Raw genomic sequence first — 72,089 nt, 5'->3', positions numbered from 1 at the left:
CACACACACACACACACACACACACACACACACTATATTTCTTCGGAATTAGTGCTGAACACAGCAAAAGTTTGGGGGGAGAACCTGCAGCCCGAAGGCTACAATGCTCCCATGAGAAGCACCGTCTCGTATAGCGAGAGCCGTCTCCCATTGGGATCGATGATGCTGAAAAAAATAATAATAATAATTTAATGTTCTAAGAGGTTATTAAAGGCATAAAGAGTGATTCTCATGAGAAATAGTCTGATCATTTCTATGGGAGGAAACATTCCTGGCCATGTTGGCTTATAAGCAAGCGCGAGCTCTTCACAGCTTTCATTGATCGTCACTGCGCGGTCATACCGTACGAGAAAGTCCCAGTGCAATGAGAAGTAAACTGGTCTCACTCCGTCCACAATTTGATTGGAAATGAACTCGCATGTAAGTGGTTCAAAAATATCAAAAACACCCCTGAAATTGAGATTCAACATCAAAGTCACGACAACCTGTTAAGTTCCAACTTGATTTGACTAATTTGAGGGAAAACACGTTTTTAAGCAGCAGGAAGTGACCATATTTGGAGGAGCTGGTAGGGGAAGCGGGCGGTGGGTCTGACTCGATCTGAATGGAAACCCCGCGATACTGCGTCCCGTCCACCTATGGCTGTGACCTAACTACACCACAGGCCTGTCAATCAAACAGACACGCCCCCAAAAACACATCTTTTCAAAGGGGTTATTTTTAGATGGACCACCAGAAAACTGATAAGAAGGAGCGACGTCAGCTGGCAAAACCAAGATAACTCTTGGAGAAACGTCATTGAATTTTAGGAGACTAGTTGAATGGGAGTCAATGGAGCCGGAGGCCTTTTTTGGAGCCAACCTCTAGTGGCACTTGGTGGTATTGCAGCTCAAGGCGCTTCCGCATCGGCCTCATTTTTAAAACCCGGAAGCTACGAATACTTTTATACACAGTCAATGGATGGGACACAAACTACGATCTTCAGCGTTGTCGCAAAACACAAGAATCCATCAATACCTCAGGGCTTTTATCACCGTAACGATTGTCTGTCTGAGGTGCTAAAGCACATCGGCGACCATAAAGTCACTCATAAAAGTTGGTGTAGCATTTATGAAGTTTAAAAATGTATAAACTACCCACCCAGAGAAAAAAAAACTGAACCTGTCATTACGTATGTTTTGGTCTCAGATCTAAAATATTTGTATGCTAACAACAACTTATGGCAAAAGTTAGTGAACTCTGTGGTGGGTTTACACATCCTGACACAAATTACTGATGGTAAAATTTCTTTCATCATGCTAATTTGTTTTCAGCATCCACATCATCTCTACTTTTCTCTTTTAAATCGGCGGGCAATTAATGCTGTCTCTCATTAGGAAGGTGTCAAAGGCCCCTCATTAAACGGAGGTGCAGCTCGGATATGAGAGAAATCTAAATGAAAGACTTTTGCCGGACATCCTGTGTGGTTCGTTGATGTCGTGATTCTCAATGAAAGGCGGCTTAATAAACAGGGATCTGCAGATAACTTTTATTAAAAAAAAAGTGTAGATAATTTTACACAGACGGTCGGTCAGAAGGTCAAAAACTAAATAAAAAAATCTTGTTAATTTCCATTATTTGGACGAAAATGTATTTTTTTCCCCATTAGATTTTCCTATATTACTTTATCACCAAATATCCTCTTCATACCTTTTCTATTGGAACTGTACGCAGAAAGCAATATTATAAAATGACCAAATATGAGTAGAGGTGAGATGAAAAGGATGAAAGTGTTCTCCCTTTTTTTTCCCCCTCCTCTTATTCGCTTCCACATGGCAGCCGGTGGTTGAGGTCGTCTCTGAAAAGCCTCCGAGGAGCTGGTATAGAGAGTCGCTGTCTTGCCTGAGGACACTTCATAGCCCTATATAGTTGAAATAGCTTTCCTACTTACTACGAGGCTCTGATGCCACTAAAAAGGTCAGGGAGGGAGAAAATGAAATGACTTTGCCATTAATATTCGAAGTGCAGAGACATTGTTTGGCCGAAGCTGAATTGCTGAAGAGTTCATCATGGACACATATTTAGCCTTTTCCTCTCCCTTGTGTAATTAAAACATGTCGTGCTCATCCTGCTGAGAGTGGGGGAGACTAGGTGCGGGGTGGGGGGGTTCAATTCACAGCGACTATCACTCACTATGTGGAGACTGATGGAATTTATATTTGTCAGAGCCAGCTTTTGAGCCTGTAAGACATTAATCAGAACATCAGATCGCCTCAAAATGCTAATTGGGTATAAGTCCGAGTGTGTGGAGAATCTTTTTGACTTTGAAAGGAGGACAGATGGGGTAATAGAATATCTGACATAAGTTCTGAATTCATTATATCGTCATTATGCATGTTCGAATTTCTTGCAACAGCTACTCACTTAAAATCTGAAGTGTTGATTTTCCACCCGTCTCACCTGCCTCTTGCTGCCAAACCTCGGTTATAAGTTGGGTTTTACATGTATTTACAGTGATAATGTAGTCGTAATCGTGCCAACATCTGTCGAGCAATACCGTGGTTTCTTGAAGTCTTTCAACCCATACGACCATATGTTTACATCTACCTTCAAATACGACTCTAAATGTAGTTTCCTAAATTAGCGTCTCTCGTCAGCTTTAGGAACAAAAAACATTCGGTTTAAGGTTTGGAAAAGATAGTTTCGGTCAAAACGATGACTTGAACCATGTTCGGTCTGCGGCTTATGAATTTCTACTTTCTTAAAGTTATGCAACCTTTGGCATCATGGCAGCAACAAATTATATTTTAAAAAACTGTCCTGACTCGTGGTTGGGAAGCGAACGTTGTTGGGAAGTGTTCTGCAACTCTAATCGTCGTGGCAACAGTCAACAAGTTTTTTTTTTTTTTTAACTGTCCCAATTCTTGGTAAGCGAACATCTGTATCCTGCAGCCGAAGCAGCTGCTGTATCGGACCCTATTATATAGACGTCGTTTGTCCTGCCCCTCCTTCACTGTGATTGGACGGCTGGTGACCGGGACGAGCACAACTCTCGGTGGACTCTCAGTGACTGGAAAAAAAAAAAAAAAATGCTGTGCTCGGCGTAGCCAGACCCACATATTCACGGTGAATCCGGGCCGGGTTTCGCGCCGGGCTACAAGAGCCGACCTCACATGACTGTTGCTCAGCCTTTAAAAGTGTCAGAAAATGTATAATTCACAGTCAATATTACCTTAAACTGCTCGTAGCGCGGCATCGCAGTCAGTTCCAGACTCTATTTGAAAACTAGTATTGACCTCGTGGATATTAAATCTGCTTTTTAGGTTAGCGAAGAAAAGAATGCAAGAAAAGAATAATTAAACACATCTCTGTGCAGCTTATAAACAATTCAGCTGTATTCTTCTGTATTATCTTTGAAAAGCCAACAAAAGGCAACACTAAAGCTGCTTTTGTTCCCCTGGAGGAACGATTTCCCTCTGCGTTTCTTTGTTTTTCCTAATTCTTTGCAAGTGGGAGAATGTGTTGTCTTTGTTGTGTGTGATTGTTACATCAGAGAGCCGTATTTAATTTAGAAATGTAACATTATTCACCTCCAAGAAAAATAATTAAAAATGTGCCAAAACCGCAATGAACTGATGCAATACAGGGATTTCAAATGCAAATGTTAAAGTGCACAGTCTCCCCGTGTACTCAATCTTTTTGCAGTCTTTGTCTTTTGATTAATTTTTATGTAAATATCGCAAATAACTTTTGACAAGGTCATGGTCCTCCATGTCATCCACGTAGCAGTTATCACAGATTGCGCAAACTGGTTCGAACAAATAAACAAATCAAGCATCAGCTGTAACTTCGGGATCATTTTAATTGAGTAGATATCGTTGTAAGAGTTTTTGAATATTTAATGACCGTCACGTTACCCCAGCATAATGAAATGATCAGATTTGCACTTGTTTTTATTCATACAGTGGATGCCTACCGCACCTCTTGTTATGCAAGGGAAAGGAATCCCATAATATACATGAATCTTCGGCGCCAAACTGTGAATCTATGAAGGAAGTGGACCTTGGATCGGGGATCCCGGTGAATAAAACAAAGAAAAAGTACCTACTCCAACCTGTACCATGTTGTTAAGTCATTACTTCAAACTTGAAGTAATCTCTCATCCATCAAGAAAAAAACACTGTTAATGCTTCCAGGCTCAAGGAGTGATTATGTGGATTTTCAGCCGTTTATCATCAGTTCCCACTGAGTACCTCTCAAGAATATAGTGATCAAAACATGATGGATAGCTTTCACATTAGCCCCGCCATCCCTCTTGGCAGCACCCACAGAGGTACGCGTTCGCACTCGGCTACGTGGGCGTGAGTTTGAACGTACGTAGTCGTGCAATCTGTCATGCTTGGTCATAGCACACTGGGGAGCAATTAACTTTAATCAGGCTTCAACTGGGTCAGTAATTCCTAAAGCAATCACAATTCTCCCGACATTTTGGCATTAAAAATGTAGACTTGGCACCGAGCTTGTTTCTTCCAGAGCTGATTCATAGTTGTTATCTTTGATAAACGTTAATAGATGTAAACATCCGCTGATTCTTTCCTCGCCGACGTTTATGTGACTTTTAAATTGTTTCAAATGAAAGGTTCGAGGCAGGGTGAACGATATAATCGATTTGATTTGATGAATAATTCGACAGTCAAATAGTTAATTTTAAGAGGGACACACAACCAATTTAGTCGAAGTGTTGAAACAAACAATGGTCAAAATGGATGCCGCAGAGGCCGAGATAACATTTCATTCTAGTACGACGCCAAGCTTTTAGGTTTTCAGGAAGATTTAGGGGGATGATGTTGGGTTGTTTTGCAACTTCGTCATCCTTTTCTTATCATTTATGATAACCGTGAAACCGTAAGCATACTTCATTGGCCGCAACGCTAATCTTTCCTTAACTTAAACGATACCAGCGTTTCCCATCCCATTGTCTTGGGACGTACGTACTTAGCACTATTATTTAGTTAATTTTAATTGAATTATTTTATTTTATTATATTTATTGTATATACTGTGCATTTTTATATTGAATATTTTTTACTGTTGTTTTATTGCTTTCCTGTACTTATAATGCTGCTGTAGCGAAAAAGAATTCCCCTTGGGGATTAATAAAGTAAGTAAGTAAGTAAGTACCTACCTACCTACCTACTTACTTACTTACTTACTTACTCACAGAACTGCAGTTACATCCAGTGACTACCATTTATTTACTTCCCTGTGCACACGTTTCATTTCAACTCGGTGTGAGAGTCGCTCACCAATTTTTCTATCACTGAAATTCAAGCTAATTTGTCTGTTTCTCAAAGGTGGACGCAGGTGAGAGTTTTTCCAGTTGATGACAACTACACTCGTTACGTGACTGAAAAAAAAAAAAAAAAGAAAAAAGAAAAGAAGCCCATTAAAGGTCTACAATTAAGCTATCGATGGACAAACTGCTAAAAAAAAAAAACAGACCAGAATTTCAGCATTTCTTTGTTTAAATGCATCCTACTCGTATGCACCGAAAGCTGTAAGGATACTGACGGCTCGCTCTATAAACCTGGAACGGGAACCGCTGCGTACCTGCGCGTACGCCAGAAAATGTTGACTACATTGGGCATTGAACGCGAGCGAGGATCAGACGGCACAATCCAGTATCGATGTTGTTGTCTGACAGCAGTGGTTTTGACTTTTAGTCAGTGGTAAAAGAAAACCTCCCGGATCCCAACGATTTCACTTGGACTTTGTACACACAATCAGCTGTAAGTGTAACCCGACCCCGAGCGTTCACGCCTCCCCGCCTCGCACCTACGGCGAGCTGCAATTTCGTACGTTGCCGTAAACATCTGCGGTGGTCTTTCCTCGCTCGTTTTCTCTTTGCAGATCTCAGCTGTGTGTGTGTGTGTGTGTGTGTGTGTGTGTGTGTGTGTGTGTGTGTGTGTGTGTGTGTGTGTGTGTGTGTGTGTGTGTGTGTGTGTGTGTGTGAATGTCTTGTTTACATCCGTTCTGGCGCGCTGGGTTCATTGTGAGTGAGCATTTATTCGATAAAGGCTTAGAGGGATTTGAGATGAATCTCGTTTTCTCCGTCGTTTTGCCGCTCCCTGTTTGATTCTGGTATGAGGGCTTGAAGATAAAGATTAGACGGACGTGTTCTCGGCGCTGCGCCGCCTTTCACGTGACCTCTTGACTCGTTTATGTACGACTCCCGTCTGATCCCGTAGCTATTCGGATTGAAAATGAACTTGGCCTTCAGTCTCTAAATCCTACCGGGGGCCCCGACCTCGACGCCTCCCGACGCGTCTCGCCGGTTGCTTCTTCCGTACGATCCCGCCGTGATGTCACGCTGTGAAAGCAAAGCTTCACGTTTAAAGAAAAAACCTGAACAAATTTCAAACTTGCTAAGTGCTCCAGTCTCACATATTCAAAGTAACCTTGGTCTTTTGAGAAGACCACACTTCATTATATAAAGAGTCAAAGCTGGAGAAGAGCCAATGATTCACCCCATTAAAAAAACTCAAATAAAAAGGATTGGTCTCTGAATGGATCTTCGAGGCACGAGTTCACATCCTGACTTGTATCTCTCGCTGATCAACAACTGAATGTGAATGTTCTGCCAAAGCGGGTATCCAAAAAACTCAAATAAAAAAAAATCTATATTATTAAATTCTAACGGCTCGAAAATCAGTAAAAAAAAAAAGAAGAAAAGAACGCTCCAGAGAGATCGTCCTCTTGGTAACAAATAGGCGGTAACTTAACTGGATTTGTCACGTCGGTACCTGCAGGACTCCCCGGCGCCGAGACAAAAAAAACAAAACGCTGTACCTGTTTGTGTCAGATTGATAGTTACGACATAAGTCGCGTGATATCCTGCTGCGGCGTCCTTGTCAAGATTCACCACGCGTCCCCCCGACCACGATGAACAGATGGCTTCGCCGCTCTTTTTACACAAACCCATGAGAACATTGTTACAACTCTCGCATATAAAACACAGCAAAAGGCTCAAATAATGAGGGGGGAGGAGGGTGGAGGAGGGGGGGGGGGTGTCACTCTGCATAATGGCCACAGTACTGACGGACATAATGGATTCTTAATTAATGCTTGTAAGTTTTGAAAGGCGCCTGCACGAACGGATAAGGCATTTGCTTTTATTTATTTTTGGTTGGTGTAAACTTTTAAAGACGCCGATGGTGATGATGATAACGGCTCCGTGTTAGTTGCCCCCCACCCCCCCTCCACCCGTGTCTCTGGCGCTGCCATACATCCATCTGCAGTGTTTTAATATTCTCCAACGCAGGGCTGAGAACATCATTTGTCTCGAGTGTCAAAGGCGCTTGACATTACGGGTCCTCCCCCCCCTCCCTCCCCTCCTCCCCCCCCCACCCCCCATCGGCTCGAGTCTCAAAAGAGAGGCTGACAGGAATCTGCCAGGCGATCTGGAGCCGTCCCAGACAGCGCCGATCCATCAGGGCTCCCTCTCCTCTGGTGCACTTTAAAAGTTAACCGCTAAAGATGACATTTTGGAGGGAAAGTTGTGCCGAGGCCTGAGACCAAAACGGGAAAGCCACTTGGCCGGAGTGCAGCAGGCTGCGAGAGAAAATGAGTAGATTATTCACGGAGTACTGCAGCATGATGGGCTTTGGCCCATTTAGCAATTTAACCAAAGCCAGTTAAGTGATGGGATGGAGGACAGCAAAGAGGAATAGAAGCACTTAAAATCCGTCAGTGTAAAACTGATCTTTGTTTTTGTTTTTTTTCCTACCGTGTGGCTTCGTGTGCTGCGAGTATGACACAGGAACATGGATTTTGCTGCAGCCACACGTATGCATCTAAAATTAGCCAATTCTGCCTAATCAGTTATCCAGAAATGAATACATCCAAGTGTTTTTTTTTCCAAGAAAATAATAATTGCTGCAAATTGCTGCCCTTTCCCCTCCTCTTTCCTTTCTGCTCTAAACATCCAGGGGTGAAAAACTTGCACCGCCGCTACGTCTGATAAATGTCGCCGTAATGATTTATTTCCGCCAGATAGCCGTAACGTCACCGCTCTGTCAAATTCGTTCACTCTGATCAAGGAGCAATTTCAGCAGATACACTAGAAGGGCTTTTTTTGATTTCGTTTTTGACATTTTTCCCAATATGTCTGACATACAATATATGCAAATTGAAACCTCTCTAATAAGCATCTTCTTTGGTTCAATTGGTTCAGACCTTTTTTCTCCCATCTGACAGTATGGTGCATCTAATTTTGGTCGTGAAAATAGCCTTATTATTTTCCTGATAAGGGCATGCCTATTGAGATATCACCATTCAGTTCTCATGGTGCATTCACCCTATCCATTCAATTTGGATTCAAAATATCACTTGCTCCTCTCGGGGGAGATTGTTACCTTTCCACGGCACACACACACACACACACACACACACACACACACACACACACACACACACACACACACACACACACACACACACACACACACACACACACACACACTCCGGCACCTCATCGTTGTCATCTCGGATCAGACTTGAATGATGGATGGTTTCGCAACGCGTCCAAAAAACACAAATAGGAACTCTCGAGTTCTCTGACCTGACTCCACCAATTTTCTTCTTCTTGAGTCTCCTTTGCGAGGTAGAGGAGGGAAACGCAGTGTCGGTATCTGCTGTTGGTGAAGATAAAACAATGCGATGGTGATTTCGGGGTCAGTGGGACTCACGTTAGCGGTATAGAACTTATCCCTGCGTTCCAAATCACGTACTTTTTACTTTTAGCACGCGCTGCAGCTACCCTTAAAAAACATTTTGTACTGTCGCATGTATATACAACTGGGACGTACCGCTTCATCATAAAAATGCATCTTGAACTTTGACCGTCTTGGCCGTACCCGTCGCCAGCCGAGATGTGCGGTAAAAAGAAAAAGGATTGCGATTTGGAACGAGTACGCTTCCTTCAAATGCCTCGTCGTCTTCTCCTTCTTTAGTTTTTTTGCGGGCGGCATCGGCCACCAATGTATCTTCCGCTGCAGAGGATTGTGGGTCAGAAACAGCCAGAGTTGCATGCTGGGCTACAAACTGCAAAAAAGACAGCCGGATATAGTAGGAACATCCTGGTACTTTTGGCCTCCTACGGTTAACATACTATGCAGAGATGGGCACTAAACCTTTTTTGTTCCTGGAGTACTAAATATTATGGTAGTATGGATATTGTACCGTACTGAATGTTTTGTGCCCCTGGGAGGCTCCGGTTCCTCCCTGCACGGTCCCCGCGCTCCCTCTACGGGCACGTTCTCCACGAGAGGTTGAAAAATGAACCAAAAGCCGATCTGAGGAACTGTTACCGAGCAGCTGCACTGTGAAATTGATATTAATTGAAATTGATTATTCAATCTGGGACACACGGGTCATTAATTTCTAATCTCTCCCTTCGATCAATAATATACCCCTCTCTCTAAAGCATCTTTTACAGCTTTTAACTCTTGTTTATGAATAAAAATGATGACAATGATAGCATTCCTTAATTAAAGCAGAGGCCTCCGTGCCTCGTCGTTATTTTTGTGAATTGCATGCCTCTATGGCAGAAAGAAAAAAAACGAAAAATGTCATTACGGTAAAAGAAAACAAGATTAGAAGAAGGAGGAAATTCCTTGTTTGAACTCCTTTTTCTTCTTAAAGAGCAGTTTGACGAAACATCTTCAAAATTACTGTCTATACGTTAGTGTATATCACAAGACTTCATAACCTGCAAATTAATGAACTGCTCCAACTAAAAACTATTACTCAGATTATAAAATTAAACGCAGACAAGATGCGCAAGAGTGTTTTCTTTTCTATCAGATGTCTGAAATTGATACTTTTGCAACCTAACAAGTGAAAAAATCACAAAAAGCCACGTGAGAAAAAAACAAATCAAATCAAAGTGCAGTTTTATATCCCGCTACCTTCTGGGTCCGCTTCTCTTGTTCTCATTGTCTGGAGCTGCTTTCACTAGAAAAGCACCTCTGATTTTGTTTCAATGATTTTGAACGTGGCAGGAAATATCCACTGACTCCAGGAACAGCCCTCTTAACCTAACGAGCACCGGTGACGGGCGAGAACAAAGATCAGGGCGTAATACCGGGCTTTTCGACTCGGGACTCAGACGGTTGTCTGGGACGAGAAAATCGAAGCAAAAATCTTGCAGTCTGAGCAAGTCGTCAATGGGAAAGGTGGATTTCTGGCAAACTGACACAAGTGAGGTAGGTCAGTCATGATTGTGTGAGAGGTACAAACAGAGGTCATGAAACTAAACTTTGCCGGTAGAGGCCATGGAGGAAAGCAGGAGAGAAAGCAGGGGGTGCGTTAATGCCTTTTTAAATATGCTGAGGCCCAAATCACTGAAGTGTATGCCATTTCTTGATGTCCTTCCCCCACTGTGCTCATTGGCTCTTGAACCAGGAGGTGAGTCAGAGAGGGAGGAGGAGAGGAGGAGGGGGGGCACCGTGCAACACTGAAGTTAAACACTGTAGTATAAAAGCAAACTTTTCCAGTTTGAACACACTGCACACAAAAACATTGCGTTATGAATGCACGATATACGCATGCAAAAATATGAAAATAGGCCATTTGGTGCGTTCTCGTCAGCAACCACTTCACGTGGACACGGGAAATTAACATGGGCTTCTTCATACCCATGTGTGTGTTTTTTTCTTTTGCCACAATGCCGACTGATTGGGCAATGATTATGTTTGTTGGTTCAACCTCAATTATCCCGGCTGCTCGGGTACGCGTCTTCTCCCTCTGATTGCTGACGCACATCAACACGAGGTCGCGAGGGAGCAGCATCTTCTGCACGTCGACAGCGGCGTCTCAAGTGCCACTGAGGCTCCTAATGATCATTTCCCGACACTGCAGGCTGCTCAGCATTTGATTTGGAGTGTGTTTGTGTGTATAGAATAGAAGCTTCTTCTTTCTTTCTTTTTTTTTTCTTTCCCGCAAACACAAGTATTGCTTTTTCTTTTTTGTCTTTTTTGTCTTTTTTTATGAACTCGCCTGTTTTTGAATCATTCTTCTTAAGTATGATAAAAAAAAAACCTGTTTGGATGTGAAGTGATTGAATTACCTATTTCCAATCTGTTATTTACAATGAGTCACTTCTCATCTCGTAAGACGCGCTTCTCATATTATTTAATTTGCAGCAAAGTGTGGCCATATTTTCACACAATAAACATTGAGAACAACAAACATTATTAGTCCTATTTGTCAGATGCACGTGTGAATAATGTGGCTTTGTACAACGGAGAGAAACAGTGCAGTCAAATAGACAATAGCGGCTGACATCACGCTACGACACGCGAGAAAAAACCTGATACAATCATATTGTCATCTCATTTGATTTCGGAATATGTAATTGATTTCCAGACTTCTTCAGTTAAAGTGGTGTCGAATGAGGGGCGGGACCAACCGGAGGTAGAAAAACTTGTAATATCATAAGGATATGGTCAAATTGTGACCGTAACCAAGATAAGGTCATTAGTGAAATAGTAATTCAATATGAATCACATCATCGATTGTTCTCACCAGACCTAAATTAACTGTGTGAATATATCGGTCTGGGCACCCCGGTGGGCGTCGTCGTCAGGAGGAGTCTTTAACCAATCGGCATTATGACATGCGTCATGCGCTGATTTCCGTTAAGCTTTAAACAACAAAGACACTTCCCTTAATGTGAGCAGGGCGCGGCATCACGTTGGTAAAAGTCCATTACAGACTTCTTCTTTAGAATTTTAGGCCTTGTTCTTGCTCAAAGTTCATTTTCTCTATATTTGCTAGTGTTGCCTCAACTGTCCGTATGGTTTCATCTACCTCTGCCATTGTTGAAACTACATTTGGAAACAAAGCGCTTGACCTCTAGGTCCTGAGCAAGCCTTCATGCAAACAGGGTTTCCAGACTACAAGCAGAGCATAAATTGTAGCCATAGCGATAAGTGAAAGCCATTGGTATAAAAGTTTACTTTAAAAGATTGTTTTAACAAGTTACTGGGAAAAAAATATGCATTATAGCATAAGTATACCCAGTCATTAAAAAGGCTGCACATATATCATCCGCACTAGTCCAACAATTTCACAATCAAACACTATCCATTTATATTTACCTTCACGAAACGTTACATACATTTGCACAACATTAGCATTATCGAGGCCAGGCCAAGTCTCTGTGTTTGATGAGCATTAAATAAGTAAGTAATGTTTTATTCAAGCATCAGAACACTGTAGGGTCTCTTATCCAGGGAAGAAATAGTGCTGATTTTACACTCCCCTCCCCTGACACACACAGACAGACTCAGACATCGACTGTGGCGCAGCGTATTTGTAAAAATGTGACACAAATCCAAATAATTCATAAATGACCTTGTCTAGCGCCGGTGCCTCAATCCTCTGATGAGAACATGTCACAGCGAAGGATTGTCTAATAAGTGATGCATCGGAAAGCCTGGCCAGAGTATCTCTAAAGCAATTCTTTTGTAATTGATGTTGCAGCATAAAATGGCTCTCAGTGGGCCCCGGCTGATTAGGTTTTTTGTTGTTGTTGTTTTGTTGCCGTCTAGCCGCTCACAAACAGTCACTCACCAGGTGGAATGACAGTTTCACATCCAATTATCCCATTAAGGCTGATCGCGTTCTTGTGTGTCCTGTCATGTGTCTTTCATCTAATCTGTAAATATGTGTGTGTGTGTGTGTGTGTGTGTGTGTGTGTGTGTGTGTGTGTGTGTGTGTGTGTGTGTGTGTGTGTGTGTGTGTGTGTGTGTGTGTGTACAGTCCAGTCGAGCCAGCGGGTTCATTTAAAAGTCTGATTATTGAGTTCAACAGAGATGAAAACAAACAGAAAACAAGCTGCGAGTTTATTCTTCAGTACCAAGTGCAGTCTCTAATTTATGGGGAAGAGTTTGGCTGGGAACAGTTCCTCTCTTTCACTTTTTTTTCCCACTTTCTGTCTCATCTTCCTTGTTTTATTTTCTGTATTCACCGCCATGTGGACTCTGGGGACGTAATGCAAATGTCCTGGTGTTCCACTTCCCTCGAATCCAACAGGCCTCATCAAGTCTACTCGGATGTGTGCTCTGTTGATTTCCCTTCCTTGTAGCAGATGCAGAGAAAAGAGCAGATATATATTTTGTAATGCATTCGACGCATTGTAAGAAACCCACGTCCAATATTAGCTATCTGCAATATTTCCGATTAAAAGAAAGCCGGTACATTATTAATTTAGGATGTAGTGTTCGAATGCCACACATATCAAACCTAGTGGCCCTTTACGTGCAGCAATATGTCGAACATATGCTGTGGTGATCTGACAATGACGATAACACTCTAAAATGTGCTCACATTGTGCTTTTGGTGCATTGTGAGCAGCGTTTCCATTCAAGCATCGTACAGTTGTGGTCTGAGCAGCGTTATTACTACGGTGCAGTGTGTGACGTTTGAAAGAATCTTTCCATAATGAAAGTAGAAGCAGTGTCCAACTCGGTCTCTCATCCTCCATGCTGATGATTTCATGCTGTTTCCTCCTCTCTGTGGGATATGAATTACAGGGAAACCGTATTCTGGTGTTTTTCTGAGGCTGCCTTTAGGGAAATAAATGAGTAAAAAAAAAAAAAATCGAATGGGAGAAAAAAAAAATATTATAAAATGCAAATGTCTGTCGCTGAGAGAATGAATGAGTGATGAAGCTACGCCATCAGTCCACCGAAAGCCTTAACTTCCGGTGTCTGTTTTAAATTAAAAGCCCTCGTTTCACATTAAAAACCATATAAACTTTAATACATGCTCAACCTTACAGCTGCTCAGGGAATGAATGTACGTGATAGATTTTCAGCCCTCATAAATAATCATTTGCCAGAACGTTTTTCTATGGTGGTCTTCGCTGTGTCTAGCATGGAAACTAGTGTAGCTTTGACGTCAACCATCGGTTTCCTTACAAAAGGGGATTTTGTAGCTCGGTGTGGTGGCTCTGGCTGACACCATCCTGACAGTACTTGGCTCCGCCTCACTCACTGCTAATCCCAGACTGGGCAAAGAGATGGAGGGCGGTTGGAGCCGACCAACTCCATAAACATGGAGTCCTGTTCAGTGACTTCAATTACATGAAAAGATGCTAAGCAGGCGGCTAGCCCACTTTAACTGCAGCCATCTGTCACTCAGAGGCCACGCCCTTAATTGTGCATAACTTTAAACCATGATGGTTTTTTTTTTTTTTTTTTGTTTTTTAAAGACATCTCCTGTACAGTTGTCATGAACACCAAAACCATTTTTTTGTACCAGGCAGTGAACATGTTTATTTCTGCTCTAAAATTGGGTATTTTTAATAGGAAGGTCGTTGAGAATTTACTCTTTTTTTTTTGTGACAGCCTCAAGTGGCCGGCCAAGGAACTCCAGTCATTGGCACTTCAGCATTCGCTTCATTTTTCAGCCTTGTTTGCAATATGCATAAGCTAAGGCTACTTACTTGTTAATGTGTCAGTGGCAGTCCTATAATATTATGTGTATATATAGTGTGAGACAAATACTATGAAAAGCACCATTTCCCAAGATGAGTACTTATACTTCTGAAACTTGAGTACAGTGTTTTAAACATACTTTTGTGCAATGCTTATAACATTTTCAATGTTGGACATTTACTTTTCTTATAATATGGTATTGCTCACCAGCTCAATGAAAGTACATGATTTACTTTTTATAAGTGGCCTACTTGAGTAGTCATAAATAAGTAATTTCCCCTCTGGATTATCTACCATGTCTGGAATGTGAACAAGCAGTGTAATTGGAACATATGAGAAAAAAAATAACTATGACAAAAACCACAGTTAAGTGTGTTATGATGATGCAGCCTTGTAAGATACAGCACTATATAGTATTTTGCTCCTATCTCGAATGTTTAAATTGGGATTTTTTTTTTCCTCTGTGAAATGAATGTCATAATTGCGACACGATATAACTTAAAATGCATTCTGAAAAACATGGAACTGGTTTCTTCCAATATGTCGTTCACTCTCTCCCCCTCCTTCCCTACGCATCCATCGTCGGCGTGTCTTACCTCCTAATGAATGGCCTTCATCTAGCACCCTGAGTAATGTCATTTCACAATGCATCATAGCGGCTAATAAACTCAGGATTGATTTGTGCTTATACAAAAACACATCAGGCGGAAACCATCACATCAGTAATAAATTGATGGTGATCTGGTCGTTGGGACGGAGCAGCCAAATGCCAGGAGAATTGTATTTATATATATATATATATTTTATCTTTTTTCTTATCGGAGGCTCCTCGGCGGTGCAATCGATCTCGGTGCAGAGCCTTTTGTTCTCTGAAGTAATAAAGCAGCGTATTGATTTATCGGCGGGCGACAGTTACCTTTCGCCTCCTCCTCCCGTTCTCTGTTTCATTCCGCTGTCAGGTCCCCGGGGGAGGAAAAGTTTGGTCTGCACAGAAGCCGAGGCCCGACACTATATGCTATACAGTAAATGCACATCCGTACTGACGTCGAGATTTAAACTCCATGAAAAAAAAAAATACAATGCAAGCGGTATTGATCTGGGATAGAGTAGATTCCTCCGGGTGGATGGTAGAATATGTACAAATATATTTGTTGATTTTTTTTTTTTCTGAGCCTCTGAAATGATAAAACGGGCAACACACTAATCTCCTCTCATGGATAAATGATCTACTGGAGTTGCCGTCATAAGTGTGGACATTCCTAATTGTGGAAATGTGAGCGGGAATTAATGCAGGTATTAAAGTGGTTGACCGGTTCTCAACTAGATATCACTTACACCAACACTAACAGTACATTGTTCAACCTTTCATATAAAGGAAGAGCTCACCCTCAAATACATTTCTCAGTGTAAAACCATTTATGTCACCAAATTAGTTCTTTTTTTTTTACTCATCCTGTCTTTATTACATTTTCATCCCCCGTGGAATGACATCACAACGGCACCGACCAAATCGATAAATGGATGAACCGATATTTCTTAAGGCAGCCGTGTCTCGTGTGTCCCATTAGCTCGCGGCAAAAAAAGAGCATCTCGGCTAAGATTGGGGATGTGCTCATGGATTTGGTAACGTGTCAATAATAACAAAATGATATTGTTAAAAATGTCCCTGTGGAATTTTTGAGTTGTATTAGCCCCATGGAGCATTTCATTTTTCTATGAGTAGCTCCCCATCGGTGACAGAATACCTCATTATTTCCAACGGTTTAACGCTATTCATCTGCTCTGCAGGTGGTGGTAACAAGGTGCCAAGATATGCAGGAATGAGCCAGCAAAAACAAATAATAAGGAGGCTGATAACAAAAGTGAACATAATGAAGGGTTCCACAAAAAAAAAAAAAAAAAAAAAATCGGATTTGCAAATGTTTTACGATGAAGGAAATGTGTTTCAGTTTATTCGTTGACAAGAAAATTCAACAAGGCACCATTATATCCAGAACATTATGTTTCCTGGAGCCGTTTTCACCAGTTTTAAGTGAGAAAACATAACTATAATAAAACTACTACTCAATAGTGGCTAACTATTTATGTTTTAGGAAGTAGATATAGTTCATCATCAAACCTTTTCCAGATATATTCAGTCTCAACATTTAAACATTTTTCTGTCATTATCTTGATAAAAATGTCATCCAGGATTCTCTTGCATTATGTCTTGCGTTGTCATGGCATCGGATCTAACTCAACATTACATCGAGACAGTAACAACGTCGGCCTGGTGCCCCTTCAATTTATTGCAAGAATGAGAAAATTCATGTCCGGGGGAGTTAAAAAAAAAAAAAAAAAAAAATACTTCAACTAAACAGTTTCATCTGAACTAATGAGATATGAGATTTTCTCTTGGATCTTCTTGGGGGAAAAAAAAAAAATCCTCTCACAGCTGTGGCTCATTCAGAGCACTATGTCTCTTAACAAACTTCACATCACTCTGCTTCTCAAATCTCCGCCCTGGGGTTGAGTCTGTCCTAAATTGATTTAAAAGTAAAACTGTTCTTTGGAAATCACTAAATGGTTTCGGGAGTCACATCTTAGAGGTCAGGTGGGGAAATATTCCTGCAGAAAATCTGAGTTCAGACCCTGATGTCTCGGTTGTTCACATGGTAACAAATACGGTAACGATGCTTCTACCTGGAACAAACCTTTGTTTTCACTTCCTTCGAAATGTGATTGCAGTTGCTTTTAGCCAGTTGTATAAAATGAACTTGTCCGGATTCTACATTTGGGGGGAAAAAAGGAATCAAACAAAGCAGGAGAAATCGTCTTCAGTAAGTCAAGCAAATTTACAGTGAACTGGATCGGCCTTTCGGGTCTCTGACACCTTTGATTGACAGTCTACTAAAAGGCCAGAGCTTCTCTAATCAAAGCTCTCCTCTTGTCAGCCACTCACACTGTCATGAAGGAGGCTTGAGTCACTGGTGGAGAAAAATAAATAAAAAATGGAGCTATTTACGAGCTTGCAGTAATGAATTATGGCTAGCTGCCTGTGCGGGATGTTTTTTTTTTTTAAAACCCAGTCTTGTAATTGCACAATGAGCAGAGTGCTGTTAAACATCATAATTATGGGGTACACTACCTTGGGACCTTTTTTATTTTGCTGTTGGAGGAACGTGTACTGAAGGGAGGCTGGAATTATTTTTTTCAGCCCTCCATTTCCATTTTTCTTCAACAAACACCATCCATGTCCCTAATTACTGACTGTGTGGATGAGTTTTGTAAATGTCTGGATACCTTTTCCCTCCCGTACAGGTGGTCATAAAATAGCTAGACCACTTTTCGATTTTCCAAGCAGCCGAAACTGTTTTTGTTGTTGCTGTTTTTTCAAACCGTTCCTGAAAGTTTAAACAAAGTCCCAACAGACACACAAACACCGCCGGAGGTGGCGTCTCTCCATCTTTCGTAGCTGCTCTTTTCATGCCGCGGCGGAGGACTCATTTCCTTTCACTTAATTGACACGGCTGTATCCGGGGAAAAGACACGTGCTGACATTTGGTAATTCATTCCTCCACTCACATCTCATCAAACGCTACTCATCCGTGTACGGCTCTCATCCAACGCAGCTTTTGACACGAGTGGAGAGAGTGTGTGTGTGTGTGTGTGGGGGGGGGGGGGGAGCGGGACAAATTGAGGTGATGACTGTTAACCTTCACAGGTGCTTGACTTTCCTTTGGTCTGCAGTGTCACGAAGGCAACGCACGTTTTAACAGATTAGAGACGGCATCTTGTACCTGGTATTAATAACGCCGGCGGAATCTTTGACCTACGGGACGGTAGGCACAACGGCATTGGATCAAAAGCCTCGTACGATTCAAATCTATTTAACATCAGTAAATCACTATTAAGCTGTAGACATTAGTATAATTAATGTAAGGAGGAAAAAAAAAAAGGAAAAGGCAGAATCTGCACCCGACAAACTGAACCTACACAGATTAACGTTGCTGTGTGCAGTTTAATTTTAAACCTGCATATCCAATCCAGTATTTCAATTTACTGCATACGTCTATCAAATGTCAAAATGTGACATACTTACATAACTCTGATTTTTTTTTTTTAATTTGCCGCATGCATTTTTCATTAGCTAGAGTTCCTAAAGTTAGTTTGACTTCATACTGAGAGTGTAGCTTTCACGGTGCTATGAATATGTTGACTGAAACATGAATGCAGACCTGCTGTAGTGGTGTCGGCTGCAGTCTACCATCATTTACAGACAGGGTGAGTCTCTCTTGGAGCAACTGAAAGCTGCCAGATAGCTAGTTAGCTTGCACGCCAGCAAGTTTTAACTAGTTAAATTGGTTTGGTACCGATTGCGGTACCCCTTAAGATGCAGCCACCTCTTTAATCCCGTAGCTATTAACCACTCAGGCTGGAGTGAACCCAGTGTCGCACTTTTGGTGTGTCTCATCCGGACACGCTTTAAAGTAAAAATGATGTCAAAGTGCACCTGTGCCACTGATTATCCCTAAAACACCTTAATACATCAGGGGTTAGGGAAAGATTGTAGCCATGGTTACATTTTAGAGAGAACAAAACAAAAAAAAACTGTTTGCATAAGATGGCCACGGGTGTTAAAAGCAAAGCTCTGTTTTTGTTTTTTCTTTTTTTGCTCCCTTTTCCTCACAGAGTGCCTCGGTACACTGACACGAGCTCACACACACACACACACACACACACACACACACACACACACACACACACACACACACACACACACACACACACACACACACACACACACACACACAGGCGTTTCTCGCAGGCAGTTTTACTGATGGTTTTCTATGCAGCTGGACAGAAAGCACTGTGCGCTGCCTGAGCTAATTGGTATTTGGTCCCGTCACCTTGTCTAAACTGGCCACGCGACGGACGCAGCATGTCAGCAGCACAATAGCAGCAGCTGCCGTCCTCTGTCAGCGTCCACGCTGGGTCTGTTCGAGCGCCGTGTCGCTTGCTGTGTGCTCGAGGGCTGGTTTGACGGAGCTCGCAGCTCACGAGACGCGCCGGCGGATCCGCTTGTGTGGGAGATTTCAAAGTGTTGACAAAGGCTTTCAGGTTGCAGAGAAGTGAGGTTCCACAGCTGGTTAAAATGACACATCTCTGTAATACCTAAAACTGAAATGACTAAAAACAAACACACAAAAAAACACCACCTAGTGCTGGCAGGACGTTATCTACAAACGATATCAGCGACAAAGCGATAGAAATGTTGTTTTGGCCTGTAAACTTGGGCCTGAAATCTGCACTCAGCAAACTTGGAACCTGGACTTTTAATACTGTAAGAGACTTTTGACATTTGCTCACCTTCATGTTCTAATTTGAATTGTGCTGCCACTTTTTTTTGTCGAGAAAATGATCTTCACAAGTTATATGTGCACAGAAATGTAAGGAGCTGTGAATACACAATCTCTTTCTACAATTTGAACTGGATAGTTTCAATTTCACAGTAGCTTGCCTTTGTTAACTTTAACACGAACGGTTGTTTGTTCTCAAAGGGGAAGAGAGAAAACAAAATGGTTCCCTTGTAATTCAACCAAATATTGTCCAATGGAAATGCACTCCTAAATCTCTGTAGATTAAACTACACCAACAGAGTAAAATGGAGGCTATTGATTGTATCCATGACGGTCTCATTTTTTAAAGAAACTATCGCCTACCTTTAAACTTGTTTGTTTGACTTGATATTGAGAATGGAATTAAGTAAAGCTTGTTAATCAGACATGCAGTGCGTTTCTTGGCTCTTTGAGTTTGGACTTTCTACTTTTCCTGGATGAATTTCTGTTGAATGACATGATCATGAAATGTTGAAACATGTGGAAGTAATAATAATAATAAAAAAAAGTCAATTTACATCACCGTGTGGCTGTTTTAATCCCTTACATCCAATTCATTAACTTTTTTTTGTAGAAACGGTACCAACAGCTGGAATGTGTTATAACATGATGTTTTAATATCAATTTATCTACAAAATCTTGACTGACACCACTGTATTCTGGTCTTCATGGAAAGTGCACCGTCACTAAAGCAAAGAAACATATATAAAAAATTACAAACAAATAGACTGTACCATAAAATGTCCAATCATTCGGCACCGGTACATTACAGTATAAATGAGCAGATTCATATTGAAACAGGATGGTTCGACTTTATGTGGTGGCATCTGCATTTCTACCGTCAAATTCTTTTCTGATAGAGTTTCGTTCTGGAGGAACGGTCGTGCGTCTCCTCGCTGATCCGGCCAATTTGTTTATTAGATAGCACTGAAGGTAGTCGCCACGAAAACAACAAAAAAACAACCAGATGAGTACATTCTTCAGCTGTCCACAGCTGGTTGTCTCTCGGTTAACCACAGAGTTTGGTAATCCGCAGAGACCGAGCACAAACATACGCATACGTTCTCCCGCCTCGCTGCCGTTCACAGTCCAGATCGCCCTTCGAGCAATTGTTAACTGCACAGCTTGGTGGTCTCGTAATCCATTGAATTTGGCTGACGCAAGCTGAAGGCCTGTAAGGAGGCGTGAATGCGAACCACCTCGCTGGCGGTCAGTTTGAGTCTGTGTCGGAGGAGGCAGGCGAACAGGTCCAACCTCTGTTGACCCGGAGGGGACAGCCGGTTCACCCGGTCTCGTATTTCCAGGAGCTGAAGCATGGCCGTGTCCTGGGAGCCTTGCGTGTACGGGTAGTCCAGCTGCAGGATCAAGTCGCGGATGGCCTCGGGGTCAAAGTGCATGCTGTAGCCGAAGACCTGGATGCTGTTGATCTTCATGTAGCCCAGGTTCCGAGCGGGATCCGTTATTTCTAGCGGCTCGTAATAGACGCTGTCGTTCACGCCGTCTTGAGTCTTTATCCTGCTCCGAAGGTAGATGTGGATGGTTTCAAAGAACGTCTTCCACTTGTTGCCCAGCGTCAGAGTCCAGTTGTAACACTCAAAGGGCAGGTCCAGCTTGGTGGCCTGCCAGTCGGGGAAGCTGTTCTCGTTGGCGGGGATGTACCAGCTCTCCGAGTGGCTCCCTCCGAAGGGGTTGATGTAGAGAGTCAGGACGGGCTCCAGGGTGCTGTTCTTTGTAAGGCAGATCTGAAGGGATATCCCCAGCAGCATGTGGACCATGTTGGACTTATACTTGTTGCTCTTCAGCGTCAGCAGCATCCTCTTTCTCCACGATGGGTCGAACCAGCTGTTGAGTCGCATGTCATTGCTGATGAAGATCGCGTGGACCTAAACAGCACGTAAACACAGCAAATACATGCATTCAGTAAAACAAAAATAAAAAAAATATATATATATATATATATATAAAAATATATAAATGTATATACATATATAAATAACATACAAGTGAGATCATGGTTGAGTATTTAAGTTTTGATAATAATACACCATCGGATGGCCAAATTTGACAATTTCCTGTATCCATTTCAAATTAAAAGCTTTGGTTTCAAATTAAAAGCCCTTACATTTTTTTTTTTCATAGTCTAGCCATTTACTGGATTATGTCCCAGACTTGTACCAAAATAGAGGACATGCCAAATGACACACTGTGATTATGGGGTACACTGTGTATCTTGGATGACATGAAGTACAAGTTGTGGGCCAGTTGTGAAATCCAGAAGATGTATCAAGCTGCAGTTTCAGACTCACCTATTTTTTATTTTTTTTTATTTAAAAACCACAAACAGCATCCAATAAAACACAGCACAGAGGAAAATAACTGGGGTAACTCAGAAGTTCCACAGTCGTCAGAAAGGCAAGACTTTTTTTTTTTTTTTTTAACGCTGACTGGCCCCCATGAGCGCGTCTTTCCCAGGCTACTGCTTTGAAAGACGGATCGACTCTCAGCCAGCTTGACACGATTTAACAAAGGCTGAAAGAAACAAATACCTCGAGCCTGCGGTCAGCTCTCTGCAGTAGGTAGCCCAGCTCCAAATCCTGGAGGTCCGTCTCGAACCCGAGGTAGTTCTCCGTGGAGTCCGCCACCATTGGCCTGCAGGCCCCCTGCGTCAGGGCGAAGCCCGGGTTGCAGCTCCCACAGCGGGTGTGGTTGTCTGGCGCGCACGCCGCGCAGGCCGAGCCCTCCCCGACCGAGCAGGGCGGAGGCAGCTGGCAGGGGCTGTGCTCGTACCGGCAGCTGCAGCTGTGGAGCTCCTCGGAGAACGCACCGAGCTGGTTGTTCTCTGAGCAATACAGGAGAGACTGGATGTGACCCAGCCAGTAGGACTGAGGCCTGCAACCGTGGAGTGGCAAAACAGAAGAGGACAGAGAGAGAGGAAGGCAGAGAGGGAGTGGTTATTGAACAGGGTGAGCTGGTTTAATAGGAGGGAGCTTTATTAGGCCCGGGACACCTGTCTGGGTCTGCGGACAGCTTGTTCGTAAAAATATAAGACAGACAGGCCTGATATCATCGCAGCAACAACGGTTCAGGTCACCTCCAGGTCGGAGTATCTGTGTGAAACTTTAATTTTTTTTGCGTGACCATTTCAGCCACAATATTTCAGTGAGTAGGCAGTAAAAAGAGATAATAAATGTTAATAACAGATACTTTCAAAACATTTCTCAACCAAATTGCTCATGAGATGATAACTGAACCATCTTCATGACAGCCGATCAAACGCCGACCGATCATGAAGGTCACGAGAAGTTTATCTTCATTTTAAAGATGCTTTATTGAAGACCAGACAAAGTGGTTCCAGCCTCTCAAAATGACGGTCCTTGTTTAATTTCAGTGTAAACATTTGAAGTTTTATTTACAGCTAAAACTTTTTTTGCTTACTGGGAATTCCCAGGATGCCTTTGTACATGAGATATTTCCAACAGGATTTTGAGCTCAATCTTTTTCCAGAACAACCCATATGAGGGCATCTTTAGGATGACACAGCGGGAACGTTTTTTTGCCGCAATTCCCATTTGTTACTTCGCCAGCCTTGGCTTGAGATTCTCGTGGAAGTTTCATGTTTTTTTTTTTTTGTTGTTGTCTTCCAGTGCTCGATTGGTTTAACTTATACATGGAAAGTATATTGAGCGTGAACGGTGTTTGGAAAAGAAAGAGAAAGTGAGAGACAGAAGTTGTCTTTGATCTGTTTGTGACATAAATATTAGAAGTGCACTGCAGCCGAAGGGTAACTTCCTCTCAGACATACATAATTCCCCCATGTGGACCGGAGTTTGATTCCCGTCTGTAGCACTTTTTTCTCGGCTGTGATCCCTTTATGCTTTTTATCCTCTTTGCTCGCTGAAGGGAAGAAACGCTCAGTCTATACCTCTGGCTTCGCTTTTAGGAAAAAGAAAGAAAGAAAGAAAAAAGAAGCTTCTTCTTTGATGAGGGTGTATGGAGGTAAACTTTATGCTAATCTGAAAATATTTGCTGGATTACATTTTGGTGCATTTTTTTTTTCCGTCTGTATTTCAATCTTATTGTGTGCTTGGAAACGGGAAGCAAAGAGTTCAGAAAATCGCTGATTTGAATATCAAAACCTTCCTAATGGAAAAGGCGGTCATGGGAAATGAACCGAAAGGACTCTTGCTTTCCATCATCCTGCTACCTGTGGGTAAGGAGTTTCACCTCTGACAGCTTCAGCAGAGCAGAGCAGTCACCGAGACAAGACTGCGGTTGTACTGTTCGCTCCCCGGTGTGATTGCGTACAGTTGTCTTGTTCCCAACGTCTCACAGCTGTAAATCACAGTTTCTTAACTTCTTGTGTTGTCTTTAAAGCCGGACGTCACGTTGAGTTTTGGTCATAAAATATCGAGTTTTGTTTTCTCTCGGCATTGATTCAAAGAACACTAAGGTTTTGTTTGGATAATACACACAAAATAGTAACAGTATTAACATGCATAAGGCTTTAACAGAACTAATTCCTGGACACGACATCAGAATGCGATAATTGAATTTGTCATTCTCGTTTCCGCTGGCGTTAATCTGCAGCTGAAACCAGCCGGCGCTCTTCTGGTTAGGAGGGAAGAGCTTTTGGAACATGGCTGCAGGCCTGGCGCTTTCAGTCGCGGGAGCATTAGTGAGGTTAAATAATGATGTTGGGACATAAAGCCTGCAACGCTCCCAGTCAGTGTTCCAGTTCATCCCAGAGATGCTGTGGACGGGGGGGTTGTAGGGAGATCAGGCATTTGTGCAGGCCAGAAGTCAGAAAACTCATATATATATATGTATATATATATACACCTCACTTAGAGCATGCAGGATGTGGCCACAAAGTTCAAAGAATAACATTGTCTAAAATACAAAATGGATCCCTTAATTGGAAATACAACTGTAAGTAAACTGAAAAAAAAAACCAGACACAAAGGAATAAAGATGTGCACCATCTTAACTTGTAAATATTGCATTGTAATTTTCTTTTCTTCCTTTGTAAATATTTTATGAAAAAAAAAAAATCAACAGTCCGTGTGTTGCTTCGCCCGGCAGACAACTCGTTTTTTTTTTATCTTTAGTAGTTTTTTAAATATATTTTTTTTCATTGTGAAAACAAATGAGTAAACAGCTTAGAGTATTCCATCAAATCACCGTTATTATCCTGCAATGTTTCAACACCATCTCCACTGGGTTTATTGTCAGATCTGCAGCAGATGCAGGAGGACCGCAATTGTGCCGCTTATCTCCCAGAACCTTTCCTCCAACTCACATTCATCTCCTGTCAGAGGCACCACATATACACGCTATTAATAGCATTTTTGTGTCAAACTACTCAATTAGCCAATCAGTACTAAAGAAAAGCAAGCGAAAGCGATCAAATATGAGGAATGTAAAGGAAGAAAAGACATGTGGTGTAATGATTACAAATGAATGTGATTAAAACTGTAGTTGTAAAGGCAAAATTGGTCAAATCTCCCGAGCGCCTTGAAAGGATCATTAAAAAGCTCTTCAACGCTGTTAGAGTTAAATCATAATTGCACTCAATAAGTAGTCAAACAAAGATGAGATGACTCCTCCAAGTGATGCATTCAAAACCTCAGCACAGGAAAAAAAAAAAAAAAAAGATCAGCACCTCCTTTTTTTTCTTCTTTGAGAAGCCTCGACATAAGAAAGCCATTTTTCTAAGCTGATTAAAGCAGAAGTACTGGAAACATCACTTGAATGACAATGAGCATCATTATGCCTAATGGCTAAAAAAAAAAAAAAAAGTTTGAGCACAAAAGTGTGCCGGGCTTTTTCTTATCGTTACCCGCCTCACATAAGTCAAGCTGACGACCGTCTTATTCGCTCATAATCGTCAGCGATGTGGAAAAAAAAAAGACGCCCGCAGGACGCGAAATCAATCACGTATCGCTCGTTTATCACAAGTGCTGCGAACAGGAGAGTTAAATTGTTGTTGTTTTATTTTTTGTTTGTTTCGAGACTTTCCGATTCTCTCCCGGACACGACGCGCGCCAAACCCCAAATTCTCTTTCCACTGACTTTGGAGATTTTTCTACGATGAGAGTTAAAAAAAAAAGGAAAAAAAAAAACTAAAACTAAAAGGAGTGCCTGCGAGTCAACGTGGTGGTAATAAAAAGATAATCGCTGCCTGGATGGCGGCGATGACGCTTCCTGGCAGGTGAGTGCCGGGAATATCGGCTGCGTGGATCAGTGATTAATGTGTGTTTTGGCGACGCGGCGGAGAGAATAAGAGCGATCGAGGAGAAGGTACACGCAGACGGAGGAAAGACGGAGAGGCCGGACATTAAACAGAGTGCACTGTATGGATTGATCTGACGGTTGATTTATGTGCCGTCGCCGCCATTAGCGCGGCGGCCGAGTCGATCTGAGTGACTGACTGACTGCGACGGTCGGAGTCGTCGCCCTTTTTGTAATCACCTGCTCCGGCGGACAAAGGAACCCGTTGTGGACTTCACTGAATCTCCAAAGACGAGTCGCGGATTTTGGAAAGTAAAATCGAACTCTTACAAATGGCATGTCTCCATGTGTTTTTTTCTTTACTGACAAGTCACCCTCTTTTCTGGCATTTAAACTGCAGCCGTCGTCTCTCGGGAGAAGAGATGCTGTTGTTGCGACGCAGATAGAAGTAATTGAGGAGGTCGGCGTGGATTGAAGGTCGCCGTTGTGTTAAATGACACCTTTTGCCCGTGAAGCTGCGACGCCGTTTGCGTGTCTTCTCTCTCTCTCTCTCTCTCTCTCTCTCTCACCTCGACCCGGTGGGCTGCGACACCATGGACGATACAGCCAGACGCCGGTTCAACTGAGAACGGCCTGCTGGGAAAGTGGAAGGTTTTCGAGAGCTGCGAGAAAAAGTTGAAAAGAAAAACGACGGAGACCATCCTTTTTTTTTTTTTTTTTTTTTTAAGTAATATTAGCTATCTAGGGAAGAAACAATCACAATGAACGCTTTAGCCCGCTGTGTGGAAAACCCCGAGATATATATCGTGTTTCACCGTTCAGCCCAAAAACACGACGTATGATTTTTTGCTCAATGTCGCCCGGCTTGTACAAACTTTCCAGGTTTTAAACTGGGATTTTCTTTCTTTGAACTTACAGTACGTTTTGATTCTTTTAGGTCAAAATAATTTGACTCTGCAAAATTAAACCTTTTCCATCGATGCGGCAGATCAGAATTTTTTCAGACAGTCATAGAGGCTCAAACGCTGTTTGGATATGCTGTTATTCATTCTGGAAAGTAGTTCTGATATGCAGACTTCAGCAGAAAAAACTCATTTCAAATTTCGAATTAACATTGATGGTGAAAGTTTGCTGTCGTGATTTTCTTAACTAAATGAGTTGGTTGTATGTGTTTAATCCCTTTTTCAAACTTTATCTGACTTGACAAAAAAAAAACCCCAAAAAAACAGAATTTGATACTCTAAAGCCCAAAAAGACGTGAAACTATACATTTAAAAAAAAATCTTTTTAGCCACAAAACGGGTGAGAAAAATCAGGTGTTCTGAATAACTTCAGAGGATTTCACAGAGATGAAATCCAGTGAAATGAAATGAAAATTTTATGACTTCATGAAAATTTCATGAAGCTACATGAAGATTTAATGGAGCAGAGATTTTGGGGGGTTTTCTTTTGAGGCAGCTACGATAAAGTGTGCCAGGTGAGCTCATTCCTGGCGATCTGCAATTGAAAATATGTGCGTGTGTAAAAATTTGGGCTGAATTTGGTTGAAAGAAAAAGAGCTGTCTTGTTTAAACAGCATTTCATTGACTGCGACAGGATGTACAGAAATTCTTAGACAAAGCTGTGCTAAAGTCAAATCCTCTACATGAACTTCAAATACACCAAAACGGGTCATCGTGAAATGCTTCCGTGGCAGCTTGCAGATTGTTTCCTTCCACTGACGTAAATGTAAAGCAGCTTTGGGCAAAAAAAAAAAAGGCCGGAGCCTTGCAACTCCGATGGGGGGTAAACATGAAACAAGGAGGCGGAGAACGTACAAAAACGTTAAAACACCACAAGAAGTTCGATTGTCGCGGGTTTACCCAAAATCGAAGCGATTCAAGCCTCAAAAGACGTGAAAACGTTGTCAAATTGCTCGTGCTCACCGCTGCCTCGGTATGCGGACTTGGGGCTGTCGGTGACATCTTTTGCTGAGACTGAAGAGCTTGAAGATGACTCTCTGGGCTCGTTTGGAGAGGACCCGCATGCTGTTCTCCAGCTGCTCGTAGCGCCACTGGAACAGGCTGTCCAGGGACCACAGGTGCTGTATGGTCGACACGTTCAGGAAGTAGTTCTGGGGCAGCCTTGCGTAGAATCCCTTGAATTCATCTGTAGCAACGGAGAGGACACGTAGAAGGAAGTAACTCGTATTATTAATATTAATCGTAAACTTTATTTATTTAGCACATTTCAAAAACAGAAGATAGTTGATGTATTTCGACAATATGACTTCTCAACCATAATTTGAATCCTTCAACAACGAGTCAAAGGCTACCTACAAATCGCCGTTCGCTTGCATGTGTTGTGTTGACGCACACTCCCTCCTACCGGTGCAGCTAGCAATTTCAAATAAACTCGACCATGAGGGACGAAGGCGGTAAAAAGCAGCCCGATTTTGTATTTTGTAGAAACGGAAGCATTAGATGCAGATACCGCACGTACAAGGAAAAGGTCGGAGCAGATCCGAGCGGTTTTTTTTTTCCATGTATGAGTTTTTCAGGAGCCGAGCATCAACATGTGATGTGGGTGAGACTTTGTTGTGCAACTTCTGGTGTTCAAACTTCAAACACCGGCGGTGGAAAAAAAAAAAAACTGGGCCAAGTGTAAAGATAACTGAGTGTATAAAACGAGCCGTGAGATTTAACTTCCACATCAGACGGACAGCCGGCACCTCAACAGGAAATGTATGTTGTTTACAAAATGTCTGGGCTGCTAACTGGAACAAATTTATGTCTGCAGCTTCCATTATTTACATCCTGCAGTGGCTTTTTCACGGCTCCGGTCCGTGTAGCTTATTTATCAGTCAATGAAAAGAGCCACTTCAATGCTCTGTTGAACAACTGACCGGTGAAAAGCAGAATGAGAGACACTATAGAACGGAGAGGGTGCACCGTTCCTGTCCGACACGTTGAAGCAAATAAATGCTGCATTTCTCAGCTGGGTTGAAAAGGAGGCTTCGACAGTGCATAGACTTCGGTAGCGTGTCGTGTTTGGACTGCAGATGGGGACTTGGGAGTTTCTGCGTGGGGACCGAGCGTCTGACAGGTGCTGCTTTGAAAAGTCACTTCTCACTGTATTCGGTAAAAGCCAAACAAAGGGTGACCTTTGGAGCAGAAGGCTGCATTTCTGAAAGGAATAATGGGCTCATTTTTGAAAAACAGATACAACTCTGTTTCTAAAAAAAAGAAAGTTGTGACGCTGTGTACGATGTTAAATAAAATCAGAATGCAAGGATTTAGCAAATCATATAAACCCATATGTCATTGCAAATAGAACAGAGAGAATATATCGGAGCAAGCAGACCTCAAACTGTTGAGCAGCTGAAATCCCATGTCAGGCAAGAACGGGACAACATTTTACTTTCAAAACACAGCGTCCCGACCTTTTTTGGAAACGGGGTTGTACTAAATTTGCAAAACAATAATGAACACCTCATTATTAGCACCAACAACTTTATCATCATCGCCTTACTTGAATGTGAAGTGAGTGAATTCTGATCCATCTAAATGCGACAGCCACATTAGAAACTAGACTTCATCTGGAAAAGCATTTGCATAATCTACTGCATCCTTCCGAGACCCCTTTTCGTGTCGAAGGTTAACGGTAGAAGTCACTATTCTTGACCTCCGTCGGTGCCAGCGGTTGGATTTGGCATCTTCTGATGCTGATAAAGCCGCCAGCTAGAAACCTGCGATATCCCTCGCTGAAGGACACATTTATGACATTTGTTGGCATCTGTATTCTGGGCACGGGTTCGCCCTCGCTTCGCAGCCAGCTATTAAAATGTAAACTTTGAAAGTAATTGCACTTAGGGATATTTCAGCCAAATCTGAAGAGTGGGGAAAAAAAAAAAAAAAAAAAGATGACATCCATTTTGATTTTTACCTGAGTAATAATCACCCAGGAAGGGTGACCGAGCACAGCAATAATAACCAAACATTATGCTAAGAGCTTCCATTCAAACTCCGTTTCCCCGGTGATATGAAACGCTGGACCGGCAATAAATGGGTTTTTATAGCTGATTAATCTGCTCCAGACATATTGTAAACTACCTGAGCCCCAAAGCTGTTGATTTTTTTTTTTAATCTGGTCATGTCGCATAGTTAATTTGCTGTATGCAGACAGTGTGCCAGGATCCAGGATTTTCAAGCAGCTATTATACTTCACCTATAAATCAGAGAATAGGGAGGGACATACATATAGGATTCTCTCTCAGATTTAATGGTGCGGATAAAACACTCGAATTCATCCCCACTTCCTCTCATATAAATGATTTATATTCAAGAGGTCTGATTTTCCTGCATTTAGGATGAGGCATGCAACGGGAAATGAAGCGAGAATCCATTATTTTCATAGTGAGGGGCTTCCTCACCTGATTCTTCAAACTCTTTGTAGAGCAGCCCCCACGTCTCCGTGATCCTCTCCAGGCTGTCCTCCATGGCTTGGATGTCCATGTAGGGGCAGTTGCATTCTGGGAACTTGGGGCCGCAGCTGCACCAGCAGTCGTTGTCCTTGCAGACGAACTCGCCCTCTCCGTTGCAGGCGATGTAGCTGAGAGCGGCCTGCACAAAACTTTCTCTCAAGTAGTCCGGAAGGATCACTTGCAAGCCTGTAAAACCAAAGCTGGGTTTAGTGCCGCCATCAAACTGCAAATTTAGGGAGTGACGGTAAAAGCATCGTTTCGATAGAGCGCCGGCTGATCTTATAAATAAAATCTATAAATCGGTATTTTTGGATGCCAAACAGTTACTGCTGTTTACTTCATGCACTTAAACTTTTCATTGGAATGCTTGATCTTTAAAAACACATCGTGGCGGTCACAATAAAAATAACATTTCAAAAAAAAAAAAAAAAAAAAAAAATCAGACAAACCTTGCAGCTGGACTTTATTTTCAGGGCTCTGAACCAGCACGGAGCTGACAGAGTCAAGGTTGTCATAGTTACTGCATCCGAGAGGACCTGTTCGGGTCTCTGTCACCTGGGTAACAAAAAAATAAAACAGCTCCTTTATAAATCCCTCTACTGCATCCATTTTAGGACACGTCCAAGGTTAAGTTAGAGTTCTTTACACACAAAACCTATTTTAAAGGTACTTCTTAATTTCGGATACAAAGAAAACGTGTCTTATGCAACATGAATAGCTTTCTCCGTTCTATTTAAGTGAAGTGCTTTCTACATAATCGATTGCGCTTGTGAATGTGAAAGGAATACAAAACTAGGCTGAGCTCCTTTTGGGTCTTTTAAATTGCTGTTCGAGTGCTTTTTCACGCTCATCTTTATGCAAGCCTTCTGCACGTTTTTTTTTTTTTTTTTTTTTTTTTTTGTGCAGCCGCTGATTGAAGACATTTCGATTGACCTTTGCCACAAAAGCAGCTGCAACAAAGTGCCCCCCCCCTTTTTTTTTCCCACTTCATTTGCAAGAAAAGATCTTATTTCAGCACGCTCCCTTTTTCTCGCCGTGACATAGTGGGGGGGGGGGGGGCACATAACCAACTCTCATTTTTCTCTCTTTGTGGTCGCGGGACACCATATTTTGTTCGGCGATTTGTCCTGGTCAGGCTTGTCAGAGGGACAGTTGGTGCAAAGTGACAGATGGATGAGGCGAGACAATGAGGGTCAGTTGATGAGTAACACCATCACAGAGGGCTCGAAGGGCTCGGGAGCTCATATGAGCCAAGGAAGTCAAAACTCAGTATGGCGCTCTTTAATCAAAAGCCCTAATCCAGGAAAAGAAAATAAACAAAAAAAAGGACTTGAGAGCAGAAATAAATATCCTCTATGAATGGGAAAAGGAAAATGAAGATAATTTGAGTGCAATTCTTCCACTATTATATTTACATCACATTATAAATCCCTTGTTTCCCATATGAGGGATTTTAATGCTGATATAAATTTGGAGGAAATGAGATACAATGCTGTGGTTTGAATCCACATGATTATTGAATCCATATAAGGACTTATTTGATATGCCATATGATATCCCATATGGCAAAACACTGACTGATGAGCAGAGCGTTCAATTTCCGCTTTGCTGAGCAGCTGCTATTCACTGTAGATACATTCTGGTATATTAAAAATACTTAATAGGACATTATTGGCCACCTGCATCTCGGCACGTGACCGGATGAGGGAGTGAAGCGAAGGCTGGAAGATTTGTGTCTTTATTTGGTATTTTTCTTCAAGATGGGAACGTTATAGTTTCGGTGTTGCGGCTAAAACCATCCCATGCAAACAACAGAGACAACCAATTCCGTATCATTGCCACGTACATCCGATGAGGCTGCAGCATAATTTTGCTTTCGTAGGCGTTACTGTGCAACAGATGGGTTTAAGTTTCCTTTTACCTTTTGTTTGGTCTCCACCACCTCCAGAGAAAAACAGTCTCACGTTATATCTTACACTTTTTTTCACCGGCTTGCCGCAGAGTTGGTCTATCTGTGGCGTGGTGCTGGTCAGGTAGCATAAAGTGTGTTTATCAGAGCTTGTTTGCCCAAAAAATGGCTGCTTTCTCCAACTGAAGACTTGACTGGCGAGGGCGGACATACGTGGGCTGTCAAACTAAAAGAAAAGGGCTAACAGAGGATTAAAGTAAAACCCTGTTTAATGCAGCTTTAAGCCTTATCATTAGCCTCCAACTGTCCTTATTTCAATATGTGCTTGTGTACAGTGTGGGTTTTGTGTTTTTCAGCAGGTTTTTTTTTGTTTTGTTTACCACTGTTATTTCTTTATTTGGTGTCCTCTTGTCGGAAACGTACTGTTAAGATAAAGTTTGGATCGAGTGGGATCCTAGATTAGCAAAGTAGTTGTTCATATACTCTGTAATGGCCCAGTTCACAATCAATCGAGTTATAAGACTGAACACACGCTGTGCTTTTTTTTCTTCTTTTTTTGCCACAATGAGAGCACAAAAAAAAATATCGAGAGACCGTCCACGAGAAGAAAATACAAAAGGCCTGTTCTTCACTGTGTTTGGACAGACTGGTAAATGTGGATTCAGTCCAAGATATTGTAAAAATCATAACAAAAAATGCTCCCTTCTGCTCTCTGACAACTGAAGTCATTACTCGTTGTACAAACAAGTCTCGCCCTGCGCCGTGACTTCTAAAAAATAAAGCCCAGATTTCCGTAGCCAATCCCCCGGCACACCACAATGCTAACACGCTTTTCCTCCAAAAAAAATGAGCTTCAATTTCCCCTTTTACACGGCGACAGCAGGAGGCCCTTCGGCCTCACCAGCCCTCTCTCGTTCACTCCTCCACTTGTTTGATTTCAAATTCATGCAGAGAAGCGCTTAGTCGTATCTGTTGTGCCGTGGAAACGACGCACGGGTGCGAAACAATCCGTCGCTCTCTTCGACTGCCTTCTCCACCGGTGACGGAGGTGAATCTTTCCTCTACCCACCTCCCACCTGTCAGTTACGCCAGATGACTGCCTTCGGAGCATGAACGCAAACTCACTCGTCTTCTTCTTCCTAAACTAATTCCCAAGAAATGAAACAGACAAAAGCATCCGCCTCGACACCTCAGATGTGGCCCACCTTCGCTGCAAAAGAAATACTCCATCCTCCCCGAACACAATGTAGTGAGAGGACGGAGCTTTGATATAAGTACAGGGAGTCTGATTCATGTTCTGCTACAGCACTTCACAGGCAGACTACTGCTGTGTTCCAAGAAATGGAGAGAAAAAAAAAACGTATAATAAAGGCAGAAAGGAGGGTCATTCTCTCCTCCGTCACCCTATTAACCTCACGCTAGCTGAAGGTGACAACCGCAGGCAGAAATCTGTCACAGGCCGTGTTTCACAAGACTCATTTATCTTCCGCCTCGCCATATGTGCTCATCACGGCGCTTCCTCCAGACTCGGTGTGCTTATGGCGGCTGAAGATCGTATCTCCGTCACGAGCAGGCTGATAAAAATCATAATCTGCTTTAGTTTCCTCGCTGCTATCGTTGTGTCAAAACAGGGAAATTGTGAACAATGAAAGCGACACTCGAAACCCCACGAAGCCACCGCGTTCAAAAGGTATGACCTTTGAAAATCAAATGAAAAATTGTAACGTGTGAATTTCAGTGAAGACAGCAGTCATTTATATAAAATAATAATATTGCATTCATTAACTGTACACAAAAAGTGGATGTAGCTCCCGGCTCTGAAAAATGAAGCCGATGCAGAAGTGCTTTAAGCTGCGATACCACCGAGGGCCACTAGAGGTCGGCTCCAAAAAGCCTCCAAATCTCATAAAATTCGCAGTCAATCAAATTTTACCCACAAGTTATTTCGATTTTGCAAAATAAGTCACTCCTTCTTATTAGTTTTCTGTCAATTTATCTGAAAATAATCCCGTCATTTTATTATAGAAAATAAACTTCAAAAATATGTATTTGGGGGCGTGTCTGTTTGATCGACAGGCCCGTGGCGCAGTCAGGTTACGGCTATCGTTTCCCAATCAGATTGAGTCATACCCCCAGAGCTCGTCCAAATATGGTCACAACCAACCTGCATTCACACCAAAACAGATGGCAGTACAGCACCTTCCCCGCGGGGGTGTGAGGCGCGCCGATACTTTATTCCTCCTTAATCCAGGAGGTGGCGGCAATGTGCCTAAAAGCTGTTTGCCAGCCGCCACGAAACAACAAAAACGCCAAACAACGGCACTCCTTTGTATTCCCTCACGGCAGGGTTGTTGTGCAGCTCTCGAAAGGTCATCTTAGTGGCGATCAGTCTCTCTTCGACCGTCACAGTCAGCAGAAATCACGAGCTTAGATTTGGTGCGTGCTCAACATTTACAATCGAAGCCGGTCTAATGCTTCATAGCAAAGACGGACGCAGGAGGAGCACGGGCTCCTGTAGCTGTCATTCTTTCGGCTGCTGTTGAGGCACGATTTGCGGAGACAAGTTGTTAATATTGCTCAATCAAATAGTGAAGTTCTATTTGGACAACTACTATTTAATTAGCTCACTGGAATTTGTCAATTTATTTGCATCTCATGGGAATAAATGGGTTTGACTTGGTATCAGCGCAAGTGTTCAGCTGTGTGAGAGGTAAAAACGAAGTAGTCCAAGACAGGCGAAGAGTTTTTATATATTTTTATATATTTGGTACTGAAGATGGGAACAGACAATAACAACACCATTTGCACTTCCCTTAACTTCCCTTTTTGTCTGATTATGTGTTTTGAACATTGAGAGGTCAAGTTACAACCAAATCCCTCGTATGTGTAAACATACCTGGCCAATAACGCTGATTCTGATTCTGAGATTTCGAAGCGACAGTGACCTACAAAACTTCCAGTGATTTAGGCGATGGGTAACCGGGTGATACAGAATATACTATATGCAAAGGACATTTTCCGCCGTAGCAGTGCTGCCGTAGATGTGTACTTTGGCCAGCAGGGGGTGTAGTGTTCCCGCTTCACAGAGCAGTGTGTGCGCATGCATTGAGATGGCAAAGGATGCTGGGAAATTACAGGAAGTACAACATACCGCTGGCGAGTCGTGGCTGCTCTTGTCAACGGAGAGCAAATTTATGAATAATCCTCTGTTAATTACTGATATTTCGTGAATTATGTAGGAAACTGTTTAATGATTTTTTTTTCTTTCTAATCTGATGTTTTTTATTGAACTTGGCTAACGTATTTTGCCGTGTGGACACATTTTGTTTCCTATTTTAGATGAAATAGCCGTTGAATTTGATACTTAGCAGAAGTATTGTTTTGCAGGCCAGCGTTGTGAATGATTTGTACCATCTACCATATTTGTGCACTAATTGTGTGTTACTTTTTTTTTCCAGTATTTTTACACTACTTTTAGTGTTCCGAAATAAAATATAAAAAAAGACCCACAAACTTAGCGTTTGGAAGTTGTCGTTTCATATTTTAGGTTTCCGGTTCGTTGTCGTGGTGAAATGAGTCGACCTTGATTGACGACTGGCCCAAAAGATTAAAAGTTGATCTTTTAATGTTCGAACACGGGGTGCAATTCGAATGGGAAGAAGATCTGAAAAAGGCGTCACCTTGATGGCAGTGGAGGCGATCTGGATGTGGTGCAGCTTGCGCAGGGTGCTCTCCCTGTCGATGAAGTAGGAAGCGGCCAGCTGGTGCAGAGCCTCCAGCGTCACGGCGGACGAGTTCCCCGAGTAGTCGCTCACCTCGGCTTTCTTACTCAGTTTCCTCTTATCCACAAATATCGTTAAGGCCTCTTCTCCTGCACGGGGATGACAAAAAAAACAAACAAAAAAAAGGCTTTTAGTTAGTTCAAGAATTTGTCTTGTACTTTTGGAAAAGGAATATCGCGCGCGCGTTATCTATTGCCGTTGAGGTCTTCCAAGTATCATCTCACTTCGAGCTTCTCGGAGACTAAACCGTGCTTTCTTGACATAAAATCAAAGCGTTATTATCTTAAGTGTTTAAGTGATTTTGGGTGTTTATCTCTCTCTTTGGTGCCAAGCGCTCCTTGGTGAGGTGTTTATACACTGCACTCCCCACAAATCACTTGTCAGTCACGCCGCGTGCCAACTCGTGTCAGATCGTTTCACTCGGATTTCCCGTTAATAAGATTTTAGTGTCTGCGTTTGGCACACTTTTTGTAGCAGAACAAAGCCCATGCCGCCTTTTATGTTTTGATTTTTCTTCCCCCCCCCCAATTAATCTGCAGTTTAACACGGCCTTGAATTTAAAACCCTCCACCTGCTCCCCCTCCGGGAGAGACACCACGATATTCCAGGGTGTTTTTTGGAGGACGGGAGCAGCCGGCTGCGTCGCCCTCCGAAGCGCGAATACACTCGACCCACAATTAGGAAAAAGTCACGTCACCCTGGATCAGAAGCCACCGATCACAGCAATCAGCACTTCATAAGTCGAGGGGAGGGAGGGGATGGAGGGGGGGCTGCGGCGCCGCGCCCTCTCTTTTGCTTCGAGAGTTCCCGAGACGCCGCACATCATATTTCTCATCATAATGCAGCGTTAATGCTTCAGGGCCCATTTTTCTGCCCGCTGACTTTTCCTGCCCGGCTGCTGAAGGGCGGCCTCTTAATATCACAATCTATTTATTAATTTCATTAAGTCCATATGTTTCTGAATACAGAAGCAATCCATTCAGAACCACGGAGGCAGATCTCTGGCAAACATCCAAGGCAAACTCCTCATTCTCCTCTCTTCATACCGCTAAGTACTGGCCGAGAGCCAGAGTGCAGGACTGCATCAGCTCAGGCAGCCGGGAGGATTGCATTATATGCAGCCACTCACAACAGCGACCTTTTCAAAGCCGGGATGTCGGGTCTGAATTAATTGACAAGTGTTGCCCTGTAAAAGCAAAATCTGCTTTTCAAGACTTTGCCTTCTTTTCTTCCCTGCTCCTGGAGTCGGGGAAGCATTAATGCTCGTACGTTCGTAAACCCAAGACGGGCCGGCGGCGACGGTGAGTGGGAGTGTCATGTTTGCAGTACACAGGCTTTTTGAGTGCATTCATACATCGCCGAAGACCCATTTCTGCGCTGCCACCGACGGTGTTATTCCGCGGTGAAGTGTTTTGCGTTTGTTCTCGCAGGCTTTCCGTATGGAAAACAGATGGACACAACACCGCAACTTACTGCCAGAAGCTTTTATCATCACAGATTGTGATACTTTACTGGTCGATGTATTTGCATCTAACAGTTTTGCAGGGTTCTTGTTTTCAACAAAGTCAAATTAGAAATAGTGAAATGAACATGAGACAGTTTGAAACAACTCCCTGAGATTGATCCTAATTAACTATGTTGTTACTGCTGATAAAAATCTGCCAACTGATGGAGGCTCACCAAAATAAAATAAAAAAAGAAGAGAAGTTTCATCTACATCTGTCTGAAATGAATGAGCCCTTGTTCCAAAAAACAATATCTTCTGAATCTGTCAACATTGTGAGCTGCGTGCGAATGAAAAAAAAAAAACTAAGGTGTGTGTGCAGTTCAGTCAGTCAGTTCAAAATCAGGAAATATTAATAGACACTAATCATATTATATGCATGTAAAGCGAGAACTTTACCTCCCAGTGTAGCTGACAACAGGAAGTGAGTCCCATACTTCCTGATGAGGTTGTCGGCGATCATCTGCGTGGTGGGCCGGCGGCCCAGCAGTCGAATGTTCCTGATGAACTCGGGGGTCAGAGGTAACGGCGACTCCAGGAAGTCCCTCCTTTCCACCGCCAAGTTGTTCACCTTCCATCTCCCGAACTCCCTGCAACCGATTCAGAAAAGAAAGACAAATAAAAGACGCATACAAACATGAATTAACTCATAAGTCGGGCAACAGAAAATATGCGAACATCTCAAGACTTTTAAAGGCTCTTTGTAGAGTTGTAGAGTTGTAGTACCCGCTTGAGTTCCGTGAAATTTAAATTGCCATTTTCTTTCCATAGTTTGTAAATTGTATAAACTAAAAGATTAATTAGTGCATCAAAAAGAAGTTAATGGGTGAGTTCATAATGAAAATAATTACTGTGCCAGCTCTACTCCTAAAACAGAGGAGGTGACAGCCTCGGCTTCAAAGGCACGCAGTCTCTTCCTATGGATCCATATTTTTATTTATTTTTTGCCTAAAACTGAGTTAGTGGAATAAATGACAAGAAGGGAAAAGACAGAGCAGAGCAGAAGCAGGCAGACAGGGAGTATCGAGTTTAATTCATTATGTCATGTGCTTTGGCGATGTCAGAAACCCCTCGACCATACCGAGACGGCCTGAGCTGAAGTGAAACTGAGAGAAGGAGCGAACGAGAACAAGACAGAAACTTTCATGAGAAGACATGAAAAGAAAACCCAAAACAACCCGGCCAGACTGAAAACCGATGGTTTCAACTGGAACCACGACTGTCACACGGGACGCAAACGTGCTCCAAAGCTGCTCAGCCGACAGATGTTTTCCTTAATGGCCCGATCACGAAGGATGGTAGGAGACGTAGCTCCATCGCTCAAAGACAGAATATTTGCCAGAGAAACAGAAAGTCAGAGCAAAAATGTCCCAAAAAAATGTATGAAATATATAACATAATAAATATATATAATAAATATTCCTCCTCTTCCCGCCGACGACTGCTGAGCCAGACCTCGACCACGAGCGCAGACTTTATGCTGCATTTTAATTCCCCCGAAGCTTCACTGATTATACAGTCTTTGGGCACATTAATACATGATTGCATCTGACGGATGATAAAAGTGAAGGAAAAAAAATTAAGAATTTTAATAAACTGTTAAAGTCAGGACTTTGTTTCTGCCTATCTGACTCTCACAGCCTGGCACATGCAGTACATTTCAAGAAGGGGGGAAAAAAAACAACCCAGAAAACAACGTAAGTCAGAGGCAGCATGATAAGATGAAGTGGAGCGAAACTCAAGGAACAGAAGAACGCCGGCGTTTCGATCAATAAAGACCGACTGGCACTCTGCATGTACTCTTCCATTCCTGTAAAACATTCGCCTCAAGGCAACGGCTTTGGACGGATATTGCATTTGGAGGCGCTTTGACTCAATGCAGAGTTAATTTTACTGCCAAAAAGTTCAAGGTGTTTAGCGAACGATTTCCACGTTAAGTATCCTTCACGCTCACGGGCTTCGCAAATGCGGCTACACCCTCGGCCGTAACCGGGAGAGAGGGCTGTGAATTAAAATGCGCTGTGCCGGTCTGACACTTCGACAAAATTGTTGACATTTTTTAGACAGAGAACATGGCGGGTCCAAAAAAAAACAAAACAAACAACAACAACAACAACAACAACAAAGGAGTGAGGAGTGTGAATGACACACTTCATCTGAATCTCCTGTTTGCAATCACCATCAATTTTTGTTCTGTTTTGATTCAATAATAATAATAATTACAAACAAAAAAAATCAATCAGTTTTGATTCAGAGTAAAATTGAAATGGTCAAAAACAATTTATTTTTTTGTCTGGTCAGCATAATATCGTATTTATGACAGCAGACGCCGGAATACAAAGTACCGAATGTCTGCTGCTCGTACGAGTAACTTCAATGGCAGGAAGCGGCTCATTTTCATCATTTTAGTTTTGATTCAAGACACTAATCAATGTACAGCTCGGAAAAGGCCTCGCGAGCGTCAAGTTAATTTCCCCTCGGGGATTAATAAAGTGTATAAAATTTAAAAAAAAAAAAAAAAAAAAAAAAAAAGTTCATCACCAAAGGAACAAAACAAAAAAAACGGAGATAAAACTAAATCAACTTCTGTCACTTGTCGGCGGATGAGACCGCAGCATTTGAACAGTTAGGACAGTTTATGGGCCTTCGATGATAGTGACAGCTCAGAAAGTGCAGCATTACACGGAAAATGACTGATAAGCTTCAGACATAAACGTGCTGTAATCTCTTGTAAATCCATATTTACCCTCAATCTATACACACACAGTTTCCAGTAGTTGCCAGCAGATTTCCCCGTTAAGCTTCGGTGCCAGAGTTGTTCGGCTCCGAACCTCCCAAAGAGAAATTCAACTAATTTCGATGAAAGTGTTGCTGCTTGGCCCGAGCAGGCGAGGCTACAACTTGGACTCTGACCACTGCTAACCTGCTGCAATAACAATTTGGATAAGAAAACCGTTTGCCAAACTCCATAAAAAAAAAAAAATCAAAAAAATGGAAGGTCAAAACAGCTTGCTGTACAAAAAATATGCTCTCAGAACTGAGCTCAGGAATTCCTCATCTGTACTTCTGCTTTGGCCTAAAGGACCTAAAATATATTTATATATATATTATTTTATATATATATATATACATATATATTTTTTTTTACCATAAACACTACAGTGCTACACTGAAATGCTGTTTTTTTTTGTTTTTTAAAAAAAAAAATTATTAAATCGGTATGATTAGGGTATTGGGGCAGTGATTTTCAAATTAAAACAAGTAGGGATTTCATTAAAAAAAAAAAAAAAAAAAAGATGCCGTTATTCCCATCGACCAATCAGAATTTAAGAAACTATAGATTATAATCTAAAGACACTTCTTTTCACATTGTAGTGGGATTGTTTTGTCTACTTTCAAAGTCTGGAACTTGTATTGCTTTAAGCCCACATGGACAAGAACTACTTAATGCAGACTATGTTCAATTCCCTGACAGCTGGCCAAACTCAGTCTGTTGAGGAAGGTAGAGATGATTTTTTTTTCCCAGGTATTGTTTTCTAGGCTCTAGATGTCGATTGCAGCTGTTGTGATGTTTGATTCTGTTGCTCTGTTGAATCTGACAGATTGCCGAAGTGCTTTCAAAGAGCTCGCCGTTGCTACTGCCTCCGTTGTTTTCATTGGCGTTCATAATGTTTCAACTTTTTTTAACTAGCTGACGCTCTCCCAGGGTAATGATACAGGAAGGGACTTTTACAAGCTCCTTTGAATTACACACCGCTTCGCCGCGAAGTTAATGGAGAGAAACGATATTGGAGTAACAGGCGTCTGGGATTTATAGACAACATTTAATACCATCGATTAATACAACTCCTACTAAGCACGTAAGTAAAGTGTGTCGGTATCGAGCTTCTCACCTTCAAAGTCACAAAGTGCTTTTCAAAAGCAAGCAACATACAAAAGGATGATTTGGTGACAATTTGACCCACATTTAAAAACATTAAACGAACTAACACGAGTTAGCCAAAGTGCGAAGAGGCAGATGTTACATAGGGATTACCCAAACGCCTGCGTTAACAGAAATTAGTTGTCTTTTAAGAGTCCACGTAGTTTTAGAGCAAAAAAATTCATGGACGGAAAGCAAATTTAACTGATTTGACGAGCTGAAGAATGAGGTTTGATTCATTTGGACTCATATGTAGAAGCCCGATTCTGTAATGCTCTGTAGGTTAAAGAGAGAATTTTAAAGTGAATTCTGTTTGCAACACGGCACCAATAACAATATATGTGTTTTCTCATTTTAAAGTCATTTGTTGCACTTAGTACAAACATTTAATATGCAATAGAAATACTTAACCCTTTAAGCCCAATTGGGGGCCAGGGACTAAACTATTATTCAAATATGGACATGCAGTATATACTGATATTTACACATCTGAACAAATCTCACAAGTGTTTCCCTTTTTTATTCATTTTTATTGTGGTTGCAGAGATATACTCTTTTTTCAATCTTCGAGCAGAAGCCTAAAAAATAGATGTGTTTTTAAAGAGTTAAAATCAAGATCCAATGCTTTAAAAAAAAAAAAAAAAACTGAAAGCAAAGTTATAATATTAACTTTTCAAGGCCTCATTGCCTCAATTAATTCATCCTTTTCAGAATTCACTTTGTCCAACTGACAAGTGACTTCAAAATTATGCCATTAAATATTGCCTTCACATTAATGCCAAATGTCAAACATTCACATATTCAATACCTGCTAATACAGCTTTAACGTGCAATGTCAGATCCGAGTCTCGTCATTTTATGTTTTACTTTCTGCTTTTGACAACCAAATGCCTGAATGAGCGTAAATATGCAGAGAATCATTTTGACATTTCAGATTTGGTAGCATAAAAGACATGAGATGGTTTGGTTTAATGTTTTTACATTTGATTCCCAAAAGTCAGTTTACTTCTGTTTGTCTTTTGGAAGCAGTGGATGCAAAAAAATGACCATTACAACGACAGGCAGAACATTTAAGGAAATTATACCTTTGATTAAAACATTTTATTCATGTTTGGACTAATGCGAAATCATGAAAAGAAGAGAAAATCAGCAAAACATGAAAGAAAACAACCTACCTACAGAGAAATGATTAAATTCACTATCTGTAAATGTAACTAAGGAAATACATACTTTCAAAATTAGGACAGGATTATGTTTGATGTTTAAAAAAAAAAAAAGAAAAGAAAAAAAAGTATGGCTCAGATATTGGGCCAGGAGTTAGACTGTATGTATATCTGTGAGCACGTTCAAATCTGCATGGCAATGCATTTCTAAAGAGACAGTTATGAAGTCACAGATATCGGATATCACAGCTGTAATTATAACAGATCGGCTGTGATTACTTTGAAATTTCTCTGGGAGGGCCACAAGGGTGCGTTGCCAATTTTTTGCTATCCACTTGGCACGGCGCCACATCTACTCACATAATCATGCTTATGTGAGGAAGAAGAAGAAGAAGAAAAAAAAGAGGAACGGAAAAACTTCCTCAAAGAATCTGTTGCCTTTTCAGAGAACACTTTGTTCGTGTTGGACGGGGTTTTTTTGTGTGCGTGTGAACGCCAAACGCAACATGTAGAAATGTATCCGACTGTCTTGAGAGATCAATTATTTCTTGCCACACAATGAAATCCGAAAAAAATAAATAAATAAGCATTTAGTAAATTTATGTGAACTGTATTGTGCAATCAGTCAAATGTTGCACTTTCCTTTCTTCGGGAGCCAAAGCTTGACTGCTGTAATCAGAAAGGGTTGAACAACCTTGGCTGCAGATGATGGATGGAGGGAGTGTGGCCTTTTGAAAGGGTATATATCACATTAAACCAGGAGTAATGAGGAAAGCTCAAACACACAGATGTTTAAATGATACCCGGCGTAAATCACCGAGAACTCAAACTGCTGCACAGTAAAAAGTTAGAACAGGCTCGTGGCTCAGATTTGCAACGCACATCACTTTCTGTTACGTAATCAGGAGACTGATTCGCTCACTATTAAGCAGAAACTGTAAGACGATGTGGGAAGTAAACACAATGATGTTAAATGGATACGTGGGGCTCGCTGACCTTTTTGCTGACACTGTACTATTCAGACGAAGCCTTTGACTAATCTGTTGCTCAGATAAATCTACTGTAGCTATTAATCTTCACCTCATTTCATGCCATACAAATAAATGACCTCTTCAAATGGGACACTATGTCTCTTGAGTTCCACTTTGCAGCAGAGAAGCTCAAAGCTTATTCTGTTGGAAAAAAAAAGAAAAAAGGGAAGGAGCATTGGGGGGGGAGGCAGGTACAGAACGAGTATTCCCAAATCCCCCGCTGTCGTTCGTTTCTTCAGTTATCGTCGACCGTGATAAGCTAGCCCCGTCTTATCTTAAAACCCCGATAGGCCAAATGGTTCATCCTACAGGGAAAGGATGAAACGAAATGGGTTTCACCACAGAGTTGATTTTAGGGGCTGCAATCCTCCCTACAACAAGCTAAGTCATTATTATTATCAATGTTTGTTGCTGCGTTTTCGCAGCGGTACGTCAGTGTAATCAGTTTAACTTTCTGGACGCTGCCAAGTTGTTGCGGTGGCTGAATCTTCTCCAAAGTCAAAGATGTGCCCTTTTTAAAAAAAATATTTTTAGCTTGTTCACATTTGTTTTGCAGTACTTTTACGTTCGATAAATTATTGTATGATACTTACTTTGAATTTTGAATTCTGATGTTTCACTTATTTTTTAGAGTGCAGTATTTTCAGATAATTGTATTTCAACTTCAACCTGCTGTGAGGAAGTTTTGTTCCCCCTTCCTGCCAGTGAGAGTAATTACAAAACACAGTTTCCATATGTTCCCGTTGCTCTGCTGTAGCTTATACTCTGTTGCTGTTTTTACCGTTAAACGGCTCGTTTCACCATCAGAATTTGAAGCATTCGGTCCGATAACACTTGAAAAGTCTAGAAGAGCCGAGCGATTGAATCATTTTATCCCAATTCATGTCGGCACGCGGTTAAATCAGAAAAATGCCAAACTAGCCGGCGTACGTCTCCTGTGCGTGTTCTGTCTGTAGAGCGTATGTTTGAATGGATTCATCCAGTCAAGGATGGGAATGTCTCGACCGGACACCAGATGTTAAACCTCTGTATACCGTGAAATACAAAGAGATTGATCTCGCATTGACAGAACTAAATCAGCATTGTGTGAACTGGTCTGGATGTCCATTTATAAAAAAAAAAAAGTACAAACAGGTTGAAGCGGAGGACATAAGTATCTTCTTGACGTTTCCTTACGCACATGTTAAATTTTCTGGCCTGCAGCCTCACGATAAAGTAGTTTGATAATATTGTAATCAGCGTCGTGAATTTTGAGCACGCTTAAATGATATTCGTAATGCAAATTTCATCCCGTAAAACATAATAATGTTCAGGCCGAGGCCGAATGCATGTCAACGCTCGTACCTTCGCCCTGGTGAATGTTGGCAGTGTCTGGCGTGAACAGGTGGCTGAGGCGGAAGGCCCACATTGTGTTGTGTGCTTTGGAAGCGATGGGGATGCTCTCCACTGAATCCACACACACACACACACACACACACACACACACACACACACACACACACACACACACACACACACACACACACACACACACACACACACACACACACAACAACACGATAACATCTCTCTTTCTTTTCCTTCACGGGACTTGTTGAAAAATCTTTTCAAATTCAATCAGTAGGAAAAGTGGGCCGTTGTGTGAAGGCCTAACGTGGTGTGAATTCATTACTCCATCTCCGCTGAGGTTAGCTCAAAACGCCGTAACTTACAAGCGCCCATTCTGGCGATTCATCTTCTGCTGTCGTCGAGCATTTATTAGGCTTTAGCCGAAATCTGAACTGCACACAAGACCAGAAAATAATGTTGTCACTTTCAATCACTCTCCGGCCCTGCGTTCTGTACCGAGTGATGCGCCGTCCGACTAAAGACCGGCTGTCAAAAATTATCACTTACAACAAACTGTTACTGTTCCTGTTGCTATTGTTAGCTCAGTGGCCACTGACACTTGCTGATGTAAGCGCCTCACAATCCAGGAAAGATTTTGTAGCATTCAGCACAGAAAGTGCTGAGCCGATGATGTTTTTTTTTTTTTAACAACATAATTTGTCTAATTGAAAGCTGTTTAAGTTCTCCTAATTTTAAAGTTGGTGTCATACAGTCATTAATTTGTTTTACAAATGTGTATCGTAAAGATTGTTATTATTTTTTGCATTTTGGTACTACATCAAGAAGAGACCGTAGCTATATTTATAGAGCTACATTTCAGTGAACTAAAAGCAGGATCTTAACCACATGCTGTGAGTGCATTTATGGTTTGAAGGAATTCACCTTTTCCAACTGAAACAACCATAATCTGAGTGCAAAGTAAAGTGCACGGTTCAAAGGAGTGTAACTTATTCTCCTTGCTGTTACTCAGACTGAGCAGGTTGATGTGCACAATAACGATCTTTCACGTTTGAATCTTTTTCTATCTTTAGTCTTTTGCATGTTTGTGCGCCGCTGCATGCGTATAAGAGGCGTGTAAAAATAGCAGCGTGTTTTGCACACCCACCCATGTTGGTGCATATCACTGAACATTTTTACTGAAATAACGGTAAAATACCGTGCCGTTCGCTTGAGACCAGGATTTTGTTGCACCGTCGTGCGATCGCTTTTAGCTGCCTCAAACTAGACCTTTATTTATTCACACAGATTCACACAGCACATGAAGTATAATATTTACCAGAGCAAGATTTTTGTCTTTTATTATAAATATATATCTAAGGCTGATGGGAGCACCAGCATTTATGTCATTAAATACAGTACTGGACTAAATTAAAATTTGATGATGGTGTTGGAATTTGAATGAAAAAAATCCAACCAATAGCTGTTGAGAGTTTTTACTCAAACTTTAAGTCATGGTGGCACTAAAGGAAAAGTCAATGTATCATCGAAGTAACTGGGTTTTAGTCTGTGGGATGGATTTGGCTTTTTCTACAGACATTTCTTCTCCCTGGAGGTGTTTCAGTCGGGACCTGAGTGTTAGACAGACGGGAAAAAAAAACGGGAACCCAGAATGAGTCTGCCCTCTATTCCCGGTGGAATCATTACCTGTGTTTTTTTGTTTTTTTACACTTTTATGATCATTACTAAACACAATTTTTGTGAGACAGCTTAACCAAAGAGAAAAGGTTTGACTTTAGCGGCCTGCAGCATTAAATTGAATAAAAATCACATCTAAAGTAAAAAAGCTGATCAATTAATGAGAATGATTCAGGGTGGAAAGTCTAATATTGTGTCTTTTACTACTTCTAAAAAGACTAAAACACTTCAAAAAAAAAAAGAAAAGAAAAAAAGGTGTGTGGGGGGGGGGGTATTGAAGGTGAAAAACAACTATATTTATTGCCGTTGTCTCATCGGTCCTTTTACCGCCGGGGGTAACTTTCACAATCTGAAGGAAATTCAGAGGAGGAGATGAGACGCGCAGCGACGGTGAGAATGAAGCGGTGGGATGTCGAGAGGCGAGCGGAGGGAGTTTGCTCTGAAAACACTCACCTCAACCCTCTTCAGAGCACCTGCAGACTCCCCTGTGGTTCCTCCAAATCTGCTGTTGTTCATTGTACTTGAAGTGCCTCTTCTATCAAACAGCGAGCTGCTTTCGTTTGATCACCGGGCAGGTGCGTCACACCCGCTACCGATCCGTGGGATCAAATAATCGCAGATAATCGTCAGGATCCCGTCGTTTTAACCGGTCGTTCGCGGCTACGCGTTGCAGGAACGGTTGTCCAAACTTAGTTCAGCGTATATCTCGTTGGAGTCCACATTTCTGAACTTTTACAATCTGAAATCACTTTTCAATGACTTTCTAGAATTGTTCTATATATTTCATATCAAAGTGAATCTTTTTTTTTTTTTTTAAATATCAAATCCTGTGTGGTCTTGAAATGGCTGAACACAGAACAGCTATGGTCAGCTTGCTTGAGTAGATTCTTACAGTAACTTTTCATAGTGGGGAAAAGGTCCATAATACCACATAACTTTTTCATTTTTCAATTTAAAATTGTTAATTAATTGCAACCCAAAAGACAATACACTAACTGAATAACACAAGGACAACAAGAGCAGTCGCTACAGGTCAGTTACAAGTTGTGTTGGTGTGTAGCCTGTGTGTGTGTGTGTGTGTGTGTGTGTGTGTGTGTGTGTGTGTGTGTGTGTGTGTGTGTGTGTGTGTGTGTGTGTGTGTGTGTGTGTGTGTGTGTGTGTGTGTGTGTGTGTGTGTGTGCTTACCAAGCAATCAGTCTAAGTTCCAATTTCCTGTGTAGATCCAAATGCAGGTGTGAGTGTTTTTAAAATGTGATTGGTGGACAGGCAAAGAAAACAGAAGTAATATAACGAGATGGATGAGATCAAGTTTGTGAGAAATTAACGAGAGAAATAACTAATAACAAATCTTCTGAATTATTCATTTCCATTTTTTAACCATTTAATAACGAAACAACTGCCGCACCAGACGTGATTAATAATCAATTACTATAAGATGATGAAATGCAAATATGTACTCGTAGCTGGATGTTTTAATGAAAACAAAGCAGCATGTTTTCTTAAAACAGTTACATAACCAAAGCTGTTACATCACACGCTATGAAGTGTGTTTACTATCACTTCAGTTGCCTGCTAATAACTATATGCCGCTGATAATCACTGACCTTGAGCGGTAATTTACTCAAAGTGATTATCATTCTGGTCTGTACAGTAAATGCGCCTGGAGAATAGACACAACAAAGTGTTGTTTAATCTGCGGCGCTTCAGCCAGGTTCATGTTCGACACGCTTCGAATATTTATGTCCGACTAAAAGTCGTTCAAATCCACAAAGTGAGTGTGAAGGCGGCGCAGGCCGACCGGAGATCCGGCTCAGCAGAAGCGGCGCTCTGCAGTATAATGTTGTTTTACTTGTTATAGGTCCATTAAATGTGACCCATTTGGTGAAATCGGGTCTTTTTTGGTCGCTCCGGGCACCCGTACCGTAACACCACAGATAGTCGCGTTCTTAAAATCCGAGCGGCGGTTAGCTTGAATTAGTTTTAACACATGACACGGTGCTAAAATCTTAAAAATACATGACTCCATCAGCAGATATACAACAAGACAGAGCTAGCTGAGCAGTTTAGTGTTTCTATGTGCTGTAGTTATTCAGTTTGAGAAACAATCTCTAGAAAGCATTAAAGCTAGAAATCGTCTCTGTTGCTAGGGTCGTTGCTAAGGGTCGGCCTACGTCCTGGAGTAGTAAACTTTGCGTACATTACATAAGAGTCTCCTGACGTGACTGATTGTTTTTCAGTTCTAAGTCATACCCCATGTATTGCCATGACAACGGATATCGCACTTCATATAAATACATTTTTAATATGAATACATTTTGATTACATACGTTATTTAGTTGGTAACCTGTTGTATAATCGCGATATTACACAAGAGGGTGTGGCGTTATGGCATGTCGTATTGATTAATTAAACGCAGCACTGATACATATGTTATATAATCATTAGTATATATTATTCAGCAGTTCTGATAAAAGCACATCTGTTTAGGCTGCTTTGTTCCAAATGAAAAACAAACATCATTCTCCGGGGATGTGTTCACAGGTCAGACACGGTGGTGAAGAGTGGCAAGTACACCTCACTTTGCTTTTTACAAGCCAGAGATCACTGCCTGCGATGTAGAACACAAAGATCTTGATTTGGACCTCTAACATCCAGCAGGAGCACAGCGAGGACATTTGGATCCCGTTGAGAGAATATTTCAGTGATCCCGCTGTTTACTTTGTGTTTTTTTTTTTTAATAAAACAATCCATCTGAATTTTTTATGAGCCAGCTGCAGGTGCGAGCTCCCAAAAATCATCACCATGTATCACCCCAGCAGCAGCAGCACTGAAAGAAAGCCATTATTCGCCGAAAAGCAGAAAGGATCCCAGAGTCGTATCTCTCCAGTCGGCGTCGGCGGGTCTTTCCGAGTGGAACCGAACCCAACTGAATTCAATTTGGGAAGATTTGCAGGCTATTTACTTTTTTAGGTTAGTTTTTCCTTTTAATATCATCACTATTAATCAATGCCACATTGTGGTAATCTAGAGGCCCTCAAACACAACCTTGCAGCTGACAGAAGCCTCTCTGGGGATTCTGTGATAATGCAGAGTAATAAGTACTAAGAGCTCACTAATCACTTGGCCACATGATAAGACTATTAATCTCGCCACCCGTGCAGCTCGTCTCCGATGGACCACTGCCTTTTCCCAGAGAAGAGAAATATTAAAAAGCTCTAACACGGCGACCGATCACAAAAAGCCATAAAGCATCCTCGCGCCGATCCATAGATGTCAGGAACGCTGTCCGTCCGCTTTTTCCCAGAAGCTCGGACGACATCCTCCTCAACGACGACGGATATGATTCACGACACAATCTCCGCTACTTTGATCGCGTGCCGATACCTCAGACTGCTCTGCTGTCACGACAAATCATCTTTTTATTTGATTTTTTTACAGTGCTAATCAGCACATCTCATTTGACCACCTGATCAGGTGACTCCACCCGGGGGGAGGGGGGGTTTGGGAAAGCAGCGGAGGGTGATATATATGCAGCCAGCTGATAGCAACATGCTCGCATGTATTACATCATGACTCCGGCGAGGCGTGCCAGATACCTCCTGAACGCCGGCTGCGAGGAACCTTCTCCGCATGACAACGCAGGCCAAATAATGCAGTCTGCTTCTTAAGGAGCCATGAACGGGATTTTCCATAAAGCATATTGTTCGCCGTGTGCTCCAAAATCAGATATAGAGTCGGGCATGACATCATTTTGATGTTATAATAAGAGGGGAAAGCGTGGGGGGGGTGGAACTTCCTCGAATGCTACTTTTACAGTAATGTTCAGATAAAATATATATCAGGAAAATAAAATGTCCTTGCCCTCAATTTCAATCTGTTCCGTGTATAACTGACGTACGTTTGCAAGCTAATTTAAGGCGAGATGAAAGTTGACTTCTTTCCTTCCTCGTCTGTCATTCAATTCAACTTCACCTCATTTAAATTCAGTCCCATTTCATTACAAGCAAAGTTATTTCCACCACAGTGCTTTAATACGGGTCAGGGGAGGTTGATGAAATACTTGTTGCTACACGTCAAAAATAATAGTCATAATTGGTTTGTGGTGCCTAATGACAACATGCAGGGGGGGGGGCTCTCATTTTACATTCGACAACATATGGACAGACACAATGAAAGTAATGCCGGAGAACTTATAGTCGATGTGTATTGCTGTAATTGAGTCTGATTTCGGATGTATTGGAAGTCCACCGCCTTTTGGCAGCAGTGTTTGTGAACAATTAAATGTCGCAGCCGTGCAAAGAGCACTGAAAATAATGGTCTTGACTTTTTAGGAAAGAAATCCGCTGTTAATTAGAGGGTTTTTAGAGGTGAAGAGTCTGTAGCTCCGTACTCTTTGTAGCCTGAGGTTAAAGACAAAAGCACTGTGACTTTGTGAGTTACACAAGCCTATTGCAGCTATTGCTCACAGCTTTAGCGTCCCCTGTGATTATAGTCTGGAATCCCTGTTGGCATGTAGGTTTGCTTAGTCACTCTAAAAGGATGGACCGATCAGTGACCAGTGGGAGTGGCTTATTGTGCTTCCGTTGAAGTCGAGCATGTTTTGAAATAGTAGTCCCGATTATGACGGCAGTGGGAGAGCGAGATGAAGCGAAACAAAACGGTCGTAATGAATATGGAGGACTTAAAGGCAGAGCCAGAAAAATGCTGCTCAACTTTTGGAAAGGGTTGTTTTTCTACATCTTTGGAGGTGTTACGTCACATGGCAATCAATTGATTGGTTAAAGGCCGCTCCAATAGTTTCAATATTCAGCCATTAGGATGCAACGACTGGAAAGAATCCTTTATAACTAGGACCGTATTTATTCACCCAGTGAAGATGGCGTCTGGTAATAAAAGCTAAAAGTTCTACTAATTCTTACTACATAAACACCATTATTTACACACAGCCCCATCTGTCGAAGACCAACCACGGAGACTTCTCTGACGCAGCTATCAGGAGATCCATCATGCGTATAATAGAAATGGAGAAGTAAATTGGCAGCGGTAAATAAAGTCTTAAAGTGCCTCTTCCTCCTGCAGTCGCGACTCACCTGTATATCTTGTATCTGGTGGAGAAGCCTTGCCGGTTCTTGTCCACAAAGTCGATGTACTCCGGGGAGTGGTGGAAGGGCCCCTTATCGGACAGGAGCCAGTCCAGGGGTCCCCCGGGTTTGTCATTGGCGAGGCTGGCCGTCGCCGCCGCTGTCGCCGTCGCGCCGGACCGCAAACACACCCAGCAGTGAAGGCTGAGGCTGACGACGCCCCATAGAGCCATCAGAGATGGAGAGGGGGAGGGTGAGGAGGGACGAGGGTGGTGGAGGTGGAGGTGGCTGGGGGGAGGGGAGGGAAGGAGGGGAAGGGGGAGGGAGGGAGTTTCAGCAGCCGCAGACGCTCGTCATTATCTGGCTCCTCCACTGTAATGACCGGGGGACCTGCATCACCTCAACGCCCCCCCGAACACCTAGAGAGAAGACAAAAAAAAACAAAAAACACAAACAAACAGTTATGGATACAAACAAACACCCACATCCGGCACGGAAGCCAAGACAACCACGAAATACAGAAATAAACAAGCATGAACCTGTGTGCTTTTAACAGCTACGTGTGACAGGAAGATGCAGTTTAGTGTCGTTATACAGAAATTCTGGGACACAAATTGATTTTTTTTTTTAATTTTTATTATTTATCAAGGAAAAATGACAAAAATTGACTAATTGCAGCTCGTGAAGCGATGCTGCTTTTTCTCTGCATTTACACATTTGTTGGCTGAATTCCTTTTGGACAGTTAATTGAACAAAACACTTGAAAAGGTAATGTTATACTAAATAATTAAATCCAATAACCTCATAAAACCTGAAATAATCCCATCACAAAATGTAGATGCAGTGACAATTCTCAGGGAAAGGTTTATTTTTTGTTATACATATTTTACATTTATCGAGTTAGTGATGATGAAAAAGAATAAATGAAAGGTTGATCAATAAGAAAAGAAGAATCATTTGCCTTAGAGTCCGACTCCGCACTAATAATTGGTTTTTCTCGGGCTGGCGTGTGAGAAAAAAAAAAAAAAAAAAGCCATTAAATGAAAAAAATCGCAGCACTTTTAAGTAAAAGGCACCATAATGTGCAATGAATCCATCTTCCTTTGGAGAGAGAGAGAGAGAGAGAGAGAGGGAGAACCATTTAGCTCTTCTTTTCAAACACAGTATTTCATTTTTGTTGTGATTCATCGCATTCGTCTCTTCGGGTGAGTTGGGATTTTCACACATGAAGATGAGAACTCGGTTGAAAGTGTGTTTGAAAGGGGAAAAGCTTGGCGGCCTTGATTAGTAATATTGCACATTTGTGTCCCAGCCTGGCTTCGTGATTCGGGGGAAATATTCTGACATAAAAGTTTTCCACGGAAGAAGAAATGCTCCTTAACCGGAAGAAGTTACGTTTATAATTGTGAATTCCTCCATTTAACGAAACCATTTCAAATGTTTCCGGGGAACTCGCGCTCAGACACTCTTTCGCTGCTAAAATAAAAAGGTCTGGGTTGCTGTGATTTATCAGACTACCTGCTGTTCAGACTGTTGTCCAGAGCCCACATTACTCTCCATCACCATTACTAATCCTGTCAATCATCTCCCCGCCCCACAGTCAGTCAGTCTTTTGGTGTGTGTGCCGGGTTGTAGTGGTTTGAGTCCCATTGCAGTATTCTGATGACAATCTGTCAAGTTAACTCAGCCGTACGACCGTGAGTGGGTGTGCGGGTTTGAAAAATCACAGCTCTCAGACAAACACGGCCGACGGCACGGGAAGAACGCGCAGCAGCTGGAAGGTGGACGGAGGCGGAGCCAAAACAGGTTCACCGCGTTCCACCCGACACGGATGTATGTCCGTCCACGGAAAGAGGCCGACGCAGGGGGGGGGGGGGGGGGGGCAATTACTTGAAGTTCGGCAAGCGGGAGGACTTTGATTCTGTAGTTTTAATGAGCTAGCAATTTGGAAATGGATTTCAGTCTGACATCACCGTCATCGCTCCCCCAGTCTCAAGACAGTTGGAATCTCAATGTGTGTGTGTGTGTGTGTGTGTGTGTGTGTGTGTGTGTGTGTGTGTGTGTGTGTGTGTGTGTGTGTGTGTGTGTGTGTGTGTGTGCGCGCGTCCATACGTGTGCACATTAAACTATATGTATGTGTTAGTGAGCTGCTAATTAAAAGATAACAGAGTCCAAAGCTTTGTACATGCAGGTTGTTGTTTTTTTATCTTCATAACACCTTTCAGTCGTGTGACGTCTAGGTTTTGAGAAGACACGCATATTAACAAGATCTGTTTTCAAGTCCAAGTCGAGTTACAAGTCTTCGGTGTGTAAGTCATAATAAGAGGCTGCTCAGGTGTTTCGTAGAACGGTTGTTGTTGTTGTTTTTTTTTTGTTTGTTTTTTCCACAGCTGTCAAATGATTTTGATGGAACGTTGCCAAAATCTGAGAAGAGTCTCTAGTTTATTGACATGAGACTCAGCTGTTATGCTTTCAAGTCATGTGTGAAATCAGAGTCAAGTCGAAAGTCAAATTTCAGAGCAGTCGAGTGCAAGCCAAGTCTCCAGCCCTACGACTGGGAGCAGAACTTGTAGTTTATTAAAAACCTGTAAAAAAAAAATCTAACTAAAAAAGAGACACGCCGCTTTACTATTCTCACCAACATACACAGATGATTCAGTCTTAATAATGGAACGAAGCACATATTTAACATCAGATACAGTGATTGGAGTTGGGATTCATGCAACCCAAAAGAAAACCGAAACAGACACTGAAAAAAAGCTGTCCGGCTATTTTATGCTGCAATTTTACAAATGGAAAAGCTCGATTTAGATGAGGTAGTGAAAAGGTGTGTGTGTGTGTGTGTGTGTGTGTGTGTGTGTGTGTGTGTGTGTGTGTGTGTGTGTGTGTGTGTGTGTGTGTGTGTGTGTGTGTGTGTGTGTGTGTGTGTGTGTGTGTGTGTGGGGGGGTGGAGAGAGACGGCTGATGGAGACGGAGCGTTACGAGTGGGAGGTGAACTTCGCCCAGATGTGTTGTAAAAAAAAAAATACAAAAAAATAATGTTTAAAATAATCTTACCGGGAACAAAAGGGCAGAGACTTCAGGAGTCAGACTCAGATCGAAGTCTTTAACTCCCAAGTCTGCAGTTTGGATATTAATATACACGTATACTGCTCTTAAACTAACGCTCAACAAGAAGTATGCTGTAAGCATAAATTTGGTAAAATTCTGCACCGCATTGCTACGAAATGAAATAGGAACAGCGGCGACGTCACCCGGCACCGAAACGGAGCGAAATTCTCCTCAATTCTCTTCTCGCTTCCTTTGTTGGTGATGCAGTTAAACTGTGAGAGAGTCCTTTAGCAATGTCTGCTCTCATTCCAGCAGTGCTGAATAGTTTATTCGCGCTGAGACAGAGAGACCTCTGTCTTTCCCCACGTTTCTGTTATCTTCTGCCATGCTCTCTGTTTGAGCTCCAGCATTTTTACTTTTCTTCCTCTGTTGCTTTTCCTTCAGCAGCCGCATCGTGAGAGAGAGAGTTTTTTTTACGCTTTTGTGTGTGCGCGTGTCTTTTGTCGAAATCTGACACCAGAGTTGTGGGTTACTATCTGAAAGTAGCAGGTTTTTTTTGGGGGGGGAAGGGGAGAATAGCTTGCTGTGTGATAATGTATGACGATGTGTCTTCCGCTGAACTGAAATTGGCCCCAAAACAAGCCGCAAAATGCAGCTTTGTTAGCTCTTACCCTCCAGCCTCCGCTTTGGCTAAACATTATAGGTGAAACGCTGCCTTGCTTTACATGCTACATGTTGTGTATGAAGTGACCTCGCTCTGAGGGGAGCGTTGTGTCGCGTTAATATCAAAATAAAGCACAGAGGTCACATTAAAAGACTCTTTAATCCTATCATCCGAGAGGCAGCTGTCCAAAAAGCTGATGCGGGAGAACACTGGCCTCCCTCTGCTCTGCGGGCCTCACTTTTTTCTCTCTCTCTTTTTTTTTTTTTTTTTTTTTGTCTTCCCATCATGCTCCTCTTTCCATTTTCTTTTCTGTTGTCTCTCCTTCCTCAAACAACCCACTCTCACCCTCCTCTGCATCCTCTAATACCTCCAAATCCCACTTTTGAGTCACATCCTCAATATTTAACACACTTGCTGTGACAGTGCCGTCGGTAAACATTCATTGTTTTCAGATAGGTCTGTGCAGCCCTTATAATCACATTATCACCCAAACAGAGCCATCTGCTAAGCCTTTGTTGTCTTCTGCCTAGATGGTATCACATATATTCCCTTTTTTTTTTTTTTTACTTTATAAGGGCATTATGGCACATTTTCAACCTTATGCAAACACTGCTTTTGATCAAACAATGTTATAAAAAAAAAAAAAAAAGGTCCTCCTTGAGGCAGGAAGCTCTCATATAATCTAGAAACAGTAAATCAAATGTTGGGTGATACAACAAGAAGGAATTTTCATTTGAGGCAGTAGGCAAGCGCCGGGGCTTCCAGTGGATCCACTCAAATATGATTTTGCACAACGTGGGCCAGCAGTAGCCCACGGCTGTTTGGAGCCTCTGTATAAAATGAAAGCTCTGTTTGTTCCTGTGAGGTACTCTCAATGGAATTGTGACGACAGTGCAAATGATGAGGGGATAGATTTTCCCGCACATGAGTATAATGAAGATTCGAGTCCCCTGAATAGACAAACGCCAGCAATAATATCGGTAAAAGGCGAGACGTGACATTGTGCAGCAAATTCAGCCCTTTACCAGTTATTCATGTTTCTTTTAGCTATCAAGTGACTGTTTTTTTTTCTCGGATGTTTACCATAGACTGGATACAAAAGTGGACGTACCTCCATAGTCTAAAAAATGTGGCAGATTCAGAAGTGCCTTCAGCTGCGATACCACCGAGGGCCACTAGAGGTCGGCTCCAAAAAGCCTCCGGTTCCATAGACTCCCATTCAACTTCTGTCATGAAATTCAAACTCAATGACATTTCTCCACAAATTATTTCTGTTTTGCTAGCTAAAGTCACCCCTTCTTATTATTTGTCATGCTGTCCATCTGAAAATAAGCCTCAAAAAGCCTTGTTTTTGAGGGGGTGTCTTTTGATTGACAGGTCTGTGGTGCAGTCAGATTCCATACGTGTTTTTTTTCCAGGCTTTGATAACATCCGTTATGGGACCCTAAAGGTTTAGAATAGCTCTTTGGTGGAATTGACAGTCAACATGTGCCCCCATGCGCAATCACTTGAGCCTTGTCATATGACGCACGCTTGCTCTTCGATGTTTGACAAATGTCCAGCACATTTGCACAGGAAACATAATGTTCCTCCGAGCAGGCGAGAAAACAAAAAGATTGCAGTTTATCTTTGAAATGACACCGATGACAAGGTCCTGTTTATCTCTGCAAGGAAGAAATACCCATTTGGAAGTCTTTCTTTTTTTATTTTTTTGTTCTGCCAGTTCAATAGAGAGAGAGGAGAGGGTGTTAAACAAACAGCCATTCGAGTGAAGCACAGCCAACAGTGGATCAAACTCCCCAACATTTGTACGCCCACTGCCTGTCATAATGACAGGCTATATTCTATAAGCACCACTGAATATCAAATATTTTAGCTGTAAAAATACTTAACAAGTCGTCTGTGATGACTCCCATCATGTACGAGGTTTAATGTCTTGTCATTAGTTGATCTGAAGGGCGAGCAGATCAATGGCACAGCAAAGACTGATGTGAATCTCTCCTTTTTCCCCCTATCCATTTTAATTCATGATTAAAACACTACGTATAGATCTTTCCGATTCAAATCATTCTCAATAATAACCACAGATAAACTATTCATTCATGTTTCAACCGAGTGAGACTTAATAAGTTCTACAAAAGCTGTATGGATCCTTGTGACTACAAATCAACTTCAATCAGGTTTTCACTTTGTAAAAATACCTCAATTGTTTTTTTTGTCTGAGTGCAGCGCCATCTAATATCACATCAATTTTCCTATCTTTTTTAATTGGCAATGAGCAAAAGCTCAGGTAGTCATATTGTGATTCTGCTGAACAACTGATTGTGTTTAATGGCAATGTCTTTTGATATTCAGTATTAATATTTGGAAAGTTATTCTGTTGGATCATATCTGTGAGGCAGCTCCAGGCCAGTTAATGTTAGGAAATAATGAGTTAATATTGCAATTAACTATGTTGGTCAACTGAAACAATTAATGTTACAGAACAAAATGTTATTACGTAAAGGATTGTGTCTCTGGGGTGACAGGTGGGTGTATAATATATCACCGATGAAGATACCAAACTCCACACCCTTACTTTGCCATCGTAAAGCTTCAGGTCTTCCTCTGTCGACAATTAACAGTGGCACTGACTCTATAACGTGTTTTGCAGATTAATCCAGTATTAATTAACTACCCAGGGATTTATCTCATGTCTAAACAGCTCATGTTTAATCTGTTCAGTTTTCTTGTTAATGTCAGTGTTGACTGTAAGCTCCTAACAATTAATTATTTTGAGCTTTTGTTACTTCAAATTGTGGAGAGCCCAACAGAAATAGGTTCAGTTGAATGGTTTGTTAGAGTCAATCCAGGGCTACCCTAAAATCAACCAGTACTACAGCAAAATGTGAAATAGCCACGCTTTGGCCTCTCTATGTGTGACAGTTTCACGCTTTCCTGTAGTGGACAAAAATCAAACCCACAGCATGCATACAGCCATGTCATTTGCCTCCCGCATGGCAGTCTCTGATTCATGCCACCAGGCCACCCTTCCTTCCTGCTAATACCGCTGAAAAATGTCCTTTCTACTTGCTCACAAAACGTGAAACTGTCACGCCTAGAGAGGCCAAAGCGTGATTCTAAGGAATCTATTCATTATGAGCACCACTGATGGCAACATTAAGGTATGACGTGCAGAGTGTGGGCCCCCCGGAGTGTGTTCTCCGGCTATTTTGGCACACGTGTGTGAAAATGACAGCTCTCTTTGTTCGTCAGTGTTTCCTTTTGAATGAAGACGGAAGCGTTCACATAATAGAAAAACTACCGCGTCCTCAAATGATGCTGTTGGAATCATATAAATCAGCATCCTTTGGAAAAACATGAAAAAGTTTGCAAATAAGTCATTAAGTAAAATAAATGATTTCATAGAAGCTGTGATTGCTGATATTATTTTGACATTATTCAGAGCTTGCTTTGGAAGCATCTGATTGATCCAGTGACTTCTTGAGCTGAATTAACAAAATGGCCACTTTGAGTAAATATCTCGATTGATTTTCACTAAAGAGAACATCCTAAACCACTCATTTATTAACCTTTTTCTATCAATCTGCAACATTTGTAATGAATAAATGTATCTGTCTCTGCTAAATTTTGGAGCACGTCTTTCCGGGCTGTACCGCAACACCTCCAGTCACTTTGCGCAACCGCCAGAATTACATGTTTCCTCCAGAGATATAGGCCTGGCTACCCACTGCAGTGTTGGATCTTAACTCTCACCCCGTCTTTTGGAGGATACGGTAAGCTTGATAAGATGTGGGAACTCCCAAGCCTAATCTTTTTTGCGAATTTCAGCAGCCGTTTTCATTGGAGACCGGCGACAAAACCGAGCAGTCAGCCCCTTAACATCTGCTCGCTTATTGTGGGATGCCAGAGCTGTGACGGCCCCCTATACCTGAACTCTGTGTGTGTTTAAATGTGTGTGGTTTCATTCAAAGCGTGTCTATATCCGTGACCAGAACAGTAACATCAGATCATCTTTGTTGGCGCTGCAAATATGCAACTATGCAAATTGCAAGTAATTCTGTTTTTGTGATATCGCACACTTTGAACACATTTGAAGGAAAAACAATGGTAGGAAAAGAGGCGGAGGGGATGCACGCGCTTTTGCAGGGCATCCTTTGATTAAAACATTTCATTAGAATTTCTTCAACAGGATCCACTTTGTAACTTGTCTGCAAGCCAACCCTAAAACCATCCTCAAAGTAGGGAAACAGGAACTGATAAACTTTACATCTTCCCCTCAATGCTGACTAATGAGGTTTTTGGCCCTAATTAACCCAGCTATCTTCCCTCCTACAACTGTCAACAATACCTCTCATACCAGCGCCAGGGGTAAAACACAGCCTTTGTGAAATTATAATATGACTGCCAGTTGCACTCATCCGGCTGTCTTACAAACAAATACAAAGGATGAGCTCCCACGGTGTCCTGGGAAGACAACATCAAAGACAAAAAATGTCACTATGAAAGCGCTTACATGCTCAATGATGAACACACACATTTACAGATCTACAAACATGCATTTAGAAGCGTTAGACATGAGGACTCAAAGCAGTAATACGTGAACAGTAATGCCAGGCTGCTATGAGATCAAATTTAAGTATTCAGTGTTTGTGTGAGGGTGTTTTATTGCTTTTGTCGTGTAGGTGTACTTCTGAAGAATTTTAAGTTTACTTTTGAGACTTCTAGAGATGTTGTTGATGAGAATCAGTGATGGATCGTTCTCCAAAATAAACCTTCCCTTCAGTCACCTAAGAAATACCCAGAAATGCTATGACTGTAACCAATTATTACCATGCAGATATCTTCAGGGTGACACGTAAAGTTTGGGGGTTATTGGAGAATTTGCATCAAAATTACAGCAAATTTCCATTTCATGGCAAAACGCTCAAAATGACAATCACGCCACGAGCACACTGTTTGACAAAAACTAATTATTTTAATGATTGTTCATCCCAAAGCTCATAAGATGATACACACCAAATTTCAAGTCAATCTGATAAATTCTGTAGAAATTCGTTCAAAGTACAACACGTGAAAATTGCACCAAAAAAAAAAAAAAATCGCCACTAAATTCCAAATGGCCAACTTCCTGCTGAGTTCAGGTCATGGTGCCAAGAGACTTTTTTTTTTTTATATATAAATCTTGGTGTGATATACAGTACATCTTGGTATTTGGTACTTGTAGTTGAAAGTAGCTACAGGAGCTGCAGTTTAGGGGGCACTGGGAGCCATTTTGCAATGCCCATGCCTGAAACCTATAGAATCTGTCAAATTTCACAGCGACTCAAGCTTGTGCCAAGTTTCCTGAGTCTTTGAGTACATTTAAGCCCTCAAAAATTGACTTCTGCATTTGAAAAATTATAAGAACTCCTTGCATTAAAATAGGGCCTTTGCACCATTTGGTGCCTCAATCAGTGGACACAACAAACCCCAAATCATGTTCTTCATATCTAAAATATATATATGTATATATTTGCTCTCATCGCTGTGAAGTTCAACGTAAACTATGATGCTTTGCATTTTGGCTGCAATATTCTTTATCTCTTATAATCCTCTTTGTATGTAAATGCATTATAGCAGAGTCATACGGAAATAAATGTATTTACATTTCTTATTTATGGGCTGCTGCCACAATCATTTGCACTGCTGTACAGTATATGGAGATTTTTTTTTTTAATAGGAACACAGGATTAACTGTAACTTCCGTGACCGTTGTGTTTGTTGAAACTTGGACAAACATTGAGGAAGTCGAGCCAATGTCATGACATTTAGCTGTCATTGCAGTTAAATGCGTAAAAAGGAAAATCATACATTTAAATGCACATATTTTTACCATATATCAATACATATCACTGTGTATCAAATTACTGAGGTCTTAACATTTTCCTACTAGTACAAAATGGGTTGGCATGCTAGTTGGAAATGGTATTTTGTGCATATTCTGAATGAGCAATCCATCAGCAATTATGTTGCCTGTGTTTGCCAAAATGTCATTCACAAACAAGGAAAAATACATTCTGTCCTACAAATGTCAACATACATGCTTTGGATCGATTAGACTCCAAATAGGACACAAAGCACGTTGGATCTGTTTACAAATGATTCTTATAACACATAGATCCAAATACACTTATTTGGGATTTGCGAGCGGTACTACCGAGTTAAAACACCATCCACCTCAATCACTGTGTTCGTTGTACTTAACCATGTTTACACCGCTGAGATGCAAAACAGAAGTTATGCAGGTACATTTTTGAAACATATCCTTAGTTCCATATCATGTCAGATAGAAATTCACATCAAATTAGTAAAAGTCATTCAGTATCAAGCTGATCAAACAATGCTAAATATGTTTTTTTGTTATATCTGTCAAAGAGGGGCGGCGGTATCTAGGTCCTGTAACAGAACATTCGGTTTTATTATGTGCTAAAGATGTGTTTTCTCAGTATGGTGGCAAATGTTGGACAGAAAATTCAGTCAAAACAAAACAAAAAAAGTCGTTTCTCTCCGTATGAGACGAAAGCAGCCGATTGACGGCGGAGTCAGACAGCAGATAAACCAATAAAACCAGCCAGTGTTATTGCCACAAATTCACTGTGGGACTTCGCAGTGACACAGTGTGTAGTTCTATTTAAGGAGCAATGAGCATGTGCCACACGAGAATATGTCTTTGCGACAAAAAAAAAAAAAAAAAAAAAAAAAAAAAATCCAATTTAATCTTTCTATGGCTATTTACAAAATCAAACAGTGGCTTATTAAAGCCGGAGAAACTCGACAGCACATATTTCCGAGGCCAACGTGGAAACAGATCGGTCCAACAAAAAAGAAAAATCCTTCCTCGCACAAAAGTGGGATGGAAATTTGGCTGGAGGAGGCAATAAACTGATAACAAAACCAGCAACCACCCCACCCCCTTTCATTTAATACACTGACAATTCATTATGAAAGATGGATAGCTATGAGCCCAGTCACCTCACACACTGACATCAAAATTTCATGTCATTATGCAAACAGAGTTGCCTCTCACACCTTTGAGTTCCTCCAAAGCAATTCCAAGCAAACCTCGACATTCTTTTGAGTGGTGAGTATCAATATCATAATGTTGGTACGGGCAGAAAGTGTGCGTGTGCGTGTGCGTGTGTGTGCGTGTGTGTGTGGTCGTCAAAAGGTATCCACAATGGGTGTTGTCCTTGGTGGCCGTGGCAGCGACATGAGATGAATTGTTTACCCTGCCGGTGGTCTCTACGTGTGCACGTGTTGTCTGTAAGGTTTAAGCAAGTTAAGTGCGCGAGTTTTAATCTGCGCCCGTGTACTGTAAATCATCTTAGAGCTGCTGTACATAAAGGCTCAAGTCAAAAGCAAACAGGGGGAAAAGTCACCTTAATGATTGCTACTCAGACTGTAAACTTCTCACTCGCACAGGTTTATATGGCTGCATATCACCGAGTGGCTGGGAAAATGCGGCGAGTGAAGCTTCTATAAATCACAGTAAAACATAAATAGACCTCTTCGACTGGTGGCCTTGTGCAAACAGGGACAAAGGTTCCTCTTAAATTAAAAGGACCCATTCCTTTTTCACTATTCTCTCCCTTTTAAAAAAATAAATAAAATAAAAATCTGTTTTTGTCTTTGACTGCTGCACCAGCTAATTGGATACCCGCATATGGAATGAATATATAATCTTCTACAATTCTTACTTCCTTTGCTTCCACTATAGAAGACTTGGGCTGGATAAAGACTAAAAATACAACCTCACAAGTTCCTCCCGAATGCAACTTTAACTATAATAGTGTCATCATTATTAGGGATGACTCATTTGAGGTGCATTTATAAGTTTAGTCATTTTTGTCAGTGTGTAGTTATGGTCATGACTACGATCTGTGACACCTGCCTGTCTTGATGAGGCAAGTTATTTACAATAAGGGTACATTAATTCAAATGGACAACCTTAATAAACGATTCTAGACCAAGCGGCAACCAGCAGTGACGTCACCCGTTGGTTTGTGAACGGCCGTTTTGAAACCTCGAGTTCGGCGCCATCTTGCTAGTTTCCAGGGGTTTGAACCTGGAGGTGACCATATTTGGACGTGCTGGAGGAGAGCGGGGGGGGGGCGAGCGGTGGATCTGACTCGATTTGGAAACCCAACAATACTACATCCCGCCCACCATAGCCATAACCTGACTGCACCACAGGCCTGTCAATCAAACACGGCTTTTTGAAGTTTATTTTTCATTCATGAGGGATTATTTTCAGATGGACCGCTGGAAAACTAATAAGAAGGAGCGACTTTAGCTAACAAAACCGAGATAGATCGTGGAGGATTTTTATTTTTTTTAACTAGATGAGTGGGAGTCTATGGAGCAGGGGGCTTTTTGGAGCCAACCTCTAGTGGCAATCGGTGGTATTGCAGCTTCAGGCGCTTCCGCATCGGCCTCATTTTCAGACGCGGAAGCTGCGAACACTTTTATAAACAGTCTGTGCTTTAGACGCAATCGTGAAGTACTTTTTGTTAACTGGTAGTTAATGCTTCTGACTGCACTTAATAATGCCAAAAGCACCCTTAACAGCACAGTTAACACAAACAACATTAAGGAATGACTAATTAACCTTTAGCTAACTGTTCATTAACTGTTAAACGCTTGCGGCCTTAACAAGTGTGAAATAATGTGCCATTATTGTAAAGTGTTAGCGAGTTGGGTCACATGACGTTAAAGTGAGCGCATTGCTTTTTCTTTTATATGACTGACTGTAAGTTGGCTGTAAGAGGAGTCTCGTGTCTGTCCGATGTGAGCTCCAACAGAATATGCTCATACTCAACATTCAATTACCATTTGCCTCAGAGAGATTTTGGCTTAATGCCCCAGCCGGTCTTAATCTGAGAGATTCTATTTTAAGGCCCAAGTCAGTCTCAAATCCCTCAATGAGACAGGTTTTTGTTTGTTGTTTTTGTTGTTCCTCTTTTCATGATGTTCTCCTGTCTTGCTTTTACTCTCACCCCCACCCCCCCTCTCCCCTCCCATCTTCCCGCTACAGCTGCTCATTTCCATCATCTTAAATTAAAGTAAAAACTCCTCGGTTTGCTCATTATCATAAAACAATGGGGCTGTGTGGGGGTATTGAGCCGATCCTGGCCGAACCCGACCCCCCAAGACACCACCTCAAACCTGCACAGCCCGTCTTTCTCTTCTTCCCATTTCTTCCTTCCTTCCTTTATTTCCCCTTATCTTCTCATTTCAGACTTCTTCCAACTTCCACTCCAGAGCAAATATCAATTATGGTCAAATATACTGCAGTGGTTTTTCTAACTGCAAGGGCTCTTATTCGTGTATTTGAACACTTGTTAGCGTTCTAGCCCCCCACCCCCTCCACCCTCCCTCTCCCCAAAGCCGTCCGTCCATCCATCCATCCGTCCGTCCGTCCATCCATCCATCCATCCATCCATCCATCCATCCATCCATCCATCCATCCATCTATCCCAAATAAGCAATAGAGAACCATTTCGCACTGCACTAACTGCATTTTCTCCACAGAGTCTTTTCAATTCCCTTTTGATGTGCTTACACTGGCTGTGGGAGGAAGATGGCAGAATTCCTTTTTCCCTTTCCTCTCCTCAGCCATCACACCTACGACTGACGCCGGATCCGGCCCCATAAGCCACCTAACACTAAAACTGTAAGAACAAAGGGGGTGAAGGGAGGGTTGGGGGGGCTCTCAGGCATGTAATTCCTTCTGTTTGGCATCCGTCTGGAAGCATAACGCAGGTTCACAGTTGCCCTGTAAAAAAAAAAAAAAGTATTTTTCAAGCTCGATTTGTCTCCTCTTAAGTGAACTTGTGTGTCCGTCACAATCACGGCTGGTCGTGTCATCAACAACCGGACAAACAGGCAACACAGACAGAACAATTAGACACACATATAAACACACAGTGGACATCTTAGTAGTGAAAACATGTTGAGCTCTTGACTTCTTTCTTTTTCATTGGTCTTTTTTCTTCTTCTGGTGCTGCAGGTGACCGACACAAGGAGAGAAATCTCTCTTTTCATGGGAGGAGACAGTGTGCCTTTCAGGCCTGGACACGGTCGGGTTCACCAGTCTCCCAGGATAGATGAGGACACTGCTGAACAGTGGCCCTGTTGTGGCCCTATAAACACTCGGGAGGCTTTGGCATTTCTCTCCTACAACACAGGCAACAGTGGCAATGAGAATTACAGCTGTGATTCACTGCTTGTTCTACCGCAAAAGCTCCGCCATACAAGACAACCTTCTGACGACAGTTCTTCGGTCTCCAGAATCCGGTTTTAAGATAAAGTTAAATTCAAATGACTGCAAATAACACCTTTGCCAGCCTGCCCTTGGGCCAGCATGATTGCATTTAAAATGTTATTTGTTTGCTTCAAGGGCATTTGGCTCATTATCACAGCCTCCACTGACGATCCCATACGGCTGCCCTGACTCATGTGCCTTCTTTGAGGGTGACGCTTGAGGGTGAAATGTATAATTATGAAATCAGTGGGACTTTTTTCTGTCTTTTTTTTTTTCTTTCCCCTCCTCTCCAGGCTGAGAGAGAGCAAGCTGGATTTTTTTTTTTTTTTTCTCCTTCTTTTTCTATTCTGCCTCACTGGTGCTTGGCAAACCGCGCTCGGTGCACACATCAGTGTTTGAGATCTGATCCTCTGCAGGCGAGAATGCCAATACACCCTAAGGAATATAGATTAGAGATGTTTGTTGGGAAGGCAAATAAAGGGTGGCGGAGTGGGTGAGGTGGGAGTCTCCCTCAGAGAGAGAGAGAGAGAGGGAGAGGGAGAGAGGGAGAGGGAGAGGGGAGGAGATGAGTCTGATTGTGCTCATGTATACTGACAGGCATGAAAAGCAATATTGTGTATCCTTTTCCTGAAAGCTCGGATACAGTAGTTTGTGGAGGTGAGACTGTATACATGTTCATGCATATATATGTGTGTGTGTGTGTGTGTGTGTGTGTGTGTGTGTGTGTGTGTGTGTGTGTGTGTGTGTGTGTGTGTGTGTGTGTGTGTGTTTCTGGGAGAGTTTCTGCTTGCATTGTGGTTAAGCATCAGCCAGCATTTCACAGATGTCACAGCACAGCAGATTTTAAAGTGCTACTCAGGTCAAATGACACTCCGCTGCTATGTAGTTATTCTTCAGGCATAAACAAGCAGGAAGCATCCACAGGTAGGTTGTTTACATCACTAGGATATCGACTCCACAGTCACACAAGAAAGCAGAATGAAAAGGGACTCACCAGGGTTTGGAACAGCTGATCAACTTTAACTCAGTATTTCCCATCCTCGTGCTGAATCTCGGTGCCTCTTAAGTGTCGAAACCGTGAGAGAAACTCATTTCACAGTTTGTCAGGGTTCAATTGCAACTCCGCCAAAAAAAAAAAACAACAACGAGGCACTCCGACAAAAAAAAAAGAAGAAGAAAGAAAACACTCGTTCACGCTCAGGGATCCGAGAAGAGGTACAGAGTGGTGAAGGGAAGGAAGGCTGCTCCGGACAAATCCGATGCACGCTTTCTACACACCAGTGGCAAAAACTTTGAGGAAGCAGTCGGGGGTGCGCTTGGGGTGACAGTCGGCTTATCCCACAGCAATTCAACGTTTCCTAGAAGCAGAGGCTTTGACCTTTTCTGGGGATAATGACTTTACAAAATGAAATCATCCAGCAGGAGATGTAGTCAAGAGGAGAGACGAATAGGAGGAAGGAGGAGGAGAGAGAGGAGGAGGAGGAGGAGGAGGAGAGAGAGAGAGACTCTCAAGGAGCGCAAAGGAACTGACGATTAGATGTAATAAAAAAAAAAAAAAAAAAAAAGACGCCTTAGCGCAGTTATTTCAGGCAGAAAAACCGGCGGCGTCCAGCGTCGGACAGATGCGACGGAATGCGGCTGTACCGGGGACGTGGACATCCACCCCCGTGAAAAGATTTGTTAAATATCCCGTTGCGAATTCCGCCCCGGCGCCGTTTTTTTTTTTGCCTACTTGACCCGCCTACTCCGCATCGCTGTGTTGGAGCAGCGCAGGATTCCAGATCCTGTAGAAAAAGCTGTATGTAGGCGCCTCAGCAGGAACAGCAGGCATGGGGCGCCTCAGCTCGCCCCGGTGCCCCTCTCTCACTTAGTCACATGTTTAAGACACAAGAAGCCCTCTGTAATAGCTGCCCAAACGGGAGGGTACGACTGAGGTAGGCGACGTGGCGGGAATCATAACTCGCGTTTTGCAGGCGTCTCACTTTAAAATGAAAAAGCAGTGGTGGCGTAATAAGCGAAACGACAGTCTGGTCATTAACTTTATGTCCTAATAGAGTTCTTTTTAATGCAGCAGTTATTTATAAAGACATGAGCAGGGGGAAGTAATTGAATACCTCCCATAACTGCTTGGCTGGGCCACTCCAAAAATACAACAACAACAAAAAAAAGGCTCCTCCAGAGAGGACGTCAACATTTAAGTCCTTATCTGTTTGAGCTGTCACATTAGTTAGAGGAGAAGGAGAAGGTGTTGAGCATAATGCCTTATCCTCTTGGTGTCGTGGAACATGCCTATGCATGAACCGTGAGTCATTAAAGCAGCACTGCAAGACAAAAAAACCAAAAAAAAGCCAGCTCTGCGAAAGTCACCGTGCAAAGCAGAGCTCTATCTCTATGGCCACTGAGTGAATGAATAGATGCTGGCATTTTCATAATGACTATGACAGCACACATTATAGCAACACGGATCAGCGCTGTTAAACTGTAACGCGCGGATTTCATTTCAGATTGCATTGATCAAAAACCAGCGCCAGAGCGTGCAGGATTGGAATTGGTCAGGAAGGCAGATTCCGTTGTCTTTTTATTGGCTCTTCGTACTCCTCAAAAAATAATTAATATGCAGGGGGGGAAAAAGGAGGGCATTTGTGCCTCAGTCATGTGGACGTTTTACCTGTGTGAAGCCCACAGTATCTCCAAGTGAAGTCTAAATAGTTAGTATGGATGAGAAATATAACATGTTTATGCAACGTGCAGTATTTAGTGCAGTGTTTTCATGCTTAATGCAATGCCAAACACTGAGATATGTAACTAATGTGAACGCTTAAGGTTGATGTATGACACGAATTCAATGTGGGTGGTGTCCCTGGGTCATTTGTTACCTCGTGATTCTGCTGGGATTAAAAAAAAAATTTAAAAAAAAAATTTAAAAAAAAAAGGAACTAAATCTACCCAGAAACAGCTGAAAAAAAAATGTATACGTGAAAGCAATCAGGTCTTGGAAATTCTACAGGCACAGCAGCCTCAGTGTGGTGCTAATTAACCCAGTTCCCCGTGTGTTTCAGTGTCCATTTAGTATGCTGCGCTGCGCTGGAGCTGTCCGTGGTCCTGAAGTTGATTTATGTCGCGTCCCAGCAGAGATTTGTGCCAGATTCCGCGTGACGCAGACTCTGTTTTTATGTTCCTAAATGTCAATTCCGATCAGAGCGGTGCCCGCGGAAAAAAAAAAAAAAAAAAAAAAGTGACAACTTGTTTGAAAAATGTCATTAATTGAACCATTTCCTTAGTCATTCATCTGTACGGTACACTGGAAGAAAAATAGCTGCGCTGTCTCCTTGTCCCAATCCATTTATTTGTCATATTAAACCCTTGCAGCTCCCTGGTTGTTGTTAATGATAAGCTTGTGGGTGGGGCCCTGACCGTGGTCCTGAATAACCACAACGCTGTTAAGTTTGATTGAATAAGTCGCTATCTGGAAGTGTTACCCAAGAGTGCTGCTCTTACATAACAGCACACGAAACATAATGATCAAAACAAATCAAATCAAAACATTTTACCCAGAAATACTTTCCTTCACGACGCCAGCTCTTCGCTGAAACAACGTCCCTTTTCCCCTCTCCTGTCTCGGCCTCGACCTGCCAAGGACTGTAGTTCTATTAATTTCACTATCAAGCATTAATGACTTCCATTAGCATATTAATGAGTGATGTTCATGAAACGGATCTCCATCATGTCTGGTGGAACTGGAGCAACCCAATGGATTTGCTGCTCCGGTGTCTTTGATGAGCAAGGCTGTGTGACTAATTTACACCTTAAGCACAGTCTCATTAGAGGACCTGGGAGTGTCTGGAGCGCATCACATTCGTTTTAGCTCTGTGACTGTCTGGACGACTGCAGAAAAATGTCCATCCAATAGGAAAGGAGGAGTGTCACGTGCGGTGTTTGGCCTTTTTTTTTTTTTTTTTTTTTGGTTCACTGTCATTCTTCATTTTATGATGCCAGCCGTTCGAAAGAAAAGTTAACAGCCATGTCAGTGATGAGTCATTCCTGAATCAGAGATGTAACCTTTTTAAGGAGGCGGAGCTTCTTTAGTTTTCATGCTTGTTTGATTTCACGTTTTCAGTCAACAGTAACTTTAATACATAACAGGATTTCTGTTTTTTTTCTCTCAGCAGATCGTACTGTAGCAGACTGGCTGACAGTCGGGCCCCTGTGCGAACTCTTAAGGTAATTTCTCCACAGCTCCACAAGCTGAACCCCCTCCCCCCCTCCCCAACCCAGCCTTACCCCCCTGTAATTTGACCTTAGCTGTCTCCAATATCCCTCCGGCAGCCATGGAGGACAGTTGATTCAGATAACTCCATTTCACTGGGCCTGTGAAATGAATTTAGGTCTGTTCAACTAAGGACCCATTCATTTTGGCTCCATTTCTCCGTCTATCATCTCCCCCAGAATACCATCAGACCAGCAGTTATCTATTCTATATTTAAAACAGCCAGGATTATTTGGTGCAGGGGGAATGAATATACCTCATACAGATTACCTCCAGCTATCTTGTGTTACCTTCTATCTATTGCCGCACTACAGATTCGGCATTAGAATATAAACCGGTGCCAGCAGTATCATCCCTGTTTATTATGGTATATACTTATCTCTGCAAACCCCGGGACAAAAAAGGTTCACGAACAGAAGGAACTTTTAAACTGTTCAGAGAGAATAGTCGACGTTTTGTCTCATTTTAAAGAAAATCTGGCTGCTTTTCCTCTTGACTTTATAAGAAGTCAAATAGCAATCATCATTATTGACCTATAATTAAAAAATAAAAAAAAATTAAAAAAATCGACATTTCTCTTTACTGAGTGCAGAGAAAAAAAAACTTAATGAGACTGTTCAGGGTTAATGTTTTAATTTACCAAAACTCCTCATAATATCATAACCGTGCAGTTCCTGAAAAGCACCCCTGCTGTTGCACCAATTATACAATGTACAACACTTTGTGTAATGGCCCATACAAGGCTTAATGATGACCCTGATGAGAAGAGGAATTAACGTGATACCAGCAGCAACATAATAAAAGTGAGATAACCTTGTAAACAGTAATGCTGCGATAGTAATCAGCGATTTCATTCAAGATATTTATCACGGTCTGGCAGCGTCAGTGCTAAACAGTGTGGCCGCTAATTCAGTTGGATTGTGGAATTGATAAAACAACTGCGGGGAGGAAGGTAAGCTGCTTTGACTGTACTTTAGTAAACACAGATTACATTCGCATACAGAGATAATGTTCTGTTCTTTTGAAAAACATCCACCCGTTCATACATTATAATGCCATAAACACTGCAGGCTTAGAGTGCTTGGGTAAAGTTTTGAGTCATAACTGGGAAATGATCATTTATATTTTCAGCCTTCTGCGAGAGAGAGAGAGAAGAGAGAGAGAGAGAGAGAGAGAAGTAAACTTGTGATAAATAAAGTTGTTGGCACAAATCCCTGGACATGCTCAAAAAAGAGAACATCAGCTACAGTCAACGTGCCCTTAGGTTAGCCGCTGAACTCACAACTACCCCTGTTAAACTATTCATTGGCCAACAAAGCAGAGCTGCAATAAAAACTCGACATAGAATTACCACAGGATCCCTTGCTTTTGCTGTCATATATTAAATTCCAACAAGTCTTTTTTAATAAGTTTACAACTTTAAAAGAATAAAAAAAAATTTTTTTTAAATAAGAAGTGATTATGATTTGTAGCACAGCTGGTAGGTATCCATCTGTGTAGTTACACATTCCAACCCAGTATCACAGCAAAGTATGAGATAGACATGCCGGTCCACGGCAGCAAAACGTGAGATAGACACGCTTTGGGCTGCATAGGCGTGAAAGTTACACATTTGAAAAGCGTGAAATTTACACGCACGCAAATGTCATGTGATTTAGAGTCTTTTCAGACCGAGTACAAAGGACTGTTTTTGGGCGGTATTAGGAAACAGGAGGTGTGGCTTGGTGGCATTAATCACAGACTGCCATGCGGTACGATGAGGTTGACAATGTTTTTCATGAGTTGTTTGTTGTTTCCAAACCTCGATCATGTTCTTTCATTTTTCTGTAAAT

General features: G+C 42.0%; 1 protein-coding gene across 1 annotated transcript; it reads right to left on the bottom strand.

The window, feature by feature from the left end:
* Window positions 1-20,373: 20,373 nt before the first annotated feature.
* LOC138632092 (BMP/retinoic acid-inducible neural-specific protein 3-like) lies at window positions 20,374-67,711 on the bottom strand. Its single transcript, XM_069717382.1, has 9 exons — window positions 66,985-67,711; window positions 51,979-52,388; window positions 38,148-38,338; window positions 36,143-36,333; window positions 31,003-31,108; window positions 30,503-30,739; window positions 28,017-28,239; window positions 22,407-22,749; window positions 20,374-21,743 (listed from the first exon to the last, which is right to left on the bottom strand). The coding sequence occupies exons 2-9, from the start codon at window positions 52,200-52,202 to the stop codon at window positions 20,973-20,975; spliced, it is 2,286 nt and encodes a 761-aa protein (XP_069573483.1). The 5' UTR covers window positions 52,203-52,388; window positions 66,985-67,711; the 3' UTR covers window positions 20,374-20,972.
* Between the last annotated feature and the right edge of the window lie 4,378 nt (window positions 67,712-72,089).

The sequence above is a fragment of the Brachyistius frenatus genome, unplaced genomic scaffold, assembly GCF_029030835.1.
Source record: "Brachyistius frenatus isolate BFR_SWC_R1_liver_20210118 unplaced genomic scaffold, ASM2903083v1 Contig_173, whole genome shotgun sequence".
Taxonomy (NCBI): domain Eukaryota; kingdom Metazoa; phylum Chordata; class Actinopteri; family Embiotocidae; genus Brachyistius; species Brachyistius frenatus.
The sequence above is the reverse complement of the archived record's forward strand: the minus strand, read 5'-3'. Positions and strand labels throughout refer to the sequence as shown.

Coding starts and splice junctions, on each gene's coding strand:
- LOC138632092 (XM_069717382.1), bottom strand. CDS start 52,202: ATGGCTCTATGGGGCGTCGTCAGCCTCAGCCTTCACTGCTGGGTGTGT. Junction 36,334..38,147: donor GTTGTCAGCTACACTGGGAG/GTAAAGTTCTCG, acceptor ATCCCCGTGCAG/GAGAAGAGGCCTTAACGATA. Junction 21,744..22,406: donor GAGCTGACCGCAGGCTCGAG/GTATTTGTTTCT, acceptor CGTGCTGTTTAG/GTCCACGCGATCTTCATCAG.